The sequence below is a fragment of the Lactuca saligna genome, chromosome 8 (assembly GCF_052625555.1).
Source record: "Lactuca saligna cultivar CGN05327 chromosome 8, ASM5262555v1, whole genome shotgun sequence".
Classification (NCBI taxonomy): domain Eukaryota; kingdom Viridiplantae; phylum Streptophyta; class Magnoliopsida; order Asterales; family Asteraceae; genus Lactuca; species Lactuca saligna.
In genome coordinates this window covers 128,544,250-128,609,854 of record NC_136424.1, presented here as the reverse complement: position 1 = coordinate 128,609,854, position 65,605 = coordinate 128,544,250, and the positions used below count along the sequence as shown (strand labels likewise).

Below are 65,605 nucleotides of genomic sequence, written 5' to 3'. Positions count from 1 at the left end.
GAGTTGGGCCGCCAACTCGCCGAGTCCCTACTCTCATTTCTCAACCCTGCACGCTGCTACTCGTCGAGTATGGCATACACTCGACGAATTCCCGCTCTATATCAACACTCAGGTCATTTGCATCCGACTCGCCGAGTCGTATGAACAACTCGACGAGTTGTTCTTGAATCATAAGAAGATTGCCTTGGACTCGCCGAGTTGTATGAACAACTCGTCGAGTCCCTCCATCACTGAGTCTGCCCTCCAAATCACTGAGTTCACTCTACTACTCACAGGTTCCCACTCGACATCACTCAAAAGGGGGGAAAAATCAGGACTCGCGGCTTGACTCGCCGAGTCGTTCTTCCGACTCGCCGAGTCGCATCCATGCAGCTACTCTAAACTCGATTCTGCTTGAATCCAGCGTCTAAAACTTATAGATCTGGGCTTCCTTAGTTCGATTAACACGTAAAGATTCTATCTTTACGTGTCCATAAGCATCCAAGAAGATAATAAGGTTCAAAAAGCATGATAAAGGCTCAATCTAGGGTTCTCATGCAAAGCAACTTCAAAAAGGCAATAGATCTGGGCTCTACAACTCCCAAATGAACAGATCTAAGGATATCTCGACCTATTAAGGCATCCATACAACTATAAGGTTGGAAAAATACACCAAACTAGCCCTAGAAATGTTCTAATGGAGGTTTTAAGCATAAAACAGGAGGATTCCGAGAAATACCTCAAAGAACTCTGATTCTGACCTTGGATCTTTGCTCTACACCTCTTCTCTTTGTTCCTTTCTTCTTCTTCTTCTTCAAGCCTTCAAGAATCCTCACAGAAACACTTAAATCAATCAAGGGATGGGTTTAGGGTTTCTCACAGCTCTCTGGGGGGTGAAGGATGCGAGTTTGGGGCTGATTAGGTGGTTTAAATAGGGTGCAAGCCCGGAGATTTAGGGTTTCTACCTGGCAGGCCGATTCGCCGAGTCCCGAATATGGACTCGCCGAGTCGCCGATCTATAAGCTGATAAAAAACGCGACCCTACTCGACGAGTCGGGACACAGACTCGCCGAGTTCCTCTACAAACTTCAAAAATAACTACTAAAAGCAACATACCAGAAACGAGTCGTTACAACTCTCCCCCACTTGACTCAGACTTCGTCCTCAAAGTCTGTTGCTGCTGTTGAATCTGCAAATAACTTGGGATAATGTTCTCTCATCTCATCTTCATCCTCCACGTCCACTCAGACCCCTTCCGGTGCTCCCACTGCACCTTCACTAGCTGAATTACCTTGTTCCTCAAGTTCTTTGCCTTCCGATCCAGAATCGCGACCGGCCTCTCTATATAATTCAAGCTGCTATCAACCTGAATATCCTCTAAAGGAACAACTGCTGACTCATTCACCAAACACTTCCGCAACTGAGACACATGGAAAGTGTTATGGATCTGGCTAAGCTCTGCCGGAAGATCCAACCGATAAGCAACCCGACTCACCCGGGCCAAAACCCTGAAAGGACCAATGAACCTGGGGCCCAGCTTTCCTCTCTTCTGAAACCTGATGACACCTTTCCAATGTGAGACCTTCAGAAGGACCATGTTGCCTACCCGGAACTCTAGATCTGAACGCCTCCTATCGGCGTAGCTCTTCTGCCGACTTTGCGCAGTCTGCAGTCTACCACGAACCTGCTGAATCAACTCGGTCATCTTGAGCACAACCTCCGTGCTCCCAATAACCCGCTAACCGACCTCACCCCAACAAATCAGGGTCCTGCACTTCCTCCCATAAATCATCTCAAAGGGAGGTCGTTCAATGCTCGCATGATAACTGTTGTTATACGAAAATTCCGCTAACGGAAGATACGTATCCCAACTGCCCCCGAAGTCTAGAACACATGCTCGGAGCATGTCCTCGAGAGTCTGAATCGTCCTCTCACTCTGCCCGTCCGTATGAGGGTGGAAAGCGGTGCTGAAATGAAGACGAGTACCCATCTCGTCATGGAACCGCTTCCAGAATCTGGATGTAAAACGGACGTCTCGGTCTGACACCACTGATACCGGCACTCCATGACGTGCAACTATTTCCCGCACATAAATATCGACTAACTTTTCCGCTGATATGCTCTCCTAGATCGGTATGAAATAAGCACTCTTCATCAACCGATCCACTACCACCCAAATCGAATCTACCCCTCGTGCGGTCCTGGGAAGCTTAGTGATAAAATCCATGGTGATGTCCTCCCATTTCCACACGGGAATGTCTAACGGCTGCATCTTGCCGTGAGGCCTCTGATGTTCTGCCTTGACCTTCCTGCAGGTTAGACACCTCTCTACATACCAAGCAACATCCTGCTTCATGCAGGGTCACCAATAATCGGGTCGAAGATCTCTATACATCTTCGTTGCCCCTGAATGGATAGAAAATCGAGACTTATGAGCTGAGTCCATCAACACCTTCCGTACTCCGCCTCCGTACGGTACCCACACTCTCCCATGAAGGGTCAACAACCCCCGACTATCATAATCGAACCGAACTGCTCAGCCCACAATCCTATCACATTTCTGCTTCTCTTCCTTGAGGCCCTCAACCTGAGCTTCCCTAATCCGTTCCAACAATGGAGTGATCACTGTCATCCTCAAACATAAGTCTCTGATAGGGGCTGTTGTCACCTTTCGACTCAAGGCATTGGCCACTACGTTGGCCTTCCCTGGATGGTAAAGGATTTCACAATCATAATCCTTCAGCACATCCAACCATCTCCTCTGCCTCATGTTTAGACTCGGCTGATCCATAAGGTATCTCAAACTCTTGTGATCCGTGTAGATGGTACAACGGACCCCATAAAGATAATGTCTCCAAATCTTGAGGGCAAACACCACTGCCCCCAACTCTAAATCGTGCGTAGGATAGTTAGCCTCGTGAGGCTTCAACTATCTCGAGGCATAAGCTACCACATGCCCCCGCTGCATCAACACTGCTCCCATACCTGTGATTGAGGCATCACAGTAGACTACAAAATCCTCTATTCCCTCGGGCAGGGAAAGAATCGGAGCCTCGCATAACCCCTGTCTGAGGGTCTCGAATGCCGTCTGCTGCTCAGGCCCCCAACGAAACACCACCGACTTCCTAGTCAGTCGGGTGAGCGGTACTGCTATCTTGGAGAAATCCTGAATGAATCTCCTGTAGTACCCTGCCAAACCTAGGAAGCTCCGAATCTCGGTTGGAGACCTCGGGACTTCCCACTGCATCACGGCCTCTATCTTGGCTGGATCTACCAATATACCCTTCTGGTTGATGAGGTGACCAAGGAACTGCACCTCACGCAACCAAAACTCGCACTTGGAGAACTTTGCGAAAAGCCTCTCCCTTCTCAAAACTTCTAGCACCTCCCTCAGGTGCTCCTCATGCTGCTCCTGAGTCTTGGAATACACCAAGATATCATCTATGAATACTATCACAGATCGATCCAGCATCGGTCTGCATACGCGATTCATGAGGTCCATGAATGCGGCTGGAGCATTAGTGAGCCCAAAAGGCATCACTACAAACTCATAATGACCATATCGGGTCCTGAAGCAGTCTTCTGCACATCTTCGCCTCTAACTCGCATCTGGTGATATCCGGAGCGTAAATCGATCTTGGAGAACCAAGACGCTCCCTGAAGCTGATCAAACAAATCATCTATCCTCGGGAGGGGGTAATGGTTCTTCACCGTTACCTTATTCAGCTCTACAGGGTGAACTACTCGGCCGAATAAAACCCTTGTCTAGCAACTCCTGCAGCTGCGTAGACAACTCCTGCATCTCAGGGGGAGCTAACCGATACGGTGCCTTGGCTATCGGAGCCGCACCTGAAATTAGGTCGATCCCAAACTCGACCTGTCTCTCGGGAGGTATTCCTGGTAAATCCTCCGGGAATACATCCAGAAAGTCTCGTACTACCGGAACATCGTCCACTGTCGACTTGCCCTTCTCCCGGGCATCCATAACATAGGCTACATAACTGGCACCACCCTGCTGAAAATAGCGCCTCGCCCTCGCGGCTGAACAAAGAATTGGTCCGCGTTGTGGCCTCTCGCCCTGAATCACTAACTCTCCCCCACTGGGATTGCGAACCCTCACTAGCTGTAACTCGCAATCAATCACGGCCCCGTTGGGACTCAACCAATCCATGCCCACTATAACCTTATTCCCTCGCAGGGGAATAGGGACCAAATCCACCAAAAACTGCTCGTCGAACAACTGAAGAGAACATCCTCGACGTACCCTGGCTACCCTCACGGTCCTGTCATCTGCTATCTCGACCTCTAGTGGACAATCCAGCTCCCCAGGAGCTCTACTAAATCTCTTGCTAAGCGCTAGCGATACAAACGATCGGGTAGCCCCCGAATCAAATAATATTGTAGCAGAGATGCCGTTCACAGAGAACGACCCTATACAAAACATATAACCATAAGCAATACTCAATAATAATAACAATAATATAGAGATGAAAGGGAGATACATACCCATCACCACATCAGGAGTCGCTCGCGCCTCCTCTGCCGTCATCTGAAAAGCTCGACTCCTAGCCACTGGTGCCTCTGCTCGGCCCTGACGGCCATCTGTAATCCTCAAAGTAGCAGGGGCAGGTGCAACCACCTTCCCTGCTGCAACTAAACTCGGACACTGGGACTTTTCATGTCCCCTCTGATTGTACTGAAAGCAAATCAGATATGATGCTGCAATAGCGGTAGCAGGAGCCGTACAATCCCTACTCAAATGCCCAGTTTGACCGCACTTGTAGCAGCCAGAACTCCCTGCCTTGCACACCCCATCGTGGAATCTCCGACACTTGCCACATCGACTGTGGCTCTGCTGACTCCTGAATCTGTGATCTGAAACCTTGGGCTTTTTGCCCGAACTTCCTGTACCCGGAACCGCCTCCGGTTTCCTCTTCTTCTCCATCTCAAGGTCAATCTCCCTCTCCCGAACCCTAGCAATCATGTCATCCAACGTTTTACAGCTGGACCGGCTCACAAACTGGCGGATATCGCTCCGCAACATCTCATGATAACGGGCTTTCTTCATCTCCTCATCAGTTGCATATTGAGGAACGAGAAGAGCCCTCTCCCTGAACTTGGTGGTGATCTCCGCCACTGTCTCTGTAGTCTGGGTGAGGTCTTGAAACTCCTTGGCTAACTGTTGCACCTCGATAATCGGTGCAAACTCCGCCGTGAACTTGGTGGAGAAATCGGTCCAGGTCATGGCATCTAACGCTGCATCATTTCCAATAGTATGTCCGACCTCCTCCCACCAATCCCGTGCCCTGTCCTTCAGGGGACAGGACACCAATCTAACCTTGTCCCCCTCGGGACACCTGCTCGTGCGGAAAGCGTTGGTCACATCCGCCAACCATCTCGTACTCGCTATGGGGTCCCGCGCCCCATGGTAGTCTGGAGCTCCACACGCCCTGAACTCCCTAAACGTAAGTGTGCGCGACCCCATCATGGCCGCCATCTCGGCACGGAAGGTGCCCAATCTCTCATCCATCAGCTCTAGAATACCCTCCTTGATCGAACCGAAGATCACATGAGTCTGCTCCAGTATGATGCGGGTAACCTCAGAAGAAAGAAACTCTCTGGTCTGCTCATCCAACTGCCCAGCCTCTGGGCATGATCCTGATCCTGATCCCCCTCCGACATCTGAACTGCCGACTGCTGGCCTCGAACGCAAAACTACCATTCTGAAACAAATCATAGCAACATCAAAAAACTGAAATATCTCAAGGGATCACTGATACCAATACTAGTTTCCGGGTCTTGTCTCAGCCTTCGTTGATTCGAGTACGGATCCTCTGCTTTCAGTAGTACGGGCCCATACTACCTTCCACATCTATCCGTACTTTCCTCAAGAACTGCCTTGACTCCACCAAGTCACTTCTACTGCTACTGATCTCTGCTACTCTTATCCTAGGCTTGCCCTAGGGAAATCTCTGACTCTATTCAAAACAGTCCTCAGCTGCTGAAGGCCTCCTTGTGTTAATAATTAGTCATCACCTGAATACCATCACATGTGATGAGGCTCAGATAATCCTTCGAGTAAAGGACTCGTCCCTACTACGGTTAGACTCAAACAAGAGCTGCGCAATAAAGCCAAATCCAACACTCTGAGATTATTCCACCCTTGTCACATGTGATGTGTCGTATTCACCTAATGACTAACTCCCGTCACTCAGAGTCCCACAAAGCACGAAGAAAGCAGCATTCGGATACAGGAAATCACTCAAGCAAATCTATTCTCATAACGAGATACTGTTCTAGCATACAATGCTAAGCTCATACTATCAGGCATAACCTAACAGGCTATCCTACTACTTTCTACTTCAATACTAGCATGCAGATCTCGTGAAGCTAAAACACATAAAGCAGGCACATAAGGCATCCTCCTGAATCCGTAGTCCTATTTTAGCATGCTGTTCTACTAAAACTAAAACTGATAAACATAAAGTAACATGTATGGGTAATTTGGGAGTACTTACTTGAGCTCGATTGATCGCATACACCACACCAATTTCCTTTTTATCAAATCTCCTATTTTCCTAAGTTCTTTTTTTTTTTAATCATTTTCAAAAACATTTTTTTCCTTGAAAATCTTTACCGTTTCCTTAGTTTGAGTTCAGACACACCCAAAAGTATATCCGAATCCCTCAAACCAAGGCTCTGATACCAACTTGAAACATCCCAAAATACAACCCAATTTTTTTTTGTTTAATAACTACGAAAACACCATGATAATATCATAAAGTAAAACTTGTACGTTAATATCTCAAAAACAATAGCAAAGTGTTATGAGTAAACTGTATCAAGACTGAATCAATCACATCTATGAAAACCAAAATAACTCCTAGGACAGCTGAAGCTGTGGTGTGTGCGATGCCATCAACCCGAGCTCTTCCCTTTGTTTGTGGAAGTACCTGAAACCAAAACTGAAACTGTAAGCACGAAGCTTAGTGAGCTCCCCCAAACTACCACATACCATATAATACATATAAACACATATTGGGCCTTGCCCACTGCATCGGACCGAAGTCCGAAAACTGCATCGGACCAAAGTCCGGAACTAACCAGGGCCTTTCCCTCTGCATCGGATCGAAATCCGGAACTACTGAGGCCTTGCCTCCTGCATCGGACCAAAGTCCGGAACTAACTGCATCGGACCGAAGTCCGGAACTGACTGCATCGGACCGAAGTTCGGAACTGACTGCATCAGAGAGAAGTCCGGAACATACTGAACATAGCATCACATAAGCATATCAACTAACATGAGCACTTAGATAGCATACTATATTGGGCTGTAACCTGAAACACATAACACAAAATCATGTCTGAGCCACGAAGGCATCAAACATACTAAAATCTGCATCGGACCAAAGTCCGGAAACTACTGCTAGCTAAACGGGCCGGCATTGTGGCCTTAGACCCGTTCCTACTGAAAGGAAACTCACCTCGTGATCTGGCTGCTGAGTGTGTGGCTCCGGGAACTATTTGCTGCTGCTCCGGTATCTCCCCGGCTACAATTCCACAAAAACACTCAATCAAATTACTAATAATTGTATTAGGGTAAAATGACTCTTTTACCCCTAGCTAAAGTCAACTCTCCTGGTCAAAGGTAACTTTACAGTTGACCTGACTCGTCGAGTTGGGCCGCCAACTCGCCGAGTCCCTACTCTCATTTCTCAACCCTGCACGCTGCTACTCGTCGAGTATGGCATACACTCGACGAATTCCCGCTCTATATCAACACTCAGGTCGTCTGCATCCGACTCGCCGAGTCGTATGAACAACTCGACGAGTTGTTCTTGAATCATAAGAAGATTGCCTTGGACTTGCCGAGTTGTATGAACAACTCGTCGAGTCCCTCCATCACTGAGTCTGCCCTCCAACTCACTGAGTTCACTCTACTACTCACAGGTTCCCACTCGACATCACTCAAAAGGGGGAAAAATCAGGACTCGCGGCTTGACTCGCCGAGTCGTTCTTCCGACTCGCCGAGTCGCATCCATGCAGCTACTCTAAACTCGATTCTGCTTGAATCCAGCGAATAAAACTTATAGATCTGGGCTTCCTTAGTTCGATTAACACGTAAAGATTCTATCTTTACGTGTCCATAAGCATCCAAGAAGATAATAAGGTTCAAAAAGCATGATAAAGGCTCAATCTAGGGTTCTCATGCAAAGCAACTTCAAAAAGGCAATAGATCTGGGCTCTACAACTCCCAAATGAACAGATATAAGGATATCTCGACCTATTAAGGCATCCATACAACTATAAGGTTGGAAAAATACACCAAACTAGCCCTAGAAATGTTCTAATGGAGGTTTTAAGCATAAAACAGGAGGATTCCGAGAAATACCTCAAAGAACTCTGATTCTGACCTTGGATCTTTGCTCTACACCTCTTCTCTTTGTTCCTTTCTTCTTCTTCTTCTTCTTCTTCTTCTTTAAGCCTTCAAGAATCCACACAAAAACACTTAAATCAATCAAGGGATGGGTTTAGGGTTTCTCACAGCTCTCTGGGGGGGTGAAGGAGGCGAGTTTGGGGCTGATAAGGTGGTTTAAATAGGGTGCTAGCTCGGAGATTTAGGGTTTCTACCTGGCAGGCCGACTCGCTGAGTCCCGAATATGGACTCGCCGAGTCGCCGATCTATAAGCTGATCAAAAACGCGACCCTACTCGACGAGTCGGGACATAGACTCGCCGAGTTCCTCTACAAACTTCAAAAATAACTACTAAAAGCAACATACCAGAGACGGGTCGTTACATAATCAAGTGTTCCTAACATGTACTAAGCATAAGGAAAGAGTACTTACGATTTGGAAGCTCAAAAGGGTTCACAATCACCAAGAACAAGTGTGTGTTCTTGTTGAAATAGATGAAGATTTAAAGATCTATCATAAAAGAGATGTTTTCATGGATGAATCGTGAGATGATTACAAGACTAGGAAGGATATCAAGAAAGATGGAAGAATCACTTACCACTTTTGAAGATCAAGATGAGAAATGTGATGATAGTTGAGAGAAAACTCGATGTTCTTGACCTGGAAACTAATGGAATGGATTAGAAATGAGGGGATATCACACTTATGAAGGGGGGGGTGTGCGACCAACATGGGTGTACGACCGCACACACATGTGTACGAGCGCGCACTCATGTGTACGGACGTACACTCCCTCACATGGAGTGTATGGCTTAATTTCAAGGTGAACAACTTATGCAACTCGATCCTATACCCAATGCTTGAATGTACTGAGCTTTGAACCCTTAAACAGACTCTAAACAAGGCTAAAAGATAGCAGAAACAAGTTTGACACGCTGTTGGATTGAATGGCTGAACTTACAAGGCAAAGATTTTCGGGTTGTCACACACAAGCTTGAAAGCAACACTACAACTTCAAAGGTTTTCCTTCACCACTAAGAACACCAAAATATCACTAAAAAGCTTCAAAACTTGCACACAAGAATTAGGGTTTCGAGATGAAGGTTAAGAGGGATGGAGGTTGGAGGTAAGGAAAGGTTTGAAGCCATAAAGTCATTTAAATAGGGTCCAAACCCAAAAATTAGGGTTTAAACTTTTCACGAATACGCCCTGCATACCTATCCGAAGTCACGACCAATTTAAATGAGCTACGCGAGGTGTAGCTCCAACTTAGGTCATGCATAGGGACTATAAATGCAAATATTTTGGTTTTTTAGCTATAATTTGACATGTACCTGATATTGAATGTTACACAAATGATGCTATGGTAACGACACATACATTAACAGGAGAAATCAATCAATCATCATTCTCATTTTCTTTTCTCTCTCTAACATGTTATGACATAGAAATACCATTTTCTATATGGTGTTAAGGTTGAGGTGGCAAGAGCCATATATCTAATGCTATTAGTGGGGTATTTGGATTTGATATAATAATCCATAGTCACCTAATGCATATGTAAAAGTTCGTGGAATTTGGACCCGGTCTGCCTTTAACGAGTATGGACTTTAGTTTGACTGGTTGGGCCCACACGTCTATCAGCCCCTCGCCCCCAAAAAGAGGGGCAAAATAGTAAAATCACAAATGGCGGAAAGATAACAATTATTACAGAACCCAAAAAAAATTCGGACTGATAAGAATCATCATGAAGGGATAAAGTTCATAAAACCCATCGAATATACAACGAACATCAATTTGGACCTTGCGACTGCTATATTGAAGGGTTTCTCTCTCTTTATCCCAACTCGGTGGTGGGGTTTCGGGCAGCGACTCTCTCCCTGCCATGGCTACCAATAATTCGCAACAATCAGGTTTTCTTTCGCTAGATCTTGATATAATCATATAATTGTTTTGTAGTTCCTTGTAGTTTAATCGATCCGTAATATGGGGCTTTATGCTAGGGTTTTTAACCGTTTTGAATTGATTGATCTGGGATTTATCATCACTTTCCGTTGAATTCGTGAGGAATTTTAGCTAGCCGAGGGTTTTCTATGTCGAGTTTAATCGATCCCAAAGTTGGCGCTTCTTTCTAGGGTTTTGTTAGTTTAAAACCATTGATTTGATACCGATAGAGCTAATATTTTGATTTTGTTATTACTACCTACTGAATTCGTATTGTTCAAACAGAATTCACTTCTTCCTTTTGATTAAAATTTTTGGTCATGTAGTTATTGACGCAACTTGATAAACAAATTTCATTCATCATTGAGAATTTCTCTTTTGAATTCAGGCAGCGGTCCACCTCCTAAACCATGGGAACGAGCCGGATCATCATCATCTGGTCCTGCTCCTTTTAAACCTGCAACTCCAGGTAGCACAAGTGATGTAGTCGAAGCTTCTGGAACAGCAAGACCAGGTGAAATCGTTCAATCAAACAATACAACGTCAGCAGTCAATACACTCGGAAGACCTGTTCCCCCTAGACCATGGGAACAACAACAAACCTATGGAGGTACATTCATAACCAAATTAATAACAAATTTTCATCTAGGAAGCAAGATTGACATTTCCCATTTCTAATATCACTTTACACTGTTTTTTGTTACATCTCAGGTGCGGGTTATGGGTCAAGTTTAGGTTACAATTCTGGGTTAGGAGCCGGAGGTTATGGTTCATATGGTGGAATGGGTTCTTCTTATAATAGTGGTGGTTTATATGGAAACAGCATGTATAGAGGAGGAGGGTATGGTGGTCTTTATGGTGGTGGTAGCAGCATGTATGGTGGAGGAATGTATGGTAGTAGTTATGGTGGAGGAATGGGTGGCATGGGTATGGGGATGGGAATGGGTGGCATGGGTATGGGTATGGGTATGGGCATGGGTGGTCCAGGTGGCCCATATGATGACCAGGATCCAAATAATCCATTTGGTGCTCCTTCACAACCTCCTGGATTTTGGATTTCTTTAATGCGTGTGGTAAGTCGGATAATAATACTGAGAATGCTTTAATTTAATCATCTTAGGATATAAATCTTTTTATTTTTTAATTTTAATTTCATGTTTCTAGATGCAAGGATTTGTAACTTTCTTTGGTAGAGTTGCGATGTTAATTGACCAAAATGCCCAGGCGTTCCATATGTTCATGTCAGCCCTTCTTCAGGTATTATTTTTGTTTCATTGACATCAGTCTCAGTCCATTTACAACCTGTTCTGTCATGTTATGTTTTGTTCTGTACTCAGTACAACCTGTTCTGTCATGGCAGTTGTTTGACCGGTCAGGATTATTATACGGGGAGTTGGCTAGATTTGTATTTCGAATCTTGGGTGTGAAAACAAAGCCGAACAAGATTCAACCGCCTGGACCGCATGGTCAACATGGTCAACAAATTGAGGGACCCAAGGGTGCACCAGCTGGTGGTTGGGATGGTGTATGGGGAAATGATGCTCGTAATTGAGTACGTTTCATTTCAATCAACAAAACAAACAGAAGAAAGAAGGTGTATGTCTGTATGAGATTAAGGATTACAGATGAAAAGGTGAGGGAATTGCATGTGTATAGATAGGTTTTTTCAGTATTTGGAAATGATCTTTTCGTGAAATAATCTTTTTATTTTATTTTATTTATATGTATCTCTTGCTTATGTTGTAATATTGTATTGAAAGATCTTTCCTGATAAAGGAGAATAAGAGTGTAACATGAGATTTCAAGCTATTTTCTTGGATGGTTTGATGATGGTGTTTTTTTAGGCATTGTGGAAGTTTGAGGTTTGCAATTGCATGTTTGAAGACTGAAGTTAATCCTTCTGTGTTGGTATGTTTGTCCTGTTTTATTCTATTGTTATTAATGAAGTCCTTTAGGTGAATGGGTCGCACCAAGAAAATAACATTATTTGACAAAAAAAAAAAAAATTACATTTTGGACCAACATTCTAGAGTCTAGATTGAAATCCTGGATTTTGAAAAAAAAATCTGGAGTTTCAAAGAACAACTTCAATGAACAATTTCAGAATTTTGAGAAAAAAAAATTCAGTTTTTACTTGAATTTAACAAAAAGTTAAAAAGATATAGTAATGCAAACTATATAGTGCCTACACTTTGAAACATACATTTTTGACGTAAGTATGGACATTTCTCTAAAAGAAATAAAAAAATTCTAAAATTAAAGATCAAATCGGGAACGAAGCATTTGAAATATGAATATAATCAATAGTTCGGAGTGAGACATCACGGATGATTATTTTTCAAAAACTGAAAAAAAAAAAATTTCTTTTAACAACCTGGAGGGTATGGATGACGAAAAGAGTGATGAAAGCTTTTCCTCTCAGCTCATCATTGAATGAGGGAAATGTGGTGAGGTAAAGAGGCGAGGGAGCCCATTCCCTCACTCTCTCTTCTCTTTTTATTGGCTAACTTTTTTTTAAAATATTTATTAAATTATATACTTACTAAAAATTATAAAAAAATATATCAAAACTCATATTTTAATTCCCTACAAAATGAGTATAATATATATAGGAAATATTTTTTTTTTAAAAAAATAAAAAAATAGTGAAGAAAGTTTCCCACCCATTTCTTGGGTTTTAGGTGAAAAAGAAAAATGAGGGAAAAAAATGGTAAAATGGTGTAGCCCACAAAAAATAAAGGAAACTCCCAGATCATGCCCTCCGGTCTAATTGCTGGTTTCCTATTATTTATCTATGGCATCATAGTAACTTATTGAAAGGGTAAATTGATCAAGTTCAAACTTTAACTTTTAAAAATAATTACATTACCTTTTTTACTGCACATGTTAATCACGAAGTTATTTTATTAACTAACTTTTGAAATTGGAAGTGATTTGTCATAACAATTGTATATAATTTTGATTGATTGTCTCATATATATATTTTAAAAAATGACTTCAGATAAAAAAGAGTGATTCTTAGGGAAGAATAGAGAAGATAATATGATTGAAATAGGTGAAGAATAGAGAAGATAATATGATTGAAATAGGTTTTAGAAAAATAAAATAAAAAGAATACAAATGTTCTTAATGGATAAATGTACAGTATTCTCATTTAATCCGCTAGGCCTATTTTTATATATTTAAAAAAAAGCTACAGTCAAGTTTATTACTCTTCTCATTAACTTCATTAAGTCAAAAAGATGCATCTCAAGCATGAAAATATTCATTGCTGTTATATGGAAAATGCCTTAGCCAAGTTCTCATCATAGCATTACACAAACATCACTCAAATCAAATTTAACCAATTACACTTCAAAATAACATAAATTAACATCAATGATATATGTCCTATCCACATTTCGATTTAAAACCATCATCTAAAGAAATGTTTCGGCATGATACACATAACTTCTTCAACCTTAATTTCCACATCCCACCTCGCAACCTTAAACAACTCAATCCCCAACTCACTAACCTGTCGACATCTAGAAACATACAAAATCAACAACCGTTTACACCCATTCCTTAAACCCAACAACCCTCGATCACAAAACCCCCGACACCCATTCACATGAAGCTTTTACAAATTACCACAATACCCTCCAATCGACTCCCACCCCAAAACCCCAATCTCACTACACAAAGACAAATTCCACTCTTGCAACATTGGACACCCTTTTGCAATCTCAATCACAGTCTCATCACCAACACTTCGACAAACCCTAAAATCAAGAACCCTAATATTCTTCCCAAATCCACCACCAATTGATCTTAACCCATCGCCCCGGATACACCAACTAAGACAAGATACGTTTAGGTACTCTAGCCCGCCACCACTCAAAATACCCAAAATGCCCTCGGGCTCAATCTTGCAAGAATCGGCTTCCAAACAAGCTAGGGTTTTAGAACACCCGTTGAATCCGACTCCTTTTATTTTGTCACAATGGGAAATCTTGACTGCCCGAAGGTGGCGGCAGTTGGTGGTGATGGCGGAGATTCCACCATCGGTTATTTGGGAACACCATTCAAGATTTATGTCTTTTAGAGATGAACAAGATTTGGATAAGTGTTGTAATCCGATATCGGTTATAGGGCAACGATAAAGACTAATGAAGGATAAAGATTGACACCCGAGGGCAATATGGGAAAGTCCTGAATCGGTGATTTTGAAGCAGCAATCGAGATAGAGAGTGTGTAGTTTTGATCCGTGGTTTATGAGTTGGATTAGACCGGAATCTTGAAGATTTACACACCCACATAAGTTTAATGAGTTTAATTGTGTAAAACGTTTGATTAACTTATCAAGAATGAAGGAATCGATGTTGATTGGGGTTTCAGAAAGGTTAGATCGAGAGAATGAACATCCGAATTCCAATGACTTACGGTTTGGGTTTTGAATTTGAAGAAATCGATGACAAGTTAGACCGAAAGATTCTCGATCTATACTTGAATCAAGTTTTTCAAAAATGAAAGTCAAACAATCATCAGGAAGACTAATCTCCATTTCTACACAGGATCTGAAGGTTGTAAAGCTCGGATTTTGATTACAATCTGTTTGTAATATGAGTTGGATATGGTGGATGATTCGGTATCATGAAGAACATGTGCATCTCCATATCCGTATCCTATATGAACACCACATTGGCGACATAATAGCTTTGTTTTTGAACGATGGTGATTTAAACAGATGGGAAAACAAGATACCTCATCAAATTGAGTGAATCTACTAAGATCAATGGATGCAAAAGATATAGAACCTTTTCTGATGGATTTGCGATACTTGGAGCCTATTTCAGATGTTATGCGATTTGAGGATGCTAGATTCAAAGGGTATCCACATGAACCACAACTGTTCCAAAGAAATAAAACAAAAATTAGCTCATTAGCTCTTGGTCAATGATCATCAGCTAAATTTTCAGTCAATAAATAGGAATTTAGGAAAATACAGAGCTTAAGCTGATTGTGTGTAATAGAAATGAAGGTAATTTAAAGTTACTGATTGATTTTGAATCATCCTAGTTGTGTGTTCCAGATTAGTAAAAGCTGGAAGAGAATAACAAAAATGACAAGAATACACCTTTGAATCACACGATTTTACCTAAAATAACCTTGGCCAAATCGGATACAGAAATGAATGAAAAAAATTTAAGAAACTCTGGAGTAGACTAATACGGATACACAAAGATCAGTCAATTATGTGTGATCAAATGAAAATCAAGTCAATCGACACAGGAGTTTGTGTAGAAACAAATGAAATGAGAAGTGATCGAATAAGATTCGAATCATGATCGATGTAGATACCTGTAAGAGACATCGGCTTGGGACATGATAGGGTGATCGAACAATAAAGGTTGCTAACTTCCCCTTTCATGTGAGCTGACTTCTGATATAGGGTTAGGTTTAGGGTTCTTGACAAATTGAGGGGGTCAGAGGTTGGGAGATTGGGATAACCGCCTGCTGTTACGACTGGGTCGCTCGTGTGATACGGATATTCTAATGATTTTTTTTGTTTTGTTTTGTGTAATGGAAAATGTGTGTAAAAATCTCTATATTGTAATGTTTATATATATATATATATATATATATATATATATATATATATATATATATATATATATATATATATATATATATATATATATATATATATATATATTTTCAGCTATCGTTATTCATAAGTGAATAAAAATGAATCAGGTTTTTACTACAGTGCATTCGTTATTTAGTTATGAATAAAAACTATGATTATTATTATTATTATTTTTTACAATTTAAGTATCATTCATATATGAATATAACATATAATAAACATAGTATATTCATATTTAAATATTAGACGATGCATTCACTTATGAATATTACATAGTATATTCACTTGTGAATATTAGATAGTATATTCACTTATGAATATTAGATAATATTTTCATATATGAATATTACAGAGTATTACATGGTATATCACATGTGAATATTATATAGTATATTCATTTGTGAATATTAGATGATATATTCACTTATGAATATTACACAGTATATTCACATATGAATATTACACAGTATATTCACATATGAATATTATAATGTATTTTCACAAATATATATAATTTTTATATGTTATTCACATATGAATAACATACGGACTTTCCTGTCAAATGATCCAACCAAACACACCATACATTTCTATCCAAACAAGATTAAACAATAGCAAACAAACATCCATGAAATCATTGTCATCTGTTTTCTTTCCTGTCAAATGAAACAAACCAAACTCCCTTCGTTATCGTTGATTTCCAGTCAAACCCCTTTCTCCATCTGTTCATGATGAACACACCAAACCTGATCAAATCCTTTTCCCCCATCTACTCACCCGTTGAACATCGATCACCCAAACACCCACCTAACTGATTTACAATCAAAATAAAAGAAACGAGAAGAGGACCGTACCAATTAAAGCAACAACTGCCCCCATCGAGATCCTTCAACACTTCCCGTCGATTACCACAACCAAAAGCCACCATCTTCTAGGCTATTTCCGTCGATTGGAACCTTGGTTTCCCTTTATGCCTTGGCTTGTTGACCCACTAACACCGATGCCATCTTCCCTCGCCTCCCTCTCTTCATTTCTCGCTGGCAGGAAGCAAATGAGAGGCAACGGACGTCCGACCCAATCTCCTAGCAAAACCAAACCCTCGCTTCTGGCTTATTTCCGATCGCAATCCCTTAGCAAAACCAAACACCTCCTCCTTTGGTCTAGTCAAAGCCACGGAGACCATCTCGGTTTGCGAGTCGGGCGACGAACCTCCATGCTTCTCCCCCTTAATCAGACGAAGACGAGCACCGGAGAATCTTCACCTTGGTCTCCTTTGCTGCCGACGACAGGAGGTGAACGAAGGGTTGCTGCAAAGCCCGTTGTGTTCGTTCATCGATTCGCTTCTCATTTTCCTCTCGCCATCATCTGCTTCGTATCCCCTTTACGACTTTACCCGATCAAAAAAAATGGATTGATGATGGTTTAATCAAAGAAATCTGGATGATTATTGAAAGTTGGAGAAGAAATTTGGATGATGAACGATGAATGAGTTTGAACTACAGATACGTATTTGATATTAAAGGTTGTTCTCATATTTACAAGTTTACCACCGTATCTTTTTATGGTTGAATAAAATGAGTGGCTGAGAATGGTTCCCTCATTCTCAACCTTTTTTATTTTCTCAATTGAACCTCTCTCTCTCTCTCTCTCTCTCTCTCTCTATATATATATATATATATATATATATATATATATATATATATTAATTAAATAAAATCTCTATCTTTGTGCTTCATTTTAAGTTTGAAAAATTCTGTTAATTTAAAAGAAGATAGTATTATAATTTAATTTCTTATGCATTTGGCATTTTATTTTTGCTTCGTATTTAAAAGAAATATGAAAAAGCCATATAAAAATCTTTTTTTTTAAAAGATCTTATTTCTTATTTATAATAAAAATCTTTTTTTGTTTAGCATTATTTAACATGTAAAATATGACTTTATACAATAATTATGTTTTATATTTTATATTTTATGTTAATAATTTGATTATCTATTATAATAAATAAATGTTTTTTTTGCCATATGTCCTCTTCTTCTTCATTTAGACATATGATATTTTCTAACATTTTGTAACGACGTAAATTTTAAAACCAATTTTTCATTTTTACAAACATCAAAAACATCGAGTAATAATTTAGATTCCAATGTAACAATATTGTCACGACCGATTACATAACAAAGATCACAAAAATAGTTTTCCCCGAGTGTGTGTACGATCACGCCGGCGCCTTCCCACGGTCCTCGCTAGTACCTGAAACACATAAGACAACAACTGTAAGCATAAATGCTTAGTGAGTTCCCCAAAATACAACTTACGCACATACGCCTTTCCAGGCCCTGACCTTCCGGTTTATGTGTCTCAGGGGACTTCCGTCCCAACTGGGTAAACCTTCCGATCCTTCCCATGTCAACCTTACGATTCATTTTACAACGCCTTCCGGCCCATAACATAATGCCTTCCGACCGATATCAAGCATATCATACATGACACATATAACGATTAACTTATCACAAATAATGCATATATCTCATATCATATTCGACCTTCCGGTCACGCAGTCAAACCCTTCCGGGTACAGTATAGTGAGAAGACTCACCTCGAATATCTCGATAACTCGCGAACCCTGGAAATCACTCGTGCTCGAACCCCCAAGCTATAATCCTCCTATAACATCATATATCTCAAATTAACACTTGTACCACTAAGGTTGACCATCCCTATCAAGTCAACACTGGTCAACTCTGGTCAACAGTCAATGGTCAATTTGACCGGACTCGGCGAGTGCACTAGAGCGACTCGGCGAGTCTAAGCGTTTTCACCAACTCGCAAGGATTTCCCTTAGACACGTCGAGTACTCCCCTGACTCGACGAGTTCCACCTGGTCATGAATCGCAGGGCCACCGCGACTCAACTCGCCGAGTCGCAAGGACAACTCGGCGAGTTCCAGCTCGACTCAGTCCACCTGACAATCCCTCTCTAACTCCCCGTGACTCACTGAGTCAACCATAACTCGGCATGACCACTCACTAAGTGGTTAAGGACAATCTTCATGCTACTCGCCGAGTCTGTTCTTCAGACTCGGCGAGTCCATGCCATGCATCGACTCAAACTTGCTTCTGAGGTCAGATCCGCTCTATAAACTCATAGATCTGGCCCTCCTAAGGTCATTTATCACGTAAAGTTACAGTCTTGGCTACCATGCACCACTTACAAGGTTCTTTTTGGAGAAATGACCACTAATATGGCAACCCTAGCCTCCAACCCAAAAGGAAGGACATAAAGCATATCATTTGGGACTTTCTGGACCTGCTAAGGTCCAGATCTAGGTACCATATCTCCATGGGACCTCTCACACTTCAATTACAAAGCAAATAAGGCAAGAAGAAACCCTAGATTTGACCATATCAACATAAACACGGAAATAAGCTCTGAAAGATACCTCAAGAAGCTTCCCTTGGCGAAATGGAAGTAGATCCAAGCTCCCAACTCTTCTAGCTTGACTTTCCCCCTTCCTTTCTTGCAAAAACACACAAATTTGGTGAACAATAGCCTCTTATCTCGCTCACAGGAGCTCTCAGCTGCTTTGGTGCTCTCAAGGATCAAGGTGGCCGCAATGAAGGGCCATAAGATCCTTTAAATAGAGCTTAGGACCGAAAAATTAGGGTTTCATCAAACAATGCGGACTCGCCGAGTCCATCCCTTGGACTCGCCAAGTACAGGCGCGAACCTGCGTCCAGAACCGCGACCCTACTCGGCGAGTTCGAGCTCCAACTCGCCGAGTCCCCTCACAAAACACCAAAAATATGCAAATAAAAGATACCTGGAAATCCGGGCTGTTACAATCCCCCCCACTAGAACTAGACTTCGCCCTCGAAGTCTCGCTCTGCAAATAGCTCCGGATGCTGCTCACGCATCTCACGCTCCGGCTCCCAGGTCATCTCTGAACCCTTCTGATGCTGCCACTGGACCAACACCAGGGGTACCTCCTTGTTCCTGAAAACCTTGATCTTCCGATCTCTGATGGCCACTGGTCTCTTGGCATAATTCAGGCTCGCATCTACCTGAATATCCTCTAATGGAACCACTGCCGATTCGTCGGCTATACACTTCCTCAACTGCGACACATGAAAAGTGTCGTGAATCTGCCCCAATTCTGCTGGCAAATCCAAACGGTAGGCTACCCGGCCTACCCTCGTGATCACACGGAAAGGACCAATGTATCGGGGCCCCAACTTGCCCCTCTTCTTGAATCGAATCACTCCTTTCCAAGGAGAGACCTTCAGGAGTACAAGATCGCCGACCTGAAACTCCAGCTCGGACCGGCGTCTGTCTGCATAACTCTTCTGTCGGCTCTGAGCGGTCAACAACCTCTGCCTGACCAGCTGAATCTGCTCGGTCGTCTGGAGTACGATCTCCGTGCTACCCATCACCCGCTGCCCCACCTCACCCCAGCAGATGGGGGTGCGAAACCTCCGACCATACAACAACTCAATGGGTGGCATACTAATGCTCGAATGATGACTGTTGTTATACGAAAACTCTGCTAAAGGTAGATAGGTGTCCCAGCTCCCTCCGAAATCCAAAACGCATGCTCGGAGCATATCCTCAAGCGTCTGAATTGTCCGCTCACTCTGACCGTCTGTCTGGGATTGATATGCGGTACTAAAATGCAGTCTAGTACCCAATTCCTCATGGAACTTCTTCCAGAACCTGGAAGTGAAACGCACATCACGATCAGAAACAATCGAGATCGGCACCCCATGCTGCGATACCACCTCCCTCACGTATAATTTTGCCAACTTCTCCGCAGAAGAGCTCTCGCTGATGGCCAGAAAATGAGCGCTCTTCGTCAATCTATCTATGATCACCCAAATCGCATCGACTCCCCTCGCAGTCCACGACAATTTGGTGATAAAATCCATGGCAATCTGTTCCCACTTCCATTCGGGAATATCTAGCGGCTGCAATTTACCGTGTGGTCGCTGGTGCTCGGCCTTGACCTGTCGACAAGTCAAGCATCTCTCAACAAACCATGCAACATCCCTTTTCATACAGGGCCACCAATACTCCTTCCTTATGTCCAAATACATTTTCGTAGCCCCGGGATGAATCGAAAATTTCGATCGATGCGCTTCCTCCATCAAAATAGCACGCGCACCACCCACAAACGGTACCCAAATCCGACCCTGAAAAGTCACAAGCCCTCGGCCATCCGTGACGAATCCTGATACCTAACCTACAACCCGCTCTCTCTTCTGTTTTTCTGGTTTCACAGCCTCAGCCTGAGCTCCTCGAATAGTATCCAAAATTGGGGTCATTACCATCAACCTCAAACAAATATCTCGGATCGGGGCGCTTTCCGTCCTACGACTCAACGCGTCGGCTACCACATTAGCCTTGCCTGGGTGGTACAGGATCTCACAATCGTAATCCTTCACCACATCCAGCTACCTCCTCTGTCGCATATTCAGATTCGGCTGATCCATCAAGTACTTCAGGCTCTTGTGGTCCGTGTAGATGGTACACCGAACCCCATAAAGATAATGCCGCCAGATCTTGAGGGCAAACACCACAACCCCTAATTCCAGGTCGTGGGTGGGGTATCTCGACTCATGAGGCTTCAACTGCCTCGAAGCATACGCTATCACATGACCCCTCTGCATAAGCACCGCCCCCAAACCCGATATGGATGCATCACAGTACACCACGAAATCCCCCATCCCTTCCGGGAGTGCGAGCACCGGAGCCTCGCACAATTTCTGACGAAGCGTCTCGAATGATGACTGCTGCTCCGGTCCCGATGAAAACACAGCACCCTTCCGGGTCATCCTAGTAAGTGGCACAGCAATCTTGGAGAAATCCTTGATAAACCTGCGATAATATCCAGCCAAACCCAGAAAACTCTTGATCTCAGTGGGCGATCTCGGCACCTCCCACCTCAATACTGCCTCAATCTTGGCCGGGTCGACCAATATACCTTTCTGGTTAACAAGATGCCCGAGGAACTGGACCTCTTGTAACCAGAAATCACACTAGGAGAATTTGGCATACAGCCTCTCCGATCTTAATACCCCAAGAATCTCCCTCAAATGTTCCTCATGCTGATCCCTAGACCTCGAATACACCAAAATATCATCGATGAATACGATCACCGACTGATCCAGCATCGGCCGGCACACCTGGTTCATAAGATCCATGAACGCAGCCGGGGCATTGGTGAGCCCAAAAGGCATCACCACAACCTCATAATGTCCATAACGAGTTCTGAAAGCAGTCTTCTGGATATCTTCCTCTCGAACCCTCAGCTGATGATACCCCGGCCTCAAGTCTATCTTGGAGAACCAAGATGCCCCCTGCAACTGATCGAACAGATCGTCGATCCTAGGTAACGGATACCGGTTCTTAACTGTCAACTTGTTCAACTCCCGATAATCGATACACATCCGGTGTGAACCATCCTTTTTCTTGACGAACAAAATCGGCGCTCCCCAAGGTGGGCTACTCGGTCGAATGAACCCCTTTCCCAACAGCTCCTGAAGCTGCGAGGATAACTCCTGCATTTTCGGTGGAGCGAGACGATAAGGCGCCTTGGCGATGGGCACCACTCCCGGAACCAAATCGATATGAAACTCCACTTGCCTCTCCGGAGGTACACCCGGTAACTCTTCGGGGAACACATCCGAAAACTCGCATACAACAAGAACGTCATCAATCGAATTGGGCCTCCCCGCGGCCACTCGAGTATCCATCACATAGGCTATGAATCCATTGCAGCCCTGCTGCAAACTCCGCCTTGCCCTGGCAGCCGAACAAAACGCCGACCCACACCGGGTCCCTTCACCATAAACCGTAAGCACTCCCCCACTAGGGTCTCGAATCATCACCAACTGTCTCTCCCAGTCAATGAGTGCCCCAAACTTACTCAACCAGTCCATGCCCACAATAATGCAGACATCCCCCATAGCTATAGGAACCAAGTCTATAGGGAACTCGACCCCAAAAATCTCGAGCACGCATCCTCAAATCACCTCAGTGGCGTACACCGCTTTCTCATTTGCTATAGAAACTCGCAGGGGTCAACTCATCACCTCTCGATCAATACCGATGTGCCGGCTAAAAGCCAATGATATAAAAGACCGACTCGCACCCGAGTCAAATAATACCAAAGCAGGTACAGAATTCACAAGAAAAGTACCTACACATATCATAATATAAGCACAATATCTCAGCATAAAGGTAAATACATGAAATAATACATACCGGTTACGACATCAGGCGCCACACGGACCTCCTCTGCAGTCAACTGGAAAGCTCTCCCACGAGCCTTCGGAGCCTCGGCCTTCACTGGCCGAATCTCGGTAACCCTAGCAGTAGGCGTATATCCCTGGCGAAGCTGGGGGCACTCGGCCTTCCGATGGCCGGTCTGGTTGCAATGAAAGCAAATATGAATCCCTTGGGGCAATCCCTAACAATGTGCCCCTCCTTGCCACACTTGTAGCAAGCACCCGATCGACATGCCCCCTCGTGACCCTTGCCGCACTTTCCGCAAGTGCGACCCTTCTGACCTCCGGATCTCGAATCGGCAGACTTGGTCCGCTTGGCTGCCGGCTGAGACTGAGCCGGCCGCCGATCCACCCGTTAAGACTCGGCCTCCTCCCTGGCCTGGGTCTCCAACTCGATCTCACGCTTCCTAGCATTCGCCTGAAGCTCAACAAAAGTATGATATGACGAGTTTGATACGAACTCTTGGATATCCCTCCTCAGCACTCCCAAATACCGACTCATCCGAGCCTGCTCCGTGGACACCTGCTCGGGGCAGAACATCGCCCTCTCATGAAACTTCCGCGTGATCACCGTGACAGAATCATTACCCTGCTTGAGGGTCAATAACTCCATAACCAACCGTTCCCTCTCCACCTGGGGAACGTACTCGTCTCTGAACATAGCAGTAAACCTCTCCCAAGTCACAGCTGAAACCTCTGCCAGAGTGAAGTTCGCCGTCACGAACTTCCACCAATCCTTTGCTCCCAGGCGGAGCTGGTTCAAGGCGAACCGTACCCTCAGATGCTCCGGGCATGAACAAGTGTAGAAGGATCCCTCGATATCAGCAATCCATCTTATCGCAGCGATCAGATCCTGCGTCCCGTCAAACTCAGGTGGCTTCGTGTTGCTGAACTCCCGGAACAGCAACGAGTCACCTCCCTGTGGTCTGGCAGCGGCCACTGCTGCGGTAGCTGCAACGGCTGCGGCCTCAGTCAACGCGGCGTACCGCTCATCAAATGTCTCCATCAGCGTGGTCTTAATAGACCCAAACATCTCCGGAATCTCAGCCCGGATCGCTGTAGCTACCTCCTCATGAATCATCTGACGAAGCTCTTCGTCAGTCACACTACTCGTACCAGGTCTGTGGCGTGGTCCAACCATGATGTCTCTGAAATACAATATAAAAATATCAGAGACTCTATCGAACATAATCGCACTCGATAACGTAGTCCTACTCAGTCTACGATACCCAGGGATTCTTACTTGGGTGGCCCACTGACCCGGTGTCTTTAGTAGTACGGGCCCAATACTACCAACTACACCGCGTCAGTATTCACCTCAAGTCCTCCTCCCCAAACCCCGGATCCTGAGTACTCTATTCTTGCCATGCACTAGTTACCCACTCGCTCTCAAAGCACCTCATAGAAGCAGGTTTCCCTAGACTAAGACATCACAAATCAGGCCACTCTAGTCCTAATATGAATACCTAGTCTACTAGCATGCGTATCATATCATATCATATCTCATAACACATATTGTAAGAGTATTTTGGGGATTTTACCGTTCGGGCGCTGGCTGACCGTACACACTCCTTCTTTGGTTGTTTCAAAAATCACTTATCAAATTTTATTGATTTATTAACTAAAATTTTCTCAAATCCCCGGTTTGAGTTAAGTTACGCCCGAAGGTGTACCTGAATCCCTCAAACCAAGGCTCTGATACCAACTTGTAACGACGTAAATTTTAAAACCAATTTTTCATTTTTACAAACATCAAAAACATCGAGTAATAATTTAGAGTCCAATGTAACAATATTGTCACGACCGATTACATAACAAAGATCACAAAAATAGTTTTCCCCGAGTGTGTGTACGATCACGCCGGCGCCTTCCCACGGTCCTCGCTAGTACCTGAAACACATAACACAACAACTGTAAGCATAAATGCTTAGTGAGTTCCCCAAAATACAACCTACGCATAGGGGTGCAAACGAGCCGAGCCGAGCCCGAGCCTGGTCAGGCTCGGCTCGGGCTCGTTTAAGTTATACGAGGCTCGAGCTCGAGCTCGGCTCGATTCGAGCTTCTTGTACTGTGCTCGACTCGAGCTCGTGAATTATTCAGTACAACAAGCTCGACTCGGGCTCGGGCTCGGCTCGTTTTCTGTCTGACGTGTCTAAATAAGCTTAAGCTCGGCTTGAGCTCGTTAAGAAGCTCGTTTACTAATACCCTAAATCCCTAATCCCGAAATATGTTTTTATTTTAATATATATAAAAAATAATAAATTATATTATATAAAGGCTCGTTTAGGCTCGCGAGCCTAATCGAGCTTAGTGACATGGACTCGAGCTCGAGCTCGTTTAATAAACGAGCTTAATATTAAGCTCGAGCTCGGCTCGGGCTCGGTTAAAATCGATTTCGAGTCGAGCTTTTAACGATCCGATCTCGAGTAGCTCACGAGTAGCTTGGCTCGTTTGCACCCCTACCTACGCACATACGCCTTTCCAGGCCCTGACCTTCCGGTCTATGTGTCTCAGGGGACTTCCGTCCCGACTGGGTAAACCTTCCGGTCCTTCCTATGTCAACCTTACGATTCATTTTACAACGCCTTCCGGCCCATAACATAATGCCTTCCGGCCCATATCAAGCATATCATACATGGCACATATAACGATTAACTTATAACACATAATGCATATATCTCATATCATATTCGACCTTCCGGTCACACAGTCAAACCCTTCCGGGTACAGTATAGTGAGAAGACTCACCTCGAATATCTCGATAACTCGCGAACCCTGGAAATCACTCGTGCTCGAACCCCCGAGCTATAATCCTCCTATAACATCATATATCTCAAATTAATACTTGTACCACTAAGGTTGACCATCCCTATCAAGTCAACACTGGTCAACTCTGGTCAACAGTCAATGGTCAATTTGACCGGACTTGGCGAGTGCACTAGAGCGACTCGGCGAGTCTAAGCATTTTCACCAACTCGTAAGGATTTCCCTTAGACACGTCGAGTACTCCCCTGACTCGATGAGTTCCACCTGGTCATGAATCGCAGGGCCACCACGACTCAATTCGCCGAGTCGCAAGGACAACTCGGCGAGTTCCAGCTCGACTCAGTTCACCTGACAATCCCTCTCTAACTCCCCGTGACTCACTGAGTCAACCATAACTCGACAGGACCACTCACTAAGTGGTTAAGGACAATCTTCATGCTACTCGCCAAGTCTGTTCTTCAGACTCGGCGAGTCCATGCCATGCATCGTGTAACATCCGAAAAATACAACCAATTTAAAATTTTCAAAACAACCCGATTTTCATTAAAATGTTTGCAAAAGGGTTTTCAATACAAATCATTAGAGTATTCCCAGAATCACATTGCTACAAAATCATGAGGAGCGGTATGATCACGCCTTCGCCTTGCCACGGTCTCCTGAAGAACCTGAAAAACATTAAACCACAACTGTAAGCCCGAAAGCTTAGTGAGATACCCCCAAAATACCAACCACGCATACGCCCTTCCGGGCTGCGACCTTCCGGTCCAAAACATATAAAACATACATAACATAACAGAACATAGAACAGTCATGCGTATCGGGTCTACTGTGTGACTGGTCCGCCGTATCGGGCCTTCAGTCCATCGGATCCATCCTCCAGGTCTAGTCATGTCCTTCGAGTCTACAGTGGGACTGGTCCGCCCGCATCGGGCCTTCAACCCACCTGGTCCACTCTCTGAGTCTACAGTGTGACTGGTCCGCCCGCATCGGGCCTTTAGTCGGCCTAGTCCACTCTCTAAGCCTCGGCACGTCTGGTCCGCCCTTGTGGGGCCTACAACCTATCCGGACCGCTCGCTGGGCCTTCGGAACAACCGGTCCGCCCTGGGTATCTTGGCCTACAGCACAAAGCAGGACCCGCCTCAACCCATCTCCAGTCCAAACAACCATGTGCACAAAACATACAATCATATAACAGTCATAGTCAACAAACCGAGCAAGCAGATCACATAGCATATCATTACCCTAACCGGGTTACCGACCTAACCGGTCACTAGCATAGCATTACTCTGTATATCGGAAAACTGACCTTAACAAGGTCTCCTAGCATGTACCATCCTAGCTACCAGGATGCAGACACATCAAACAATAACATAATAACCATATCCGAATCTCAATCCAATAAAGGGTCGGCCTTGGTGCCTTAGACCCTGTTGATATAGTGAGGATAACTCACCTCGAAACTGTCGGCTGAAAGGACAAGATCCCGCTGCTCCGAACTCTGACACGAACTCTTCCACTGAACATCAAAACATACAACTCAATAAATACCCTTAATTACCAAAATACCCCTGGAAGACAATTGGTCAACCTTGGACAAGTCAAAGTCAACCCCTGACTGACCCTACTCGCCGAGTCAACCCGATGACTCGACGAGTCCTTATGCTCAGAACTTCCCTCAATTAGCGACCCAACTCGCCGAGTCACCCCAAGACTCGTCGAGTCCAACAACTCTGAGTCCACTCGCACCCAACTCACCGAGTCATCCCTTGACTCACCGATTCATCGACTCAACCATAAATATTGGGACTTCCTCGACAAGACTCGCTGAGTCCAAATGGACTCGTCGAGTCCAAGGCTATCTTCAACCTACTCGCCGAGTTGTTCTTCCAACTCGTTGAGTTCCAGGCCATCTTCAAGCAACTCGTCGAGTCCACCCATGTGACTCGTCGAGTACCACCGGTCTGAATCCATACCGAAGCATCTCAGGCCATGCAATTGATCCAAAACATAGATCCAACCTCCTACAATCCATCCATCACGTAAAGTGGCAAACTTTACGTGAATCTAAAGAGATCTAGGCCTTATTCACCTTAGAACCAAGGTTTGGGACATGGTAGCTCCATCAACAACACAAGAACAGGGGCTTTAATGCCCTTAAGGTCTTCTCCACTCCAGATCTGAGGTAGCAACCTCAGATCCATCCTCCAACATCAAGATGCCACACAACCAAGCAACCCACACAACCCCAAAATGAAAAACTAGGAAAACACAGCCCAAGAACGAAAGTATTACCTCCAACAGATGCCTCAATAGCAACCAAACTCGAATCCAAGCAAAGCCCTTTGATCCAAGCCACTTCTCCTTCAAGATTTCTTCAACCAACACCTCTCCAAGCTCTAATTTGCTCCACAAAGGGACTCTCCATGAATTTAGGGTTTCTGGGACTCAAGGGGGGAATAAGGGAGGCTGTGGAGGGGTATAATGCTCTTTATATAGGGCTTAACCCCGAAAATTAGGGTTTTCTCCATACAGCACCTACTCGCCGAGTCCATCTTTGGACTCGCTGAGTAGGCCACTTGATACGCGACCATAGTCGCGACCTGACTCGCCGAGTCTATCCATGGACTCGCCGAGTCACCCTCTGAAACTTACACTTTTAGCCCTTCAACTCTACTCTTGCGATTCCGGGATGTTACACATCGACTCAAACTTGCTTCTGAGGTCAGATCCGCTCCATAAACTCATAGATCTGGCCCTCCTAAGCTCATTTATCACGTAAAGTTATAGTCTTGGCCACCATGCAACACTTACAAGGTTCTTTTTGGAGAAATGACCACTAATATGGCACCTAGCCTCCAACCCAAAAGGAAGGACATAAAGCATATCATTTGGGACTTTCTGGACCTGCTAAGGTCTAGATCTAGGTACCATATCTCCATGGGACCTCTCACACTTCAATTACAAAGCAAATAAGGCAAGAAGAAACCCTAGATTTGACCATATCAACATAAACACGGAAATAAGCTCTGAAAGATACCTCAAGAAGCTTCCCTTGGCGAAATGGAAGTAGATCCAAGCTCCCAACTCTTCTAGCTTGACTTTCCCCCTTCCTTTCTTGCAAAAACACACAAATTTGGTGAACAATAGCCTCTTATCTCACTCACAGGAGCTCTCAGCTGCTTTGGTGCTCTCAAGGATCAAGGTGGCTGCAATGAAGGGCCATAAGATCCTTTAAATAGAGCTTAGGACCGAAAAATTAGGGTTTCATCAAACAACGCGGACTCGCCGAGTCCATCCCTTGGACTCGCCGAGTCCAGGCGCGAACCCGCGTCCAGAACCGCGACCTTACTCGGCGAGTTCGAGCTCCAACTCACCAAGTCCCCTCACAAAACACCAAAAATATGCGAATAAAAGATACCTGAAAATCCGGGCTGTTACACATTTTTAAATTTTCTATTTTCCACTTGTTATTTTATTGTATTTTTCATTTTATTAAATTAAAATTCCACATTTAATATGTAAGGTAATATATATGTAAGGTATTTTATCTAAAAGGGTTTATATATGTAATGTATCCAATATATTAAAACCTCATTAATTTTAATAATTCAAAAGATTTTTCATTTTTCTTATAAATTCAAACTTTTCAAATTGTTAAAATTTTATATTTAATATTTTTTAAATAAACCCATATAATACATGAGTTTCACACCTAATTAAAATATTATAAAAGACTTATTTGAATAGTCTCTCGCGTCTCTTTGATTTTAATTGATTAATAAAATATTATAAAAGACTTACGTCTCAAACTTTGATTTTAATTGATTAAGTATCTTGTTAAATACTACTTCTCATTTTGACTCTGGTATAAAACATTTTTATAATGCAAGATTTTTTATAAATGATATCAACGTTACAATTAGCTTTAATTTTAGTTGTTTTTTAAGTAATTTCTATCAACCACTTATTATTTAATACATTTTTTTTTAAAACCATTTGCGCTACTTATTCAATTGGTTTTTGTTTTTTTTTTTAATAGATCATCATATTTTTATGTGTGAAATGGCAACAAGTTTTAAACTTTTTTTTTTGTCACATAGTAGTATGAAAAGGAAACCATTTAATCATCCTTTAAAAAAGAGACAACATAGAAATCAACTTGGTTATCAAATCCAAACTTCATTTCTTCCTAGACAACGTTGAAGGCAAAGTTGCACTCTTTCCAACCAATGGAACTAAAACTGTTAATTTTTTGAATTAAAAAGATGATGAACTAATGTGAAAAGCTTTCTACAACAATCCCATCTAGCCGGTTTATGAATTTTCTATTATAGCCATGACACCATCAAATCCTCATTATTAACCGTGAGGTATAAAAATCCCAGAGATCATATACAAATCTTATTAGCGCTTTCATGCATAAAAAAACCCTACAAATATATAACACAATTAAAACCTTAATTCTTAGATAATCTAAAAACATATAGCATAATAAAATTGTTATTTCAAAAGAGAAATCTTAAAGATGAGAACAAATTACACGAATGGTCCTTAAGGTTTTGCTTTTTTCCCTAAAGTAGTCCTTACGAAACTTTTTTCCCTCAGATGGTACCTACAGAGCAAATGTTGCACACAAATGATCCTTATGACTAACTTTCTTAACAGATTCTGTTAAGTGTGTAAAAAGACAAAAATACCCTTTATTTATTTTTATTTATTTATTTATTTTTAACGTTTTGTTAATTAGAAATTAAAAAAGTAGGTCTCTCTCTCTCTCTCTCTCTCTCTCTCTCTCTCTCTCCTTCTTCATTATCTTCTTCCAGTGCTTCTCTCTCTCTCATGTGATCGGAGAACTCAAAAGTGGTTGACTGGATGCTTCTTTCCTTGTCGGAGATTAAACACAATGGATTTAAATCCAATCACATCATTGAACCCTCTACTTCACTTACCCATTCATCGCATTCATAACCTCTTCAGTTCACAGATCCAAGATTCGTCTGCAGATCCTTAATCTGTTTTCACTTCTCTTCATCCCTTTCTTTAAGCTCTTATATATAAGAAGTGTGTTGTTCCATTTGAATGTTCTTTTCAATTAATTCTTGCCTGAGAACACCAATCGCTTCTCGAAGTTCTGACATAGTAGACTTGTCATCACCTGAATGCTCCTCTCTGAAAGATATACCTTTTCCACGAGAGGAAGAGGTTGGACTGTGTTGAGCAAGGTGCTTAGCCAATCTAATTGAGGCATCATCCAGTGATGATCTTGTAGGAGAATATTATGGGATAGAGGATGAACCACCTGTCTCTAACATTGTGCTAGGGCCTTCATCTGATTGTATTGGTGGGTTGAAGACAGTAGTAGTGGTAACAGTGGAAAAGACCTGAGGTGCATGGCTGACAATAGGCATTAGGCACCTCCAGACTTGTATTTGATTGACTTCTTTCCATGGAAAACTGGGAGTTTTAGGGCTGAGATGGTTCAACAATAAGCTGTGACAACCCGAAATTTCCATTCTATACAAACAGTATCACTTCAATAGAAGTTATAACAGTCATAGTCAATTTTCAGACTTTTCGTATAAGTTTACGTACATTAGGGTTTACGTTTAAGAAGATATCAGGAGAGTGGATACTCCTGGGTTTGTGAAATTCGAACATTCCAAGTGTCATAATATTATAGTCCAACTTCTGGAATAAAAATATTTTCTGTCAAAATATTTCAGGACTATAAATAGATTTCTGAATTTAATTAATTCATTATTCACAATTCCAACTAGAGAAAAGCCATTTTCTCTCTGACGGATCTTCGGGTTTTCATCCCGGATTGTGAGTCTACTTTCCTAAATGTGTTTTAATGCTTGTTATATGCTTTATAACATTGTTTACATGTCTAAACTACAAGATCCGGGAGCTTACGGCCCAAGAACGTTCTTGGGGTGTAAACTCCAAAACGAAGCCTAAAGGCTATCTAGTCCCTTTTCCTTGTTAGGTAACTAGTTAAGGACATTGTGTATAAACATTTGAGGCTAGAAATCATTCAAGAACAACAACCTTTTGGAGTTTACGGCCCAAGAGTTTTTGGACCGTAAACACCATTTCCAAGGGCCAAAGTGAGCCCTAAATGACCCCTAAGGCTTAAGGCATTTACCCTCTAATGCTTGTAGCTAATTTGGACACCAAAACACTTAAAGATCATCTAGTTTAAGGAGTTTACGGCCAAGGATATGCTCTTGGGCCGTAAACCCCTTTTCAAGGGCTAAGAGTGCCCTAAACACCCCTAAGGCCTTAAGACAATTAACCTTGGATACTTGTAACTTGAATGGGGAGAAAATGACATCAAAATCATCCCTTAAAGGGATTTTACGGCCAAGTAACATCTCTTGGGCCGTAAACTCCAAGTAAAGGCATAAATGTGTGCCTAATGTCCCCTTTAGCCTAAATCAAAAACATAGAAGCTATCCTACATGTGCAAGTGACCTAAAAGAATTAAAACCAACACCCCATAGGAGTTTATGGCCGTAAACTCTAGGGGATATGGTCCTTTGGCTGTAAACTCCCCAAAGGAGCATTCTAAGGCCTTAAACTACTTCAAGGATTATTCCAACAAGGCTAGGCTTATTCTAGGATCAACATAGCACTTCAAAACACCCAAAACCACCAAGTGAGGAGTTCACGGCCGTAAACTCATGGGTTCACGGCCGTAAACTCCAAAGGTGGGGTTTGTTGGGTGGTAAGCTCATATACAAGGTCATTGGTGCATTAAACCCCTTTTGCCTTGTCCCGTATCGACTTAGATGCAACCATTAGGACGTATAACACTTATACAAAGTGTTTGCATGTTCATAAGTGTCCCAACTTATTTCAATAAGTTAATAATTGGCTAATTAGTTATATATATGTTCATTATATGATAACTAGGCTCGTGCGTGTGAACAAGTCTCCGTTTGCCACCTAGCACGGTACCCGATACATCAATCCAATCTACTCACCACAGGTGAGTTCATACCCCTTTAATCAACCTTTGAAATGATTTTAAATGTTTTAAATACTTTATGGGGGGATACAAGTTAAATACTTATAGTTATTGCATCAATCACATGTGATTGCATTAATCACATGTGATTAATAACTAGAAAACCAATGATTTTATCATTGTTCAAACTGTTTATCAAACTGTTTCACTTCAAAATATTTTACAAACTCTTTTTACTTACCAAATGCTTTTATTAAACTTTGTTTTACTTCTACTAAATTGCATGCCCATATATGTATAGATATATAAGTAATGTTTAAAGGGATTAGGAAGGCCATCCGCCCTATTTCCTTTTCGCGCATTGAGATGTGGTCTGGTGGGATTTCGGGTGACCATCTGAGGGTCGTTTCAATATTAGTTATATATCATATATACATGTATAGACATAAAAGTACTTCCATATTCATACTTATCAGTACATCAATAGCTAGTTACCATCGGGGTAACACATAACATATACAACTATACTAGAAACAGGACATATACAACTATACTAGACACAGAACATATACAACTATACTAGAAACAGGACATATACAACGATACTAGAAACATAACATATACAACTATACTAGAAACAGAACATATACAACTATACTAGAAACAGAACATATACAACTATACTAGAAACAGAACATATACAACTATACTAGAAACAGAACATATACAACTATACTAGAACGAGAAACATTACATATACATGAACACGTTAACAATTGTGATCCATTGTGTCGGAGCATGCCTTAAATGTCATGGCCCGAGTTGTAGCCAGAATTCTCTTGGAGGGAGAGCGTGAGTTTGCGTATAGATCTATACTGGATTGACTATCCTACACCTTGCTGCTAGCTACAGCCGGACCTGCAGGTCTGCGGGTGCCAAACGCATTCCGTTATTATGACCATTCATTATTTCGTTGTTACCAGTCGATAGCATGGTGCAATTTATCACATTATACCTTAATATAAATCCGGTTTAAGGTAGTTAGTACAACAATAGTTCTTATAATACAAAACTACAGTACTACAATGATTTACCCATTACATATTTTAGTGATAACCTCACTTAAACGTTAATGTAGAAACTATATTTTGTTAAATGATAGTTACGCTTGGGAAATTACACACTTTTACATCAACGAGCATACAAAACAGTTAAGTCTTGGTAGAAGGCTACTTTAGTAGAAAATATAGGTTTTTCTGAGAGATTCAAACTTTTACAAACAATTACAAACCTTTACATACAGTTTACAAACTTATACTTATTACATGTTCAAACATTTTTGGATGACAAATACCGACACTAAAATACTTATGAACTCACCAGCTTAATGCTGATAAACTCTTTCAAAATAACTTGTATTCTCAGGTCATCAGTAGACAAGTACCGAGGCCAGCTTTTGAGAAGATGGAGCGCGTCCAAGACTCATCTTATTATTTTGATATACATTATTTTTGGTGTCCATACTGTACAGAACACGCTTGTATTAAAATTATATATTTAATGCAATGGATGATGTTGTTTGCTTATTTACATTTACTGTGTTGTGATACTTTACATGACGTCCTCCGCCCCAGAACGTTTCCGCCGTTCTTGGTTTTGGGGTGTGACAGATTGGTATCAGAGCATTGTTTATAGTGAATCAAGTATATCAACCCATAAAAGATATACTAAACTATAAACCCATTTGGGATTAAAACACTCTGACCAAGACTCTATACTTTAAATACTAAAATAGTTAATTAAGTATACTAGTCTGCATTCATACTAGAACCAGTGTCACAACGACAAGAAAAAAAGTATTATGATTGTTAAATATCACAGGTAAGCTCGGGGATGTATGGTCAGTCATGGGAATGGCATAGCCTGATCAACTATGCTGGTCCGAGGAGTGATTAGCATATGCCCTAGAATGGTTGTGATGTGTTAACAAGTCTAAAAACTTACCAACAATGCCACAAAAAGATCAGTAGAACCTAAACTTAAAATACTATAGGTGTATTTTGTACTACTAACTACATATATACTATATCTTTATACCTCTCTTCTCGCGTAGATTTAAATGGCTGGATTCCATCACGGCGACCCGTACTTTCCAAATGAAGGCAACGCAGGATGGATCGAAGCAGAGTCTGATGATGAACACCAAATTCCATTGGATGATCATCAAGCTGAAGGCTTCTCAGATGGATCAGACTCTGAGCCCGAAGTCAACAACCTACCTCCAGTAGGTCAAGCCCCGAAGAACAACCCTCGACCAGCTTTTCCAGGTCCCACTCCCTTGTGGGTAGATAACTTGAATCCCTGGAGTGACGAACAAGGTCAACCCTTACCATACTTTGGGGACCGAACCTTTTACAACGTCAGCGATGGTGGCTCTGCTGACCGAGCTCTACCTGTCATTATCCGTAGAATAGCTCGTAATGTCGAGCAAGGTCGAGCAGCCATCGACCGGGTCGTGGAAATTGATGCCAACTCTGGTGTCAACACAGTTCGCATTCGCCGTCTCGAAGAAGACATGGAACGAACCCGGAGAACCAATGAAACCCTACAGCAACATCTGGTTGCCTCTCAAGCAGAAGTCATGCAACATCTGGTCCGTTAAATGAGAGACCTCAGGGTTCTCCCGAGGAATACTCATCGCCATTAGATGATGTCTAGTACATCATTATCTTTTGGGTTAAGGATTAGCCTTTAACATATGTGCTCTAAGTAGCACTTATTTGTAAAATATTCCTAACTTTCAGTACTCTAATTAGGAATCTAAGAACCGTCAAGCTTTCCGTATGGTATGATGTAAGACCTACTGTTAGGTCAATTTTCATTGAACTCGTTACATCAGTAATAACAGTATAATTGACAACTACCTACTTTGTGGGAAGAATCTTTACACTTGGGTTTTCCTACACATCTTTCTTGTTATGATCTCAAACACTCATTCAATTGTTGGGCTATGGTTAGTTAGTCCATGTGTCATTCTCACATTACTTACAAATTGATTCTTACCACTTTTCTCATCTTTATAAACTTATAGCCGAAAATGCCTCCTCGCAAATCTCCCCGGAATAACCCTACATCTACACCGCCTCCTCCACCTCCGGTCATCGATACAGCAGCCCTAAATGTTGCCGTAGCTGCAGCAGTGGCAACTGCCATGGCACAGTATCACTCTACTGATGCCAGCAGAGGTGGAACCCCTGTAAACTCTATTCCGGTGGAAACTCTTGTGCGCTCGAGAGAGTGCTCTTACAAGGATTTCACCAACTGCAAGCCGAAGTCTTTTCATGGGACCGGCGGAGTCATTGCCCTCTCGCAATGGTTAGAGAAGACTGAATCAGTCTTCGAAATTTGTTCATGCCCTGCTGCGAGCAAAGTCAAATATGCCGCATGCACCTTTGAAGCAAAAGCCCTAATGTGGTGGAACGGCCACGTTAAAGCTCTAACACTCGTTGTGGCCAACGACATAGGCTGGGAAACGATGAAAGACCTCATGATTGAGGAATACTGCTCGAGGGGCGAGATCCAGAAACTAGAGCAGGAGCTTTGGAGCCTGACCATGAAGGGCACCAACATTGTTGCTTACACTGCCCGATTTAGCGAACTGGTGGCCCTCTGCCCTAATATGGTTCCCACTGAAGGGAAAAAGATCGAAAGGTACATATGGGGGCTAGTGCCTCCGTATCAGGGGAATGTCCTATCATCAAACCCCACTACCTTCGACAGTGCCAAGCGACTGGCACAACGACTCATTGACCATGGTGTCAAAACCCCTGCAGCAACAACAATAACCCTAGCCATCTCGGAACCCTCCAAACCCGCTGACACCAAGCGGAAGTTCTGGGATGACAAGAAGAAGCAGCGAGCTGCCAAAAAGCAGCAAATTGTAGCAGTGCATGCCGCAATAACCCCTGCTACTTCTACTGCTCCGATGAAGCAGTATGTTGGAAGTTTGCCAAAGTGCAACAAATGAAACTTCCACCACAACGGCCCCTGCCGTGAAATGCAGTGCTCTAACTGCAATAGGAAAGGACACACCGTCCGTTTCTGTAAGTTCCCGGCACAACCGATCACACAAGTCCCTGGCTCCGGCGCAAGCCCGACTTGTTATGGATGTGGCGAAACAGGCCATTATAAGAGGGACTGCCGCAAAGCGAGAAATGATGGAGGAGCAGGGAGGGTACTAGCTATAGGCCACGGGGAAGCAGTTGCTGACCCGATAGTGGTGACTGGTACGTTCCTCCTCGATAACTCCTATGCATGCATTCTGTTCGATAGTAGAGCGGAGCAAAGCTTCGTGAACCACAAATTTGCTCGCATGCTTAAACAACAACCACACGCACTTAAGGAACAATTCACAGTAGAAATGGCAAATGGAAAAACAGAAAACACTAGTGACATATACTTAGGATGTACCCTAACTCTAGATAACCATTCATTTCCAATCGACCTCATGCCGGTCTCAATAAAAAGCTTCGACGTTATCATCGGCATGGATTGGTTGAGTCTTCATCGCGCCGACATCATGTGCTTCGAGAAAGCAGTCCGTTTAAACCTCTCGTCTAACGAAACTCTTATAGTCTACGGCGACAAACCTGGTGCGAGTCTTCGCATTATATCAAGTATTCAAGCACAAAAATATCTGCGCAAAGAATACCATGCATTCCTTGCTCACGTCGTCGACACGAGCCTCGAAACGAAAGAACTAAAGAACATTCCAGTAGTGAGCGACTTCCCCGACATTTTCCCAGAAGAGCTACCTGGATTACCTCCGCAACGACAGGTCGAGTTCATAATCGACTTAGTCCCAGGAGCTACCCCAGTAGCCAAGTCGCCCTACCGCTTAGCACCAGCAGAGATGCAGGAATTATCTGGTCAACTTAACGAACTACTCAGCAAGGGCTTCATAAGACCAAGCTTCTCACCTTGGGGAGCACCGGTCTTGTTCGTTAAGAAGAAAGACGGATCATTCCGTATGTGTATCGACTACAGAGAACTCAACAAACTGATGGTCAAAAATCGTTACCCTCTGCCTCGCATAGACGATCTATTTGACCAATTGCATGGGGCGAACTATTTTTCCAAAATTGATCTGAGATCCGGATATCACCAGTTACGAGTGCTCAAGGAGGATGTGCCAAAGACAGCCTTCCGAACTCGTTACGGACACTACGAGTTCGTGGTGATGCCATTTGGATTGACCAATGCACCCGCAGTTTTCATGGACCTGATGAACAGAGTATGCCGACCTTACTTGGATCAGTTCGTCATTGTTTTCATTGACGACATCCTGATCTACTCCAGAAGTAAGGAAGAGCATGGCGATCACTTGCGACAAGTTTTCGGAACTTTAAGAAAGGAGAATCTTTATGCGAAGTTCTCGAAATGTGAATTTTGGATCCGAAGAGTCGAATTCTTAGGACACGTGGTAAGCGAAGAGGGAATCCACGTGGACCCATCCAAAATTAAAGCCATTGAGAACTGGTCAGCACCCAAGACGCCGACAGAAATTCGTCAATTTCTAGGTCTTGCTGGCTACTACCGCAGATTCATTCAGAACTTCTCCCGAATAGCGAAACCTCTTACAACCCTGGCCCAGAAAGGTGTGGCCTTTGACTGGGAAGAGAAACAAGAGAGAGCGTTCCAAACGCTCAAGCGATCCTTGTGCACCGCGCCAATACTATCTCTCCCTGAAGGGATAAAAGACTTCATAGTCTATTGCGATGCATCGAATCAAGGGTTCGGGTGTGTTCTGATGCAGCGAGGTAAGGTCATCGCCTACGCCTCTAGACAGTTGAAGACACACGAAGTTAACTACACGACCCACGATCTTGAACTGGGAGTAGTGGTGTTTGCTCTGAAGATCTGGAGACATTACTTGTATGGAACGAAAAGCACTATCTTTACCGACCACAACAGTTTACAACACATATTCGATCAGAAGGAGCTCAACATGAGACAACGATGGTGGGTCGAGCTACTCAGTGATTACAAATATACAACTATACAACTATACTAGAAACAGGACATATACAACTATACTAGACACAGAACATATACAACTATACTAGAAACAGGACATATACAACGATACTAGAAACATAACATATACAACTATACTAGAAACAGAACATATACAACTATACTAGAAACAGAACATATACAACTATACTAGAAACAGAACATATACAACTATACTAGAACGAGAAACATTACATATACATGAACACGTTAACAATTGTGATCCACTATGTCGGAGCATGCCTTAAATGTCATGGCCCGAGTTGTAGCCAGAATTCTCTTGGAGGGAGAGCTGAGTTTACGTATAGATCTATACTGGATTGACTATCCTACACCTTGCTGCTAGCTACAGTCAGACCTGCAGGTTTGCGGGTGCCAAACGTCATTCCGTTATTACGACCATTCATTATGTCGTTGTTACCAGTCGATAGCATGGTGCAATTTATCACATTATACCTTAATATAAATCCGGTTTAAGGTAGTTAGTACAACAGTAGTTCTTATAATACAAAACTACAGTACTACAATGATTTACCCATTACATATTTTAGTGATAACCTCACTTAAACGTTAATGTAGAAACTATATTTTGTTAAATGATAGTTACGCTTGGGAAATTACACACTTTTACATCAACTAGCATACAAAACAGTTAAGTCTTGGTAGAAGGCTACTTTAATAGAAAATATAGGTTTTTCTGAGAGATTCAAACTTTTACAAACAATTACAAACCTTTACATACAGTTTACAAACTTATACTTATTACATGTTCAAACATTTTTAGATGACAAATACCGACACTAAAATACTTATGAACTCACCAGCTTAATGCTGATAAACTCTTTCAAAATAACTTGTATTCTCAGGTCATCAGTAGACAGGTACCGAGGCCAGCTTTTGAGAAGATGGAGCACATCCAAGACTCATCTTATTATTTTGATATACATTATTTTTGGTGTCCATACTGTACACAAAACGCTTGTATTAAAATTATATATTTAATGCAATGGATGATGTTGTTTGCTTATTTACATTTACTGTGTTGTGATACTTTACATGACGTCCTCCGCCCCAGAACGTTTCCGCCGTTCTTGGTTTTGGGGTGTGACAGATTGGTATCAGAGCATTGTTTATAGTGAATCAAGTATATCAACCCATAAAAGATATACTAAACTATAAACCCATTTGGGATTAAAACACTCTGACCAAGACTCTATACTTTAAATACTAAAATAGTTAATTAAGTATACTAGTATGCATTCATACTAGAACCAGTGTCACAACGACAAGAACAAAAGTATTATGATTGTTAAATATCACAGGTAAGCTCGGGGATGTATGGTCAGTCATGGGAATGGCATAGCCTGATCAACTATGCTGGTCCGAGGAGTGATTAGCATATGCCCTAGAATGGTTGTGATGTGTTAACAAGTCTAAAAACTTACCAACAATGCCACAAAAAGATCAGTAGAACCTAAACTTAAAATACTATAGGTGTATTTTGTACTACTAACTACATATATACTATATCTTTATACCTCTCTTCTCGTGTAGATTTAAATGGCTGGATTCCATCACGGCGACCCGTACTTTCCAAATGAAGGCAACGCAGGATGGCTCGAAGCAGAGTCTGATGATGAACACCAAATTCCGTTGGATGATCATCAAGCTGAAGGCTTCTCAGATGGATCAGACTCTGAGCCCGAAGTCAACAACCTACCTCCAGTAGGTCAAGCCCCGAACAACAACCCTCGACCAGCTTTTCCAGGTCCCATTCCCTTGTGGGTAGATAACTTGAATCCCTGGAGGAAGCAGTTTCTTGATGGTGGGAGGATATGTTCCCTCATACCCCATGTGGTCTAGAACATATTGAGTTTGATGCACATCAATCTCCATTGAATATTCTGGTTTGTCATCAATTTGTAGTGATTCTTGAATAATCCTTTCTGAAACATGAATCTTCTTTCCTTGTATTATGGCTTCAAGGTACTTTTCATCTTTGTCATCTTTCTTCACGACCGCACTCCTCCAGAAATTTTTGATCAAGTTTTGATAAATTGTCGGGCTTGTTATCAATGCATGTACCAAACAACATTTCTTCAGACCTTCAACAATGAATTTTAGATCATTGTGAGCTGCTGGAGAGTTTTCAAGAAAGATAACTGAGTTGTGAACTTTTGCAAATTCTAGATCTCCCATTTTGATCTGAAAAGAAACACATGCATACATTAGGGTAAAAATAATTTTAACAATACTTGTTCCAACTGTTCATAATTGCTTACACACAATGAAGTGTGCAACCGCACATGAGAATGTATGCAACCGCACATTAGATTCAATACATAAGAAGTGTGTGCAGCCGCACACGTCACTGGCCGCACACAAGTTTGTGTAGTTGCACACAGTCCGGCCGCACACGTTGTGTGCGGATGTACTCGCCGTGTGCGGTCGCACACAACATCGAAAAACAAAATCTTCGATTAAACACAAGTTTTTGATCGTTTTTTGCATTAAAGATGCATTATGGGAGTCGTTTTTGCAATTATTACCGGTATGAAGCTTCAATTTTTGAAAAATGAAGATTTTTGGAGGTTTTTTAGAGAGAGAGAGAGAGAGTGAGTAGCAAAAGTCGTGTGCGGTTGAAAATTTTTGAAGAGGGAAACAGTGACAGCAAAAGAACCGCACACTCCCTTATAAACCTTTTCAAAATTTTGGGCTTCCCTTCATTATTTAAATCCTAAACCCAATACTCCAACATTTTTCAAAAATAAATCACTTTGAGGATTAAAAAATTTTAAAATTTATTATTCCTAAATTTTTTAACATAAAATAAAATAAAATAAAATAAAATAAAATGAAAATTCTAATAATAATAGAAATTAGTTCTAATTTTAATCCTCTAAATTGTTTATCCTTTTGTGATGTGGGATCAAAGTTGTTGGACAATCTTAATCTGTTTGTCAGTACCTTTCCCTTCATGAATAGATCTGGTTGATCGCCGGTATTGTGGTCCACTTACACACGAAAATTTTTGAAAAATTTTAGACATGCTATAAGTGACAAGACAAGTTGATCCTATGTTCCTAGATAAAACTTCCTAAGGACCATTCATCTGACAACGACCAAGGATAATGTTGTCCACCTAAGTTGAGCAACGAGATCTACAGACAATCTATAACTGTTTAATTTTAATTGTACTATAACGTGTTTCCCGCTTCCTGATATACCCCAATAATCAAGAACTTCCGAGATACTCCTTACTTTAGGTGAGGAGACTATTATTCATAGAGAGGATAGATTCAAATTATTATTAATTATAGTTTTTAGAGAGATTGAGAAGTAGAAGGTTGCATATGCTGTGTACCAGGTTGGATTGTTAATCACACAAAGGAAATAGCATATGGCTAACAGATAGAAAGAATTTCATAGATATAATATGCAGAGAGATAGATTTGCATATGTTTCAGTCCAGGTTGGATCTCTTCCAATCACGTAAAGGAGGCAACATATGACTAACAGTAAGTAAGAAAGAAAATAATTTTCTACAAACCTAGTTTATCGGAATTCCCCAGTCGCTCCGTCAACACTGGAATTAAGGACAGAATCCGTACATTGAGGAAAAGTTAAGCAACAATTCTAGATATGGGCTCTTTAATGTGACTGGTGGATTCTCATGTATATCTCCCTGCTCAACCTATCCGAGCATCGTATTGTCAGGCTAAACGGATCTACCTAGGTCAAGATTTGTCAAGTCATTTGATTTCTTAGGTTCATCTTTGCCTAGTCAAGCCCATTAAATTCTTCATGCCTACCAGCGCATCGAACACAGAGACTAGACAATTCAGCTTTGGTACCTTACACATACTCAGATTGCCCGTTATCACTTGTTGATATCACTTCCCAATACATATCATTGATTTTTTTCTGTTTTTCTAATGTTTTTGGATTTTCTGATTTTCTATTGTTTTTGGATTTTCTGATTTTCTATTGTTTTTAGATTTTTTTTTTTGGTTATTTCTCCCCCTAAATTTGTGCATAGAAGAGAAAAAAAAATGCCCAAATTTAAACTAAACTAAATAAAAAAAACTTTAATCCTCAAAGCAAATCATTTTCAGAAAATTAACCAGCACATCGAATCGAGCTTTGTTAAACAGCTTGGTGAACAGATCCGCTACATTATTATCAGAGCGGACCTGTTCTAGCCGAATGAGCGAGCGCTCATAACATTCTTTGATGAAATGAATTTTTATGTCGATGTGCTTGGTTTTTGAGTGCTAACCGGATTTTTGGCAATTTGGATCGCAGCCTCATTATCACAGAATATAGGGGTTTCTTGGAAATTCAAACCAGAGTCCAACAGCTAATGTTGGATCCATATGACTTGAGAAAAACAGGCAGATGCGGCGACATATTCCTCTTTTGTTGTTGAGGTGGAGACGGTATGCTGCTTCTTGCACTGCCATGAGACTAGTCTATCACCCAGAAATTGGCATCCTCCTGAAGTCGATTTTCTATCAAGCTCGCACCTGCCATAGTTGCTGTCTGCAAAAGCATAAAGGTCAAATTCTTGATTTTTCGGATACCAAAGACCCAGTTTTGGGCAACCTTTGAGGTACCGAAAAATCCGCTTAACAACAATTAGATGAGAAAGTTTAGGATTAGTGTGGTAGCGAGCATATTGACAAACCGCAAACATTACGTCTGGGCAACTAGCAGTCAGATACATGAGTGATCCGATCATTGATCGATAGTACATTTGATCTACGGATTCACCTTCAAGATCAGGAGCCAGTAAAGGTCTCTCCTCCATGGGTGTAAGAGCAGATTTTGCGTCTCGGAACCCGAACTTCTCCAGCACATCATCCACATACTTTGCTTGATGAATAAGGATTTCAGTTGAAGATTGTTGGATCTGAAGCCCCAAAAACGTGGTCATTTCCCCAAGCGAACTCATCTCGAACCGCTTCTTCATCATGTCTTCGAACTCTTTGCAAAGTTGTTGGCTTGTCGACCCGAATATAATGTCGTCCACATAGATTTGAACAAGAATTTGATCCGGACCGACATGTTTGATAAATAAGGTTTGATCAATGGTACCTCGGGAATAGCCGTGTTTGAGCAAATGTTGAGTTAGGGTGTCATACCAAACTCTAGGAGCTTGATGCAGCCCATACAAAGCTTTTTCTAACTTGTAGACATGGCTGGGAAGCTTTAAGTTAACGAAACCGGGTAGTTGGTCAACATAAATCTCATCCTTGACCTTGTCGTACAAGAAATCCGTCTTAACATCCATTTGGTATACAGTAAAGTTCATATAGGAAGAATATGCGAGGAAGATACGAATATCCTCCAAGCGCGCCACTGGTGCATAAACCTCCGTATAATCAAGACCCTCAATTTTCCAAAACCCGCGAACCACTAATCTTGCCTTGTTACGCACAATGACACCCGAGTCATCTTCCTTCTTCCGAAAGACCCATTTGGGATCAAGATATTTCTTTCCTTTTGGCAGATCCACCAACTTCCAAACCCCGAGCTTCTCGAATTGATTAAGTTCTTCATACATGGCGTCAACCCAGTTGGGCTCATTCAGAGCCATTTCGACATTTTTGGGCTCTATCTGATAAATAAAGCAGGAGTAGAGACACGTATTAACGTCTCCACTCTGACTCTGCGTTTGAACACCATCACCCAACTGTCCAATGACGTTCTCTATTGGATGGTCGCGTTGAATGCGTGCAGGGATCTCGTAGCTAATGTTATTGATAGAGACTGGAAGATTATGGATGTTAACCGCTCCATCATTTGTTGTATGATCCACGGTAGATGAACTAGGTTCGTTTCTGTTCTTGTTATAGTATGTATGTTCTTTTCTGTTCTTGTAATAGTATGTATTGTAATGTATAGTATGAATGTACTGACTCTTGTACGTTTCTTTATTCTATAAATAGTGTGTAGTGACTTCTAAACTAGACTTATAGTTTACTAGTACGTTTGTTTGAATTGTTACTGATTGTAGAAAAGACTCAATTGCTCACCTTAAGCAACTAAGTTAAGTATGTAACTTAAAAAATGGGTTTAATATTTGTATATGCATTTAATAAGTATAAATATGATTTAGCCGACATTCGGACTAGTGATCCTACCATAAGCCCACAACCAAACAAGGAACAGGAGTTAAGGTATCTAGGAGTAGTCCTAAGTCCGTTAAGTTATACTTATATGTAAATAGATAGACTAATATGATTTGATATAAAAGAAGTTTATAAAAGCTTTAAAAGAGTTTTCAACAAGTTTAGAGTATAAGTGTAACACCCGGTCTCAGGTACGTATTTAATTCAAGTCAAACTTCATATTTTACCCATTGAATCGATGAGTTGGAGGCTCAACTCTTCGAGTAGGATCGACTCCAGGTCGGGGAACTAAGTGACCTACTCGACGAGTTAGAAGACCGACTCGGCGAGTAGGAGTTATCTTATGGAAACCCTAATTTTTTGGGTTTGCCCCCCTATTTAAAGAAACATAACACCCTTGTGGCCTCCTTATCACTCCCTCAACGTCCAGAAAACCCTAACTCGCCCCCTTGAGCCTTATGAGTGTTTGAGTGTCATTACTGAGTAATCTTGTGTGATTCGAATTTTGTGTGAAGAAGAGGAAGAAGGAGGACTTCAAGAGAAGATTGTAGATCCAGGAATAACAATATTTTCACCTCACTTTCTGGTAATCAAGCTTCATACTTGACTTGTAGTTTCTTAGATCTCCTTGTGGTCATTTTATGGAGTTTTGGGTCCAAGAAGCTTGATCCTTGGGACTTGGATGTCCCAAGTTAATATATCTGCAAATCTGTAACCTTGGAGGGTCCTCATGGCATAAAGGTGCCATCTTTATGGCCATGAGAACCCTATGTATGAAATGAATCCCATTTTTGGTCCTTCGAGCATAAAAGTCCCATGCATTTACGTAAAGTTCATGACTTTACGTTTTATATTGACTTAAGGAGCCTAGGTCTACCTTTTGGATGAGAGTTGTACATCAGAAATCGAGTTATGGACTTGGAAAATAGTCGAATTGACAAGTCGTTCTTGGGACTCGGCGAGTCTGGGGGTTTGGTTCCCCCAACCTGTTGCGATTCACAAGAACCCACTAAGTTTAGAAGGGATGTAGTTGAGTCCAGAAGAAGGACCCAACGAAATAGACATAACTATGGACCGGGAAGCCATGGGACTCGCGCGAGTGTATGAACGCGCTTGGCGAGTCCAAGGCCATCTCACAAACCATGAAGATGGACTCGACGAGTTGTTCATACAACTCGGAGAGTTATAGACTAGACACGTTCATATGATGAAGATAAACTTGACGAGTTCAAGGAGGAACTTGGCGAGTGAGTTGAAGATTGTCCCAATGATATGATTGAATGAAAACTCATCGAGTTCTTGCTAACTCGACTAGTTGAGTCGGGTTGGGGGACAGATGAACGGATAGGGACTCGGTGAGTTGGCGGGCCAACTCGGCGAGTCGAGTTAACTGGAAGACTTTGACCAGGATATTGATGTTGGCCAAGGGTAAAATAGTCATTCTAACCTAAGATCAGTTACCAGTTTTTGACTATGTGTCTTTATGGAAACTATAGTCGGAGAGTCTCCGGAGTAGCAGACAGAGATTTCTCACCAAAAGTTGCAGTAGTCAGTTACATGAGGTGAGTTTTCCTCCAGTAGGAACGAGTCTAAGGCACCAATGTCGGCCCATTTAAGTAGTAGAGCATGCCAGGGTAAGCCCGATGCCGAGGATAGCCTAATGCAGTTTATATGTTACTGGACTACGGTCCAATGTCGGGGCGGTCCCGATAAGTAGTTATGTATGTTTAATGTCTTTGTGATTCATGCATGGTTATGTGTTATGTGATATATGTTCCGGGTTTAGGTCCGCTGATGGGCAAGCCCGATGCAGTATATGTGATATGTTATATGCCATGTGTTATGTATTTCGGGGCAAGCCTGATGTATGCTAGTTTATGTGTTATATGTTATTTGTTCCTGGATTCGGTCCGATGTCGGGACAAGCCTAATGAAGCTTATGTGATTATGTTATGTATGTGTCGGGGTAAGCCCAATGCCAAGGTGATCCCGATGCTGGACAGGAGTCTGATGTCGGGTAAGCCGATGTCGGAGTTTGTCCTGATGCAGTTGGCAGCAATCCCAGAGTTATGTTATTTGTTATATGTGCTTGCATGGTATGTGGTAGTTTAGGGGAGTGTCGTACTCCCAAACCAAGGATGGCGGAAACGTCTGGGGGTGGAGGACTTCACGTATAGTATCACAACAACGAGTATAATAGTGCTCAAAGTACAAACAACAACCATGAATATAATTGAAGAGTTTACACCGTAGTATAAGTTTACATGTTTCTAAATCAATTACATTATATTGACAAAAATGAAATGTTTGACGCCTTAGCGTCCCATCCTCAAAAGTCGTCGTTTACATGTTTTACTGATTCCTTGAGAATACAAGTAGTTTTGAAAAAGGTGTCAACAATTAAGTTGGTGAGTTCATAAGCTTTTGAATGAAATGATGAAATCCTTTATTTATAAAGGTAATGTTCATTCCAGAAAATCCAATATTTTCCTTTTTAAAAATGTATTGTAGCCTTAAATGCCAAGACTAATAATGTACTAGTATTTTCCATATAAGTTGTAAATTATGCAAGTTTAAATCAACATAAACTCGTTTTATTGAAAGAAAATCCTGTAAATATTATGTTTTGTTAATACCCCATGTGAGTTATTATAACCATGCTATGACTCAGTTGGCCTTGTATACGATGTTCTTCAGGCGTCAGAATGTTAATGACATTTGTCACCTCAGACCTGCCGGTCTAGCTGTTGCATGTAGCTAAGGTGTGGATTTGTCGGACCCAATATAGATCTATATACAACTATCACGCTCTCCCTACAAGGGACTCTGGTTACAATTACAGGACTTTTGATTTCGTTACTTTGGAAGCAACGTGAAGCGAATGTCTCACAAATTTATTCATTAACAGATTTACATGAAGTGAACTGAAAACCCCTTTTTGTCGAGATGTACTCTCTCGTGGTGTGATGTAAATGAAACATAAACTATGACTTGTTATAGTTTATCCTAATCGTCCAAAGGACCTAATCTAGAAGGTTCAAGGGGCTACTTGGTGACTAAGTTGTCCATTAGGGTTTAGACTGAAACCCTAGCAGCCTACACTATAAAGAGAGGCCCTTGGATGCAATTTTCGGAACCTTGACTCCAAGTGAAACCCTAGGGCCGATTTTTAGTGTTCTTCATCCTCTCTCAAAATAGCCTTCTTGCTTTTGGTGATTGCGAACCATTAGAGGAGTTATAATTGTGACTCTAAGCTCAATATCAAGAAGATTCAAAGGATTTCAAGCTAATTGAAAGAGGTAAACACTTAGTTATGTTCTTATAATTTTAATTTAGAATTCTACATGTTAGAAGGGTTATAAGTCTTGGATTAATTACATGTACAATAGAGAAGCCTAGATCCAAGCTTTAGGGTTTTGCATGAGCACATAGGATGTTCTTTTGCTTTAAAACCATCAGTACGGGGACAAACGCAGAGTAAATTCTAGAATCATTTCACTAATGAAAGCCATAAAGTGTTTGGCTAAAGGATGCACAACATATTTGGAATTTGTGATAGATGCAAAGAAGGAGAAAAAGGAGTTGCACAACATTCCTGTGGTGTGTGATTATCCGTAAGTATTTCTTGAAAATCTTCCTGGATTACCACCTGATAGACAAGTGGAGTTCAGAATAGACTTGTTACCAGCAAGCACGCCGATAGCAAAAGCACCTTAAAGACTAGCATTAATGGAGATGAAGGAGCTGATGATTAAAATTCAGGATTTGTTGGACAACGGTTTCATTAGACCTACTTCATCACCTTGGGGAGCGCTGGTGTTATTCTTGAAAAAGAAAGATGGAAGTATGAGAATGTGTTTAACACCCACAGATTCGGGCTAGTCAATTTAGAGACGATAAGCATAGAAAATGAATTTTTGATAAAGGAATATTTTGAATAAATAATCTCAACTAAGTTTTATTATATGTCACAAGGTTTCCGTACATATAAACAACGCTAAAATCCGAGTTATAACGAAGAAGTTATGACTTGTTGAAGTTTCGCGACAAAACCAACACGACACCGAGAATCATAAAAAGTGATTTTATGATAAAGTACTATTTAGCCTTAGTTACCTAAAATAAAGTTGTAGAGTGCGTCTCCACCTACGCGTGGATATAAAGAACGTCAAAAACGGAGCTCAGATGCAAAAGTTATGGCCTTCGGAAGATGCAGCTGTTGAGAGTATGACACGTGGCTGAAACCCTAGCCACCTTAAGTCACGACATGAACATGAAGTTCATGATGTGAAACATGTCAGGGACACTAATCGGGGCTGGAAAATACGTGTTAAAGCTACGGGATGACTCATGGAGGTTCACAACGTGAACCTATCATGTCCACGACATGAATAGGCCAAAAACAGCCTATAAATAGCAATTTCGACCCATTCATTCCTTACACCTAAATTTCTTTCCTCTCTCTCATTTGCTGAAGGTGTTCCGCGTTCCGAGTCGGACGATCATGAACCGTCGACCGTTTCTAGTTGGATTATATCAACTCACGCTACTAATGTGAGTACATAATCACTTTCATCTTACACATAGATATGAAGTATTTAATATAAATTACGTGCTATGTGTACATATTATCTGTATACTTGCTATCTATGATGGATGAACCATTTTATACATGTTTTAAATGATTTAAACTATATATGTATTTTATATCTACAAGTGTGTTGGGTAAAACATGGGTAGATGAAATAGTTTGTGTGTGATGAAAGATGAGTTGGATGGTGAGACAAAAGGTGATATAGATCATGAGATGAGGGTGAGAAGTGAAAAATAAGAGAAACCTTTACCCAAGCGTTGGCCCCGTCATCTAGCAGAGTATGGATGACAACCACGGACTATTATAGACAGTCCAGTGGAACACTAGCAGACTCGCAACCTGTAGGTGTTGTGAACAGCGTGATCACCTAGTGTACTCTAAAAACCCATTGATATGTATTGCGAGTGGACTCACGAGAATAATATTGTCAATAATTGAGATAAATCATGGCAGCTGCGCCTAAATGATAATATTGGCAGCTATGGACTTAGTACCTTATATATGTACGTTGGTAGCTATATATTTAGTACCATATAGATGAACATTGGTAGTTATGTATTTAGTACCTTGGAAACTATGGACTTAGTGTCTGATGTATATGTTGGATTAGTGTCTAAGTCCATAACTATATTTGGTATATACTTGACCTGACTCGGCATGGTCCATTTGAGTTGCATGACATCATGCATTTGGATAGACTAAAAAATGAGAGAAATTACACTTAAGGTTTATTAATATATTATCAGTTATAATATATTAATAAGATTATTTAATTAGTATTGATCAAGAATTAATCTAGAATTAATTAAGTGATCCAAAGAAGACTAATTAAATATATGGGTTGATTGTGTAAATCATCCATACTTTTATAGTGGGCTAAGACTTCATAGATTATCAAGTTGGGCTAGAACCCATAAGATGCTCCATGGTGTATTTGAACCCATGGATCCAAGGAAATGGAAAGCCATGATAATTAGGGTTTACCCTATTTGTGACACTATATAAAGATCATATTCTTGGGGAAAAATCGGCCACTATGTGTGATAGAAAGGGATAACAGATTTTCATGAAGTGTATCATTTCTCTCTAAGTTATTCCATGTGCATTTGATGTTATGTGAGCCATTTGAGGTGTCACACTTGGGGTACTAGGTACTCAAGCTTCATGAAGACAAGCTACATCAACAAAGGTATGTATTCTATCTATTTTATTACCCAAGTATTAAAGATTGTATGGTAGATAGGGTAATACCTTGGAAAGTTCATATTTGCATGTATAATAGAGAAAACATATATCCAAGGTATTTAGGGTTGCATGTACACCATAGGAGTGTTATGTAACGCCCGTGTTTCTAGGCTTGCCATTTTTAGCAATGTAATAGTCTAGGTTAACCTTGTAACTCAACTTGAAATAATAAGAATGTATTATTTGTGAATTATTTGAATTATGTGATTTATGTGTGTATTTTCTTAATTTTTATAATTTAATGAATTAAGAATAAAATAAGCGTCAAAATTTAAGTGTGAGATAAGCCCGATATCTTTGAATAAAGTTGTAGTGGTCGAAACAAGGATTCCGGAGATATAAGGAATGCCAAAATCCGAGTTATAACGAAGAAGTTATGACCTGTCGAAGTTTCGCGACAGAACCGACACGACGCCGAGTGACGTAAAAAAATGAATTTAAGATAGAGCGATATTTAGCCTTAGCGATCTAAACGAAAGTCGTAGATTTCGTTAAACCAAGAGCATGCATAAAAGGAACGCCCAAATCTGACTTCGTATGAGGAAGTTATGATTTTATGAAGTTTCGACTTAGCAGTATACAACCCGAATACTCGATTTGAGATCGAGCGGTTTTTAGCCGAAACAATCTAAATGAGAATCGAAGATCTTGTTGTTAGTAGCGAAACAATGAAAAGTTAGGCGAGAACGGACGTCAGACGAAGAAGTTATGAATTTATAACGAAGTTTTTCTGTCCCGGCCTTCTAAAAATAAATAATAAAAATAAAAGTCAAAATTAGCCGACAGAGTCTAAATGAAAGTTGTAGAGTATGGTCTGACCTTCGCGTGGATATAAAGAACGTCGAAAACGGAGCTCGTATGCGAAAGTTACGCAATTTAGAAGTTTGACAAGTCAATTACGCCCCGCGTACTCAGTCGGATGCAACTTGTCTGACCAATACTCGAGTGCCACCAGTCGACGCACGCAGTGACGTCAAAGTACGCCCCGCGTAATTTGAGTACGCCCCGCGTAATCCCAGACCCAGCAGCCTATAAATAGAACTCGAGTTCAGCCATTTTCTCTTGTTCAAACTCTTCTCTCTCTCAAAGTTTTGCCTCGATTTGCGTGCCAATCATACCCCAAAGCCCCGGTAATATTCCCGAGCCCCGAAGTAAGATCCGAAGCCCCGAGGATCCCGAAGAGCGTTATTCCCGAGCCGAAACGCTGCCCGCGAGGAGCCCGGTTTTGTGAAGATCTTCCAGATCTACGGAGAAACACCTCTTTTACAAGCCGTAGTGCTGCCCGATCATCTTTTGATTAAGTGAGTGTGTAGTTATTTTCATTCCAACGCAATATTATGAAGTATTTCCTATAAAATACGTGTTATGTGTATATATTTGGTTGTTATACGTGTGAGTGTATATTCACTCTCTTCTATCTTATAGATCTGATGTATTCTCTATGAAATACGTGTTATGTGTGTATGCCTCATCTGTTATGTGGAATATGTGTTGATTAAAACATGTTATACAGGTTTTTAAACTATGTATAAAAACGTATATTTTATCTACTAATATGTTGGGTAGAACATGGGTAGATAATTGGTGTGTAATAAACAGATGAGAGGCCTCGGTGTTATTGGTGTTATTTTAGTCATTTAGCAGAGTATGGATGACGACCACGGACTATTCTAGACTGTCCTGTGGAACACTAGCAGGCTCATTACCTGTAGGTGTTGTGAACGACGTGTTCACCGGTGTACTCTATCCCCCACATGGTTGCCTTTAGGATACTTATTGTTGAGGAAGCCCCTCTACAGTAATATCCGTCCCGATGAAAAATCCTAAAATAAGTTCCTTATAATAGACGTTATTTTTAGGAACGTAAGGTGAGGATAACGGGAATGGGTAATCGGGTTTATTGTTGATTGTTGAAATTAAATATAATTATTGTGGGTTGAAAACCCTATATGCTCACCAGGCTCCCAAGCCTGACCCACTCAGTTGATTTATTTTACAGGAAGTGGCGCAAGAGCTTAAGATGGGCGAACATCAAATTGTTTTGTTTACAAGTCTGTATATGTATATATTTGTTGAACGACTTGTAATGTTATCGTTTATGCTTTATGACCTGTATCGGAACATGACATCCCGACTTTTGATTATGAAATGAAATCATATTTCTTTATGAAATGTTTTGATAAATATCTATTTTATCATGTTTTGTTTTTGGGAACAAATTCCGCATCTCTTTTAAAATTAAAAGGATTTACTCTGAAAATTATTTTGAAAAGCATAAATGAAATCGGTCTTTTCTGGCCGAGATTTTGGGGATGTCACAGTTGGTATCAGAGCATTAGTTTAAGCGAATTAGGAATTTGTAGGATTTCTAAACTTAAACTTAGCATTCTAAGTGGAGATTGCGAGGTGTGTGTCTGTTGGATCTTAGACACAAGCACTAGTTTATTTAGGAAAGTTGCCTAAAATGCTTTTATGTGCTAAATGTTGTATGTTGCCATATATGATATTGTTTGTTCGGATCTACGGTTTATTGCCAACCGGATCTGAAGGTTTATGTGTTTAGGATTCTAAGCGTATATGTACGATATTAGAACTAGCATGTAATCGTTTGGAGTAATAAGGTGAAATTATTCGGTGTATGGATCAAAATGGTGAGAACAAGAAGCGGAGTTGGAAATGCTAATGAAAACAGGAATCAACCGCCTGTAATCGAGCAAGTACCTGTCGTAGCTGCTGCACCTGAGCCGATAACAATGGTTGGTGTACAAGTGATGATTCAAATGATGTTGGATCATCAGATGGAAGAAACAAGACGCCTGCTTAGGCAGAATCGTGAAGAACCGTCAATTCAAGCGGAAGAGCCCGAGGAGAATGAAGGGCAGTCTGAAGGAGAAAACTTTAGTGGGATCATTGATCAAGACGAACAACCAGTGGTTAGACGCAATAACCAGTATGGAGGAAATGATGGTCGTGGGTGCAAGTATAAGGATTTCATGGCATCCAAACCACCATGCCTATCCGGAAGCCCGACGCCGGTGCAAGTTATGGACTGGGTCTCCGAAATGGAGACTATGTTTGAAAGTTGCGAATGCAGTAACAGGCAGAAGACCGCTCTTGCGATCCCTCTGCTAAAATCTGGCGTGTTGAGTTGGTGGAAGCTGTTAGCTGACTCTATGCCCAAGGGAGAAGCAAGCAAAATGTCTTGGGAAGACTTTCTGGAACAACTAAAACTGCAATACTGCTCCGAGCAGGACCTTCTGGAAATAAGTAATGAGTTTCAGAATTTGAAGAAAGGGAAATTGAGCGTTACTGAATACGCTACAAGTTTCACGGAAAAGATGAAGTTTATCCCATATTTGGTGCCTACAGAACTCTCTAAGGTCAATAAGTTTGCCCTTGGACTACCAGCGGACTATGGTCCAATGGTTAAGCAAGCAACCACATTGAAAGCCGCCATCTGGGCTGCTAGAAATGTTGAGACCCAGATCAGGGAAAAAGGTCTAGAAAGGTCAGAGGTTGGTGAGAAAAGGAAAATCGATGGATTTTCAGGGTCCAGCAAGAAAAGTAAATTCTCGAAGTCTAGTTCGAGAGGAAGTGGAGGAAAGGTAGAGGAGAAATGGTGCGACAAGTGCAAGAAGAAGCATCATGGGAAGTGTGGCGGGGAAACCACATGCTACAAATGTGGAAAGCCAGGGCATTATGCCAACGAATGCACCTTCACCAAGAATGTTTGTTATGGTTGTGGTGAGGAGGGGCACATCTCAAGGGATTGTCCGAAGAAGAAGGAGGCAGCAAGACCCAACATTCCGCCAAAGCCAAAGGCGAGAGCATTCCAGATGACACTGGAAGCTGCTAAAGATGAAGCTGATGTCGCTTCAGGTACCTTTCTCGTTAACAAATTGCCTGCCCAAATTTTATTTGATTCTAGAGCCAACTACTCCTTTATATCGCATGAATTTGGTAGAAAACTAGCTTTGCCTATTGTGAGACTAGATAATGCTTTATTAGTCGAAGTTGCTAGTGGCAAGATTGTACCTATTAGCCATCGTATGAAAAACATTTTAATTGATTTGAATGGGAATAAGTTTCACGAGGAATTATTACCTATAGAACTTAATGGTTTCGACATCGTTTTGGGAATGGATTGGCTTAGTGCCAATGATGCCGAAATTTTATGCAAGAAGAAAATAGTGAAAGTGAATTCGCCTGGAAAGGAATCGTTTATGGTGTATGGAGATAAACGCAGAGTAAATTCTGGAATCATTTCCCTAATGAAAGCCAGAAAGTGTTTGACCAAGGGATGTACATCATATTTAGCATTCGTGATCGATGCTAAGAAGGAAAAGAAGGTGATGCAAAATATTCCTGTTGTGTGTGATTATCCGGAAGTATTTCCCGAAGATCTTCCTGGATTACCGCCCGATCGACAAGTAGAATTTCGTATTGACTTGTTGCCCGGAACAACGCCAATTGCAAAAACACCTTATCGATTAGCACCGACGGAGATGAAGGAGCTAATGATGCAACTTCAGGAATTATTGGACAAAGGTTTCATTAGACCTAGTTCATCACCCTGGGGAGCTCCGGTGTTATTCGTAAAGAAGAAAGATGGAAACATGAGGATGTGCATTGAATACCGAGAGCTGAATAAGGCAACAATAAAGAATAGATATCCGTTGCCGAGGATTGATGACCTATTCGATCAGCTACAAGGTTCAAGTTATTTCTCAAAGATCGACTTGAGGTCAGGATATCATCAGCTAAAAGTAAGAGAGCAGGATATAGAGAAGACCGCATTCAGAACCCGATATGGACACTATGAGTTTTTGGTTATGTCGTTTGGACTAACCAATGCTCCCGCAGCATTCATGGATTTAATGAACAGAGTTTGTAACCCGTTCCTTGATAAATCTGTGATAGTGTTCATAGATGACATTCTGATTTATTCAAAAAGCCAAGAGGAGCATGGCAGACACTTACGAGAAGTTTTGGAAGTCTTGAAGAAGGAGAAGCTGTATGCGAAGTTCTCCAAATGTGATTTTTGGATTCGAGAAGTCCAATTCTTGGGTCACGTGGTCAACCAAGAAGGTATAATGGTTGATCCAACAAAGATTGAAGCTGTAATGAAGTGGGAACAACCAAAAAGTCCCACGGAGATTCGAAGCTTTTTAGGATTAGCCGGATATTACCGAAGGTTTATCCAAGGCTTTTCTTCGATTGCTAGTCCATTAACAGCTTTGACCCACAAAGGAGCTACTTATGCTTGGAGTGATAAGCATAAAGAAGCATTCGAGAAGCTAAAGAAGAAACTATGCGAGGCACCGATACTTTCTCTACCCGATGGAGTTGAATACTTCGCTGTTTATAGCGATGCATCTGGTGTTGGATTGGGTTGTGTTTTGACCCAAAGAGATAAGGTGATCGCGTATGCATCTCGACAGCTGAAAGAGCATGAAAAGAACTACCCGACTCATGATTTGGAGTTGGCAGCGGTAGTTTTCGCTCTGAAAATATGGAGGCATTACCTCTATGGCACGAAGTGCAAACTTTTCACTGATCATAAGAGTCTCCAATATCTCTTTAGTCAGAAAGAATTGAATATGAGGCAACGATGCTGGCTGGAACTACTTAAAGACTACGACTGTGAGATACTTTACCACCCCGGTAAAGCCAATGTTGTCGCTGATGCTCTCAGTCGGAAAGTCAATCTTGAAAGGAGAAGGCTAAGAGCGTTGAGAATTGAAGTTGTCTCGACTATTTTAGAAAGTATAAAGAAAGCTCAAGAGGAAGCTTCGGAGAAGAATGACCGGAAGGAAGAACGTTTGGGCAAAACGTTGGTGTTCGGTGTAAACAGTCACGGACTGAAGGTGTTCCAAGATCGGATTTGGATACCTAAGGCAGGAGGAGTTAGAGATCTTCTGATGGAAGAAGCTCACAAGACCATGTACTCAATTCATCCCGGTAGCACTAAAATGTATAGGGACCTGAAACCCTATTATTGGTGGCCGACGATGAAGCTCGACATTGCGAAGTATGTGGCCGAGTGTGTGACTTGTGCAAGAGTCAAGGCACAACATCAGAAACCGTACGGGAATTTAGAACCATTGCCTGTGCCTATGGGTAAGTGGGAAGACATTACTATGGATTTTGTCACTAAACTGCCCAGAACAAAGAATGGTCACGACATGATTTGGGTGGTCGTCGATCGATTCACTAAGAGTGCGCATTTCATAGCAGCCAATGAGAAATGGTCTATGGAAAAGATTGCGAATTATTATGTGAAGGAAATTGTGAGACTTCACAGTGTTCCGTTAACGATTGTGTCGGATCGTGATAGTCGTTTCACCTCAAGATTTTGGAAAAGTCTACAAGAGGAATTGGGTACCAAGTTGTATTTAAGTACAGCTTACCATCCGCAGACTGATGGTCAGAGCGAACGGACGATACAAACACTTGAAGATATGTTGAGAGCGTGTACCTTGGAATTCCTAGGTAATTGGGATGAACATTTACCTTTGGTAGAATTTTCCTATAATAATAGTTTTCACTCGAGCATAAAGATGGCACCTTATCAAGCCTTGTATGGACAGAAGTGTCGTACGCCGTCTTGTTGGCTTGAGGCTGGGGAAAAGCAGTTTATGGGGCCGGAGATAGTCCATCAAACTGCTCAAAAGTTGAAAATAATTAGGGAGAGAATGTTAGCAGCTCAGGATCGTCAAAAGAGTTATGCTGACAAAAAGCGAAGACCGATGACTTTTGAAGTTGGAGATTCGGTTTTGCTTAAAGTCTCGCCGTGGAAGGGACTTATAAGATTTGGAAAAAGGGGAAAGTTAAGTCCAAGGTTTATTGGACCGTTTAAAGTTCTTCAGAGGATTGGGAACCAAGCTTACAAGCTCGAACTACCAGAAGAATTGAATGGAATTCATAACACTTTCCATGTGTGTTATTTGAGGAAGTTCACGGGAGAAGTTCCCGACATAATTCCACTTTCAGAGTTGAGGATCGATGAGAACAAAAGGTTGATTGAGGAACCGGAGGCAATTGTTGACCGAAAGACTAAGAAATTGCGACGTAAGATGGTGGAGTTAGTGCTTGTCCTATGGAAACACACGAATGGGCCAAATCTCACCTGGGAGACGGAGAGTGACATGATGAGTCGCTATCCGCATTTGTTTGCTGGTGTGTGATTCCGGGGACGGAATCATTCTAAGGTGGAGAGAATTGTAACGCCCGTGTTTCTAGGCTTGCCATTTTTAGCAATGTAATAGTCTAGGTTAACCTTGTAACTCAACTTGAAATAATAAGAATGTATTATTTGTGAATTATTTGAATTATGTGATTTATGTGTGTATTTTCTTAATTTTTATAATTTAATGAATTAAGAATAAAATAAGCATCAAAATTTAAGTGTGAGATAAGCCCGATATCTTTGCATAAAGTTGTAGTGGTCGAAACAAGGATTCCGGAGATATAAGGAATGCCAAAATCCGAGTTATAACGAAGAAGTTATGACCTGTCGAAGTTTCGCGACAGAACCGACACGACGCCGAGTGACGTAAAAAAAATGAATTTAAGATAGAGCGATATTTAGCCTTAGCGATCTAAACGAAAGTCGTAGATTTCGTTAAACCGAGAGCATGCATAAAAGGAACGCCCAAATCTGACTTCGTATGAGGAAGTTATGATTTTATGAAGTTTCGACTTAGCAGTATACAGCCCGAATACTCGATTTGAGATCGAGCGGTTTTTAGCCGAAACAATCTAAATGAGAATCGAAGATCTTGTTGTTAGTAGCGAAACGATGAAAAGTTAGGCGAGAACGGACGTCAGACGAAGAAGTTATGAATTTATAACGAAGTTTTTCTGTCCCGGCCTTCTAAAATTAAATAATAAAAATAAAAGTCAAAATTAGCCGACGGAGTCTAAATGAAAGTTGTAGAGTATGGTCTGACCTTCGCGTGGATATAAAGAACGTCAAAAACGGAGCTCGTATGCAAAAGTTACGCAATTTAGAAGTTTGACAAGTCAATTACGCCCCGCGTAATTTGTGTACGCCCCGCGTACTCAGTCGGATGCAACTTGTCTGACCAATACTCGAGTGCCACCAGTCGACGCACGCAGTGACGTCAAAGTACGCCCCGCGTAACCTGAGTACGCCCCGCGTAATTTGAGTACGCCCCGCGTAATCCCAGACCCAGCAGCCTATAAATAGAACTCGAATTCAGCCATTTTCTCTTGTTCAAACTCTTCTCTCTCTCTCAAAGTTTTGCCTCGATTTGCGTGCCAATCATACCCCAAAGCCCCGGTAATATTCCCGAGCCCCGAAGTAAGATCCGAAGCCCCGAGGATCCCGAAGAGCGTTATTCCCGAGCCGAAACGCTGCCCGCGAGGAGCCCGGTTTTGTGAAGATCTTCCAGATCTACGGAGAAACACCTCTTTTACAAGCCGTAGTGCTGCCCGATCATCTTTTGATTAAGTGAGTGTGTAGTTATTTTCATTCCAACGCAATATTATGAAGTATTTCCTATAAAATACGTGTTATGTGTATATATTTGGTTGTTATACGTGTGAGTGTATATTCACTCTCTTCTATCTTATAGATCTGATGTATTCTCTATGAAATACGTGTTATGTGTGTATGCCTCATCTGTTATGTGGAATATGTGTTGATTAAAACATGTTATACAGGTTTTTAAACTATGTATAAAAACGTATATTTTATCTACTAATATGTTGGGTAGAACATGGGTAGATAATTGGTGTGTAATAAACAGATGAGAGGCCTCGGTGTTATTGGTGTTATTTTAGTCATTTAGCAGAGTATGGATGACGACCACGGACTATTCTAGACTGTCCTGTGGAACACTAGCAGGCTCATTACCTGTAGGTGTTGTGAACGACGTGTTCACCGGTGTACTCTATCCCCCACATGGTTGCCTTTAGGATACTTATTGTTGAGGAAGCCCCTCTACAGTAATATCCGTCCCGATGAAAAATCCTAAAATAAGTTCCTTATAATAGACGTTATTTTTAGGAACGTAAGGTGAGGATAACGGGAATGGGTAATCGGGTTTATTGTTGATTGTTGAAATTAAATATAATTATTGTGGGTTGAAAACCCTATATGCTCACCAGGCTCCCAAGCCTGACCCACTCAGTTGATTTATTTTACAGGAAGTGGCGCAAGAGCTTAAGATGGGCGAACATCAAATTGTTTTGTTTACAAGTCTGTATATGTATATATTTGTTGAACGACTTGTAATGTTATCGTTTATGCTTTATGACCTGTATCGGAACATGACATCCCGACTTTTGATTATGAAATGAAATCATATTTCTTTATGAAATGTTTTGATAAATATCTATTTTATCATGTTTTGTTTTTGGGAACAAATTCCGCATCTCTTTTAAAATTAAAAGGATTTACTCTGAAAATTATTTTGAAAAGCATAAATGAAATCGGTCTTTTCTGGCCGAGATTTTGGGGATGTCACATGTTAGAATGCTAAAAAACCCAACAGTGGTATCAGAGCTTAGGCTTGTTTTCTTGTTATACTTGCAAAATTAGCTGAAAATTTGAATTTTTGTGTTGTCTGCGCAGCAGACTCGCCGAGTCCAAGGCAAAATGCATCCAACTCACTGAGTTGGTCATGCACACGACGAGTTGGACCCCCTGACAGCATATCTTCGAGTTTTAAAGATGGATTTGGTCTAGAATCATTACCTTAAGCTGTTTTGGACTTATAAAACCTGTGTTTAAAGTGGCAATGATTATAGTAAACCAATTTCAAGGTTAAAATCAAAATTTCAAGTTTTATTTATGTTGATGTAATTCTTGAAATTGTTGATATGGATTGTTCATGCTTATGAGTTTTGGTAGATCATAGGAATTATTTACAAAAGTGTTTGTTAGTTAATTCTTGATCTAATTGTATTTTAATGGAGTCCATAATTTGTCCTCAAGTTATGGATTACCAAAAGTTTTTTTGTGTTACCTTGTTTTATGAATTATTTTAGATTAATGAAAAATATGTGCTAGTTTTTTTCAATCCAAATTAATCTAAAATTTGTTCATAAAATGTGTTTTTGTAACTTGTCCTCAAGTTATATGAAAAGTCACATTTATGAATCTTAAAATTCATAAAAATGCCTTAGGTTACAAAAATAAAGAGTCTTTTCTTATAAATATTTTTTTTGGCTCCAAAACTTGTCCTCAAGTTATGGATGTCCAAGAGTCTCTTCATTAAAAGTTTTGTAAAAACTTTAATTAAACTCATAAGTTATGAAAATCCAATAGTTTTGAATAATTTCAAAACTTGCCCTTAAGTTTTGGAATTTGAAAAGTTTTCACTTATGAATACTTTAATTCCAAGTGAAGCCCTTAGAATTTTTAAAAGTTAAAATTCAACCCTTATACTTTATAATATTATAAGTTAATAATATATATATATATATATGTGTGTGTGTGTGTATGTGTGTGTGTATAAGAGTAAAGTCGTCTTACCATTAGTAGGCCTCATTCTTTATAATATTATAAGTTAATATATATATATATATATATATATATATATATATATATGTGTGTGTGTGTGTGTGTGTGTGTGTAGAAGAGTAAAGTCGTCTTACCATTAGTAGGCCTCATTCAAGAAGCCGGTCTATAAGGGGGTATAAGGTTAATGCCTATAAAATGGCAGTTTAATGTGTGTCCACTCTCACCCACCGTTTCCTTGACTGGTGGAGGGTCGTTAGTCGAACGGGTAGGACAAGGACTATAATTCTCCCTTCATTAAAAGTATTAATGATAAATACTAAGTAACTAAACTCTTAGTAATACCCAATCTTAGTTACTTAAGAAAATCTGAATTTGGTGCTAACCCACGAAATTACACTTTGCACTTTGCTTAAGTCGGTTAGTGGAACGTGTGTGGTTAACCGGCACATTAGCTTGATTTAACAAGGTAGGAAAAGGGTAACTTAATGTTTATCATAGTATGGGTGGAGCGTGTGTGGTTAACCGACACGTAGATTGAGGGGTAAAAATTAAAGGTACCAAGTATATTTGCATGGTTATTCACACCTTGTTTTGTGATCCTTGGCATCCCAGTCACAAAACCTGAAGGACACACTCGAGATTGAAACATGTTATTGAATAGTTCAATGAATCTCAAAAGATCTAGGAGTTTCAAATCCAAATAAAAACCTAATAAATTATTTCGTTTTTCATGGTGGAAATTGGTGAATTGTCATTCACCTACCTTCAAATATTATATAGCTTGGATTACGGCATCCCTCTTCCAAGTTATAAAATATTCTGTTGGGTCCTAGCCTTAATATTTCATATTGGGTGTCATATTAAGGACTTTAAATCAACTATCTTGAATATCTCCCAAAAGATGTCTAATTCAGACATCTATGATCTTCCCAAATCTCTTGGAACTTCACTTCCTCCATCTCCTCCAATTATTCTCCCTAACCCACAAGTTCAAGGTCACTCAAGCCCTATTGGCAAGCAAAGTCTATGTGTGCTCACATCTTGGAGATAAATTCACATATTGACAAGTCGGGAGAGTTGGGTGTTAGGTGCATTTCATGTACCCATTTTGTAGCTTTATTTTATAAAAGTACATTGCATATAGGCTTAAACTCATGCATTTTGCATGTTTTTCGGGATTTTTCATGAGGCAATTTCATTCAAATACTTTTGTGATATTTTAGGGACTTTTGGAGGAAAGATATTGTTGGAGGAGGTAAATAAAAGTTACGGACAAAATTTCAGGACTTGCGGAGCACCGAGGAGCAAGATATCAAAGAAATGAGGATTTTGGCTTTACAGACGTTTACACGGCCGTGTAAATGGAAGCCTTGCGTTTACGCGGGCCGTGTAAACGTAGATTTCTGCGCAGTATATTTTTGTGTTTACGCGGGCCGTGTAAATGACAGTGTTAATTTACACGGGCCGTGTAAACGTAAATGTGGGTTTTAAAGCAGTTTTTCACCATTCTTAAAGGGGGGGAACCAACTTTTTACCAAGGTGTCGATTTTGGGAACAAAGAAGGCGATTTTCTAGAGGATTTTGGAGTTGATTAACACTTGGGAACATTTGATTTCATTTTGTAAGAACTTTAATTTCATTTTCTAGATTTGTGATCATGTTCTAGTCATGAGTGGCTAGAACCCTAGTTTCTCCAACTTCGTGTCTTGACTTTTTAGTTGTGATTTCAATCATGTGATTTGATGTTTGCTTCTAATTCCTACCTAGTGAGTTTGATTTTGTTTCAATTGAATGTTTGATTCTAATTGTGATTCTTATTGGCCATTTGAATTAGGGTTAGGTCATTCAAGTTATCAAATTGCAAAATCCGTAATTGTTTTGTGAATTGAACTAAGTAACAAACACTAAATTGATTTCTATTGAATGGATTTAGTGTAAATCTTATTCACATACACTTTTACACTCCCGAGCTTATGAGGAGTATTGGTTGTTGTTGGGAACATTCACATAAAGCTTCATGCAATCTTCCAATCTAATTCTAAGAGCTTTTTTAGATTAGGTTAGTAAGGTTAGGATTAATCAAAGAGCTTGTTTTGGTTAATTATTGTGGTGAATGGAAAGTGTTAGAGCTTGTTAACACTTTCAAGTACCAATTTAGGTGGAATTGAGTAGATATCATTTCATCCTTGGAATCACATTGTTAAATTGTCTTGCATAGAGTTGGAGTTCTCACAAATCCTGAATTTATTTCATTTAATTGATCATTTAGTTATTGCTTTATCCTCTTGTTTAAATCCTTGCATACCAACCCCCCATTTATGTGACCATTATTGTACCTTCCGTAAAAAGGTATAAACACTTGTCCCGTGTCTCTGTGGATCGACCCTACTTACCTTGTACTACATTATTAGTTCATAGTAGTAGTGTTTAAGGAGTTATTTTACCCCTTTATTTGTTGGGTTTGACACGCTCAACAAATTGGCGCCGTTGCCGGGGACACGGTGTTACTAATTGTTTATGTCAAGCATTTTGTGAGTAGGTGCTTTAAAAAAAAAAGTCAGGTAGAAGATAAGTTTTCAATTGAAGGAAGTGGTGAGAAGGTTAATGTTTTGTAAAGGCCCACCTACTTAGAACAAAGCACATTTAGGGGCCAAGTCGAGCCAACGACTTAAAACAAGGGCAGCTAACCGGGAGGCAACCCGGGGTTATTTTTGTCCTTTCTTTTAAAACTTTTTAGTCTTTGGTAAGTTTTAATTTTTTTATGTCCCAAATGGTTTTAACTTATTTTTTATGCCTAGAAAATTAATCTCCGGCTCCAAAAGTACTTCACGGATAGCTTGGGGAGGATGAAGAGTAGGTTCCCACCACAATTGCAAGGCTCTAAGAACAATTTGGTAAATTCTTTCCATAACTTTAGTCATTCATATTTTGCTTAAAAATTCAATTGGTATGCATTTGTGACTGTTTTGGACCCATTCCCAACCCAACTACCATCCTCCACCATCCGACTCTCAATAGGCCGGCTACGCATCTCTCCAAGCATCGAGGACGATGCTTATTTTAAGCTTGGGGAGGGGCATCCATCCATGCATTATCCCGTTGCATGTAGGTTGTATGTAGTTTTGTACATATCGCATTAATTTTCATTTCATTTTCTTTTTCTGCATGGAAGATTTTTCAAAAAAATTCTTTCAATTCTAATTTTTATTATTTTCTTTGCATCTAAATTTTTGCATTGCATTCATTGCATAATAATAAAAAAAAACGATCCAATCCCATGCAACCGAATCTTTTCAAAACAGTTGAGCAGGTAAATGAGTCATGTGCCTTGAAATTGGCTTGCTCTTTTTATTGAAAAATCTAAATGCAAGTTAATCACACACGAGCACATCTCCCGAAGCTACTTGTGCAAAACAGAACATGAGAAGATTGTCAACACTGGAGCATAACAGCAGGTATGAGTCGATTCCTTGGGACATATGACCGGTCTTATGAGTAGTAATGCTCAATTGAACTTAAAATGTCAAATTCAAAAGTTCATAAAAAGAATGCAAAATCTCAATGTCCCGCCTTCCTGCGCTCTTAAAAGTTCTTTCTACTTATTCCCTTTTATATATACCCTGCTTGAGGACATAGCTTTCAACTATACTTACGGGTTTTTGCATGTTAACATTTAATCCCTCGAAAAATGTCCAGAAGTCCCTCACGGTAATAGACCGTGAGATGTCCCACAATAGAAAAGTCAAGGACAGATATATAAGGAAATTGGCCAAATAAACAAATTAATAAGAGTGTTATGTGTTAACTTAGTTATTTGTATATGTGTTATATTAAAAAAATAAAAAAAAAAAAAAAAAAAAAAAAAAAAAAACTATTATTAAGTTAATCTGTGACCTTTGGGATTCGAACAAGTAAACTCTGAGGGGTGTTCTACACCTAATCACCTAAAGCTAAATTGTTTGGGATTGATTGGGTTGAAAGTTCGCTATACGGGTTCCATAGAAAGTCATGAACTTAATAATAGCAAATAAAGCTAATATGTGGCCTTTGAGGTTCGGGCAAGTAAACC

The 65,605-nt window shown here is 41.1% G+C and overlaps 2 protein-coding genes across 2 annotated transcripts; one reads left to right on the top strand and one right to left on the bottom strand.

Annotated features, from left to right (window-relative positions):
• Nucleotides 1–10,142: 10,142 nt before the first annotated feature.
• Nucleotides 10,143–12,066, top strand: PEX13 (peroxin 13). The gene is made up of 5 exons (XM_078969813.1): nucleotides 10,143–10,308; nucleotides 10,728–10,949; nucleotides 11,051–11,412; nucleotides 11,504–11,596; nucleotides 11,700–12,066. Exons 1-5 carry the CDS (start codon nucleotides 10,281–10,283, stop codon nucleotides 11,889–11,891), a joined length of 897 nt encoding a protein of 298 aa, XP_078825939.1. The 5' UTR covers nucleotides 10,143–10,280; the 3' UTR covers nucleotides 11,892–12,066.
• A 1,597-nt stretch (nucleotides 12,067–13,663) lies between these two features.
• On the bottom strand, nucleotides 13,664–14,885 carry LOC145010092 (RNI-like superfamily protein). The gene has a single exon (XM_078968677.1). It carries the CDS (start codon nucleotides 14,883–14,885, stop codon nucleotides 13,962–13,964), a length of 924 nt encoding a protein of 307 aa, XP_078824803.1. The 3' UTR covers nucleotides 13,664–13,961.
• Nucleotides 14,886–65,605: the final 50,720 nt, after the last annotated feature.

Coding starts and splice junctions, on each gene's coding strand:
- LOC145010092 (XM_078968677.1), bottom strand. CDS start 14,885: ATGGAGATTAGTCTTCCTGATGATTGTTTGACTTTCATTTTTGAAAAA.
- PEX13 (XM_078969813.1), top strand. CDS start 10,281: ATGGCTACCAATAATTCGCAACAATCAG. Junction 10,309..10,727: donor CAATAATTCGCAACAATCAG/GTTTTCTTTCGC, acceptor TTTTGAATTCAG/GCAGCGGTCCACCTCCTAAA. Junction 10,950..11,050: donor ACAACAACAAACCTATGGAG/GTACATTCATAA, acceptor GTTACATCTCAG/GTGCGGGTTATGGGTCAAGT.